At 42.5% G+C, this 72,089-nt stretch overlaps 3 protein-coding genes across 3 annotated transcripts in view; 1 reads left to right on the top strand and 2 right to left on the bottom strand.

The window, feature by feature from the left end:
• Positions 1–18,238: 18,238 nt before the first annotated feature.
• On the top strand, positions 18,239–29,379 carry T265_12432 (hypothetical protein; the record flags this gene model as incomplete). The annotated part of the gene is made up of 12 exons (XM_009163848.1): positions 18,239–18,350; positions 18,397–18,635; positions 18,805–19,071; positions 19,193–19,226; positions 19,318–19,436; positions 27,404–27,571; positions 27,696–27,765; positions 27,801–27,914; positions 27,962–28,203; positions 28,346–28,612; positions 28,704–28,853; positions 29,305–29,379. Coding segments are annotated over 12 exons (1,857 nt in total), but the record flags the coding sequence as incomplete, so codon positions are not given.
• A 9,209-nt stretch (positions 29,380–38,588) lies between these two features.
• Positions 38,589–58,524, bottom strand: T265_12431 (hypothetical protein; the record flags this gene model as incomplete). The annotated part of the gene is made up of 10 exons (XM_009163847.1): positions 38,589–38,914; positions 39,010–39,251; positions 39,301–39,427; positions 55,535–55,779; positions 55,971–56,084; positions 56,119–56,222; positions 57,461–57,522; positions 57,837–58,081; positions 58,273–58,386; positions 58,421–58,524. Coding segments are annotated over 10 exons (1,626 nt in total), but the record flags the coding sequence as incomplete, so codon positions are not given.
• A 13,368-nt stretch (positions 58,525–71,892) lies between these two features.
• The window catches only part of T265_12430 (hypothetical protein), a gene marked incomplete at both ends in the record, with an annotated part of 5,447 nt that continues 5,250 nt past the window's right edge, over positions 71,893–72,089 (bottom strand). The window contains one exon of the mRNA XM_009163846.1: positions 71,893–72,084. Coding sequence (XP_009162110.1) covers positions 71,893–72,084 — 192 coding nt within the window. The remainder of the gene's footprint in view (positions 72,085–72,089) is intronic.

Genomic DNA, 72,089 nt, shown 5'->3' with positions numbered 1-72,089 from the left:
CTGATTTTGATTTTACACAATGATAAACGAGCTGAGGACCGTCTTACTTTTGAGAGTGTAGGCTTAAATTCGTCTTACGAACAAAGATAAAAGGTTTGTCACTTGGCATCGCGCTGGTCGAACAAACGCATCCATACTGTAAAGAGGTTAGACAACTTCAGCAGCAGATATTTTGTCACTATCTCGATTGTTTGGCAGACGAACCCTGTTTTTTCCCAAAAGGCCGTCATTTGTTTTGTCGGGGTGCATGCAGTATTCTCCTTAGTACCGTCTTACAATTTGACTGATTTGAACTTTGTCAAGTTCCATGGACTGTGCTCTGAGGGAAGACAGAATTGCCCACATCGAGCTTCTAACTGGTTTCCCCCATTTGAGGATCTCGAAAAGCTTCAGATTCCAGGCCAGTTTAGCACTTTAAAGCAGCAAAAGGCAAATAAAAATGTGGGAAAATGAAATTTTGAGCGAACATCAAACGGATAAATGTGGTTTTCGTAGTAGTACTGTAAGAAAGTTGGGAATTGAGTTCACTAGCGCTGGTGTCGTTATGGACTGACCGAAATGGGGAAGGTGATTCTGCTGTGCGTGATGGGCTGTTTAGGGCGGTTATCAGTACATAAAATAATGACCTAAGGCAAAGATTTGAACTTGACGAAGCAACGGAAAATAAAATAGAACATCAAGAACATTAATCTGCCGTGAGTTATGGTTTGTCGGGCTATGTTCCAAAAACAGCAGGCTTCCTGCTTAGGTCAATTACAAAGTACACAAAATCGCGGAGTAATTATTTGGCATTTTTTATCGTTCGAACACAAATCCGTGTGATAGTAATGTAGCTGCACACGTGATTAGTCTCTCAAGTTGTTCTAACCTCTGGCAACAGAAGTGTTGAAAATAGACATGAAATCCAGAAAGACTGATGCACCGCTAAAACACCGTCCACAGTGGGCAAGCTGAGCGAATTTCTGGTCATGGTCGTGTATTGGCCAGTATTCAGAGACTGGTGGTTTTATGCTAACCTGGATGCCAATTGAAATCAAAATTGCTTAGTAACACGCGTAGTGTGTTTAGAAACATCTCATTGTTCTCCATAAGGCACACAGTCTTGTGATAGTGTAGGGAGATTAGGTAATATTCATTTATCATTTGGTCCTGTCGCTCTAGACTGAACAGCATACAGGAGCACTGCACAGGCGAGCGTTTATTATTTAGAATTAACAGTGCGCATATTGCAAAACTCCAGGGAGTTTCAGATCCGCCTAATCTTTGGAAGACCTAAGCTTTTGGCCTCGTGTGGCTGTCCAGCTTTGTGATAAACTCTCACCTACATTAAAAACTTAATCCGTTGCTACATTGTTTTGGGTACAAACAAGTTCAAACCAAGAATCTCACAACCAGTTCAGAGCTAGTAGGCTTTTTCTAAAGCATGCTAACGGGTCTTGAAGCTCTCCGTTAAGTGCTATGCACAATTGGTTGTCCTCAGTTGTACTTTCAGATTGCAGCTTAAATCAGTCGAGCTAGGGTGGAAAAAATTACCCTTCTTTTGTTGTTAGCTTGAGATTGTGCCATCTTTAAACTATCTGGGATTATTCAAGGATTTAATCAAAACATCTATGAAAAAATACTGGGCACGTTTTGTTTCTGAAGACGGCCAATACGGGATGAACAGGTTTTCGACACGGACTTCTCCATCTGACCAGCATCAGGCAAATAAGCGAGACCTTGTCCTTCAAAATTTACCTGCAGTTTGATGACATCAAACTGCATGCCATTTTATCATCCATGGCCCTATGGCCTTTAAAATTTCGCCTATATTTGCAATCCTTTATGGAAAAGATAGACTTAGATATTTTTGGAAATTCTGCATACGTTTCATAATAATACCGATAATGCGATTTAATTTTGGTTCAATGAGATGGTCGGTCAGCGGCGCCTAATTCTGTGGCCAACCTTTAATAGATACCCGGGCACTTTATTCCCAAATGATGGGCTGAACGGTAAACGTAGCTCTAAGAATTTCGAGATCAGAGCAGGCCGTCCTCAGCTCGAATCGGATACCAGATAAAACAGAGGTGTTGTAATTTTGGTTCAATGAGATGGTCGGTCAGCGGCGCCGAATTCTGTGGCCAACCTTTAATAGATACCCGGGCACTTTATTCCCAAATGATGGGCTGAACGGTAAACGTAGCTCTAAGAATTTCGAGATCAGAGCAGGCCGTCCTCAGCTCGAATCGGATACCAAATAAAACAGAGGTGTTGCCAGAACTCTAAATAAAACAATACAGATGTCCATTCGGTTTTTGCTTACTGGCCGTCAATCAAACAACTTTCCTCACTTGGCGGTCTATGCAGGAAATAAAAAGGAGACGTGGTTTCCACGTTTTTCGTGTCCACGATGCGAATTCTACTAAAAAAGTTCACGGAAAAACAAGGCGAAATTCTATTGATGCTGTCATAAAAACTACCCTTTCTACTAGGAGCTGGAAATTAAATAATTAAACAAATAAATAAATAAGTAAAAATATAGAAGCTTAATCACACAAGCAACTTCCTTTTTGCGTTGAGACCGCAATTCCAAAAGTGTTTTAAAAGTTATCCGATTTATAAAGCCGCGTACGATAGTGAAAATTAGCAAACAAACATCTCTACAGCGGTTCGAGGGGAAATTTGTTAAGCGTTTTCATACGAGCCATCCACGCACACGTAGTAAATACGATGTTGATGTAAAGAGGAAAGTCCTCCGCCGCAAAGTCGTTTATTAGCGGACACCAACTAAACATTTACAAACTATTGGACAGGGAAATAAACGTCTCATATGAAACTTATATTAAAAAATGAGCATCTTCACGCGTGTTTTTGGACTTTCACTGACTTTCAGGCAATTGCACCCATGGGGGTGCACCCTCCAGTAGACGCGAGGCGAAGTTACTCATCAGTGGTATCCGCCGTTATATTGGTAATTACTGGGTTGGAAGTTGGTTGGTGTGAATTAATGAAACGAATTAATTCTCATCTTCAAAGATATTTTCACAGCAAATGTTTCCATTTTTCGGGCTAATATTTGCTTACGTCTGGCCAACCTCCTTGTTTACGGAGCCAAAGAAATGTTTCAAGCAAAAAAAGTTATGGTTTCTCAAAGCGTTCGCAAGGCAGATAACGTTTCAGACACTCGACATCGGTTTACAGGCAGATGATAGTGACTGGCACAAGTACTTCCATTCTGTTCTGTTTTGCAGCCTGGAGAAGAGACGACATTCTGAATGGACATCACTTCGAAACTGAATGCAGATATTCATTCTGGAGCGAAAGGTGCGCATTGCCGCACCGTATCCGCGTTCGCTGCGTGAAAACGGTTCACTGACCACGGTGTAATTGAATGTCGAAATTCTGTATGCTCGAACGAATTTACGCAAATCTTTGAAAATAAATGTCTGCTTTGATCGGGTAGAATGTCATTCAAACCATTTGTTTGACAGCTGCGTTTGAAGACAATAGGCCTAGCTGCTTGAGTGTTTTTTTTACTTAAAATTGCCTTGGAAACTGATGACCTCCTCATGATATTATGCATTTTTCTATATAAACTGGATTAGGGTGGAAAAAGGAAGCGGAGTTTCAGAAGTGATTCTGTGCTGATCTTACCAATTCAAAGCAAAGCAAGCCACAAATTCCACTTTTTATGCAATTTGGATTTGTAGCATCAAATCGTCGCTACATCGGCAAATGGGCGGTTGTTTTTCTGATATTTTCCGATTTTTCATAACTACTCCAAATTAGCGGTCTGCGAGCGGTTTCGTTAGACGGGACTCCAGTGCTGTTAAGTGGTAAGTTCCTTGCTAGGAAACCATTATGCATAACCACCTTTTCGTTTTATGACGCACATAGGAGGATGTAAAGAAACCTTCGTTTCTGTGAACATTCATCGTGTTTTGCTGAGTACTACCAAGGGTTCCGCCTAATTCCCCTTATGTACATATTGTGTTGCCCTGCTTGGAGAATAGCAGTAAGGCGGTCGATTTTTTAATGTGCTAACCATTGGTACGATCTTGTCAGTGTTTCAATAAGCGTTTTCCCTGGGAAATGTTTTGAGACACCTCGGACATTCCCTGAGCCTTGTGTAGAGAGATGATTTTAAAATCTTTATCCGGTCGGATCAAGAGGTCATCACAGACTCACAGACTTTCAGAGCTTTCTTGTTTAGATAAGAAAAAAGTTTAGACTGCACTGAAAAAAAACATTGTTTGGGAGTTTTCATCTGAATTCATTCGTGAGCATTACTTGACATGAGAAAGGATTGAATAGTTTGACCGCTCGGTTAACGCAAACCCATGACTGAGAGGTCGAGTCTTCTATCTTCCATTGTTATTCGGTTCGAACTTTTGTAAGCGTCCTCATCCTTTGTGTGTTTTGCGACTCGGTATATAGCGAAGCCTTTATTTAAGGCAATTTAAGCCCATCAGAGCTCAAGTGAGTTGTTCAGCGCCTTACTAATGGTACAGGGCCATCGGTAGTCCTTCCTCGAATCACCACAAAAACAGAATAAGTGAGTGAGTTTAAGTCACTGAAACGCTAAAACAGACATAAGAAATGGTTGGAGTTATTTTGGCTAACAAATGATACCTCCGCAAGAGATTGTCCAAGATATAGATGGGTGTCTGTATTTATCTTTTTCAATCCCTTTCTAACCTCTAATCTTGTAGTCTATTGATAAATCTCCTACCTAATTAAATGTTCTCAAACAATGATCGTAAACTCGAAGTTGTGAATTCAGATGAGGTTAGTTTTCCGGCATCTGGTTTTAAGAGACTGACTGTGATAATTCGGCTTGAGTAAACTTAATTCACAGTGGGCAGTAACGTTCAACTGAGTTTTTTGTGCAAGCCTTCGATCTATATAACTTTGCCATGCGTCTAATTCAGCAAGGTGATATCATTTATTTTAAAGTTACAAGTGCGACGACAGTACCTCCAGTGTTCACAACAAAATACTTTTATATCAGTGTTCATTCAAAACTGTTCTACTACTTGCAGTCATCGAGTTATGGACTTTCATCTCGTTAACTCTAAATTCGCATCACGTTCTCTGTGGTTGACCTTTGGTTCATTTGAGCGATGCTGGCACAGTAACATCCTGTCTAAATAGGAATAACCGCTTATTGCGTACTCACTACCTAACCCTGCTGTACATCGTAAAAACATGATTTGGATTCACACCGCACTTGTTTGAACAATCATCTCCTCTTACTGGCGCAATTACTTCGGTGAGTATACACCAGAGTAGGGAGAGCACATTGGACTGGGGTTTTGCGCCCATTAGAGCAGTTTGGCCGTGCCCGGTTTGGGATTCGGACGTCTTACATGCGAGATAAACGTGCTAATACAACTACATTAAGTTCACACTGATGCACACAAATTATCACGTCCAAACAGGCGAACGTGTTGGCACCTGCATCTTTGGCAGATTTCAAGCATTTAATCCTGGTTATAGTTTATTCGTATCCGATTGTTCTATTCGAACAAGTATTGGAAACAGTGATTTCGAAGATGCAGGTTAGAGATATGTTTCCAGTAAGCCGAAAGTTCCCGCCTTAATGTCCGGAGATTTCACGTTGAAGTAGCTGAGGGATGCTAACATTCAGCCAACCGAAAATTGACCAAATAAGTTTGAAGACGCGGTTTGGTGGGGAAGCGTGCATGTGAAAGACTACCTGTTACTAAAGTTGCGAACAAGTGTTGATTGTTGCAGACGAATGAGCCGTCCCGAAGGAGGTAACGCTGTTGAGATTATTTGCAGATAAACGATGGTGTACAACATAAAATCTCGCAGATAAACGTAGCACAAATGCGGAACACATGGGCCAACTAGCAGAAATGGGACACAACGTAAGGAACACTAGTGATTACTAAATGAGTGGAAATTCTGTCCATATTTAAAATGGCCAGTTGTTTGCCTGCCTTACCAAACACAATAAACTGCTGACCTGGCAATTACTCTTCTTGTCATAACATATTAAACGTTTAAAATGCCCGCCGGACAACCTAGGTGTATGGAGCTGGAAACGGCGAATAAAACTTGAAAAATTCTCGATAATCTGACAAGTAATCGGCTCTGGAAAGTCTAAGACTCAGAATCTAAGACAGCAAGTACTTGAAGTGGTTATCAACGATGGAACATTTACACTAGCGGAGGTGTCTGTGAATATTCCCAGCCTTAACTGTCGAGAGCGTGGAGCGGTCAGGCCAGTGTTTACGCTTGGAAACACCAAAGGCCAGTGATTCCACAAAAACGGAAGTCCTCTGAATCTCAACGAACGGTTGATATTCTTCTATGTACCTACTACTTAGCGGCGTCATCAAAATTTCGGGAGATAGGCTTCCGAGTCTTTCCAGAACTCATTCGCACACAGTATGGTTTTAAACTGTGAGCTAAAAAGAGCTTGTTGTTGCTGTTGTTGACTTGTTTTGTTGTTTTCCGGCTTTTGGGCTTAGAAAGTCGTCGATGGCTAGGTTATGCAGCATGACTACCATGATGGATTCGATTCCCGAATTCATGGTTAAATTCAGTGGGCTGATTGATGCTTGGCTCATATATGAGAGATTGATGATAATTCATGCGGTTAAATTGGATTTTGGTCAATATGTTCAGCCACTACAGGAGCATAAACATAGGAATGATCTCATGTTCCGTATTCCGCTGACCTCTAGTTCAAGCACTGTACAAATATGCTCATACGTTTGCTGGAAACTCAATAACAAATCCGACAGGTTTTGTGCTCCCTTCGGATTATCAGTTAGGCTCACTATCCGGCTTTCTACTCGAACCCAAATTATACGCGATTAGTTTGCAAATGGCTGTATTTTGCGAATCGCGCACAGTCTGGTCCAAGTGGAATATAAGTTTGAGCGAAACTCGGAGACAGCGCCCACTTGTTGAGCCCTAATAAGGACAATACTGGTCGACGTATGTCAAGGAGTTTTCAGGAATCCCATTGAGTAGAGTATTCCTTCTGGACAACATAATAATAGGATGTCCTGGTTACGTTCCCAAAGGAAACATGATGCGGCCTTTGTGCAGCACATCCCGCTGAAAGCTATCCCAAATAGAAGGTTGAGCTAGGATTCAGTTGAGCTTCTCGCTAAAACCAAGTGAATTTGCAAGTAAACGTAGTTACCGAATATATTTCTATTTATAGTAAACCGTCTGTCATAAAACCAGCCAACCTGTACCTTGAAACCCAATGGGATGTAGGTCGGTCACCACAGGAGATCATCATTTTCGTATTTCAGTACACCTCACACCATCAAGGAAATCAAATGCTCCCTAAACGATTGATCAATCAAATGACTAAAGAAGGCACATTTAGCCATGGGACTGCATATATCTGCTTATTCTGGAGACCGGATACAGTCCTTAGGCAAGGATCGGCGGTGCCACATTAACCGCTCGAATTGTTGGAAGCGATGACCCAACAAGCCGCCGAGTGGGCGGAGCAATGGCTACCGAAAATAATAAAAGCTTCTCAAAAGTGGTTACTTGAACGGTTCAGTGTTTCGCACCGGCCTTAATACTCTGTGTCAGCGAGGTACTTACTTCAGGACCTTAATAGATACATGTGTTTTGAGAGCTGGCCAGCAATGCACGTTTACTTGCAGCCCCTTTTTCAGCAATCCTTATTGTAACCCCGGGATTCTTACATGATACATGGTGACTGTACTGCATCCAACCTGAGCAAAAATGATCCAACCCAAACTTCTGGGAACGATTTTATCGGAATAAATTTTCCCATTTGTAAATTGAGTCGGCGCACCTGAGGCGACCATCGGATTAAAATATACAAAACAAGTGAGGGCTTTACCGTGCGATCTAAATTGAGTCGGCGCACCTGAGGCGACCATCGGATTAAAATATACAAAACAAGTGAGGGCTTTATCCGTGCGATCCGTACTGAACTAGCTGGCTGCAATTGACTTGGCTCCAAAGTACCATCAAAAGTGCAGTTTACGATGCTGTTCTTCCCGGCCAAGAACGAGGTTACGCCTTTTTCTGGTGGCGTTTCAAAGAACACCAGTCATACAACTTGTGAGATCAACATGGCATTGGAGTATTCCAGTAAGGCTGACCGATCGGTTGGTTGGTCATGTGGGAAAGATAATTGATTGCGCCCGTGACACATGATTGATGCGGTAGATCGTCCTCGTTGGTGATAATCGCCATTGCGCGCGACCAGGACACCATAATGTGCATTTCCTAAAGACCAGGACGCCAAAAGACTACGCAACAGTAACTTCCCCAATGCACACATGGTTTCGAGCCTTGAGCAATTATCACAAGTCCGTAAAATAGTCCAGCTAACTGCATCAAGCCCATTGTCACAGCATCAGTGAGTGCAGCTGCAAGCCTGCTTGCAAAGCCCAAAATAGCCCGACGATCTGGTCCAATATCCTGATCAGGCGTATGAGGGGAAAATAGACATGATCGATGCCTCTGAGCACTTTGAGAAACATAGTTCATGCGGTCATATCTGTAGCTGAAATTGGTGACAATGATGACGAGTCTAACCGGTTGTAGACACTGATACTTTACGCTGAGCGTGGTCATGATGACAGAGGCTGTAAGATTTTTTCAATACGATTATAGGTGAGGGGCAGGTTAGCTGCTAACTGCTAGCCTTGAAATCCGTGGCAAACTATCAATGCACTGACCGGACAATGGACAGCAAAATCAACGAGTTCAAGGTCAAGTTTCTTGTATGAATTCTTGCAAAAGGCGAATAAAATGTTTGAATGAATATGCAGAAACCTACAAAGCAGTTTCATTCCAAAAAATATAGTCATGCAGAAGGCTGGCCGATCTGCAGCAATTACAGTGGGATAACATGGAACGCCGATGGATTGTCTGTGCTGGTTTTCGGATCACAGACGACGAATCTGGTTTACTTCTGAAAAACAGTGCTTAAACAACTGGGCTTCTGGCCTGATGCAAGGTGGGTCTTTGCGCGTCTTTTTACGCTAAACATAAGACCAAGTTGATTTCTTGACCGACTCCTTTTTCCGGATAGTATGACTGGTAGGTTCTGTATCTTACTAACATTCCCAGTGGACCTAAAATACCATCATCTGTTACAACGATAAGTAATTCCATTGTTTGTAGGAAGTAGTCTAACCAGTACTGGTTGGTTTCAAGATAAATCGACTATGCCACGCTAGGTATGAAAAGTACACATATCAAAAGAGCATAAACTTGCTCGACTGAGTCAAATCTCATGGGAATTTATTCAAAACAGTGTATTCATTGGAGGTCAAAAACAATTCACGAGTTAACTGCATGTCGTGTTTGGGTGTGAGAAGGTCATTTAAACGACTTTTGGGTGAAATGAAGTCCAACTGTATTTTCGAACGTTTAAAATAGTGGGGAACATTTGCAGTGAGAGCACCGTATGCCATATCGGTAAAGTATCTTTTCCCAATGAGAAAAATGAGTTAAAAGGATGTGTTCTACAAGAGGGGTAGTATAATGTTGTGTTTGATGTTGAGTGAATATAAGTACACAACTTTCAGTCACGTCGCTCTCTGAGTGAACCGAAAACTCAGACACCATAAGCTGAATTCCATCTAACTAGGAACTCTCTGGGCACACATTGTTTTCGGCTTTCTTTAGAATATAATATTCGAATCGCTAATGGGTTCCGCCTTATTTGAGTCTTCCTTCTTGCTTTCAACCTGGAACACTTAAAATTTTAGGACACTAATCAAGTTAACTCGGCCTACTGAAGTTATAATCAATGTCTACTTGGCGCACAGAGAAATTGTGGGAAGCCCATAAGACAATTCTATTGATTCAGTGGTACTTGTAATTGAGCTGCATTCGTTATGCGTAATACTTCATGTGTAATTCGGGTTCGCAGCCCTCCCGTTCTTGGGCGTTAAAGAGTGACGGGGTATGCTCCGTATATGAGGAAACCATTGCCTCATTTTTACCAACTTGCATTCCGGTAATCTTTAGTTGATAGACATATCAGTTATTCTCACGAACGTGTTGGACGATGCATCAGATGCATTTCACTAAGATTTAATCCGTGAGTTTCCTGGTCAATGGTTCACCTGGCCAATGGAACCCCTTAAGTACGTTTACTTTTTGCGAACCGACATGAGATTAATGGTTCAAAGCATATGTGGTTGCACTATCGTCGTTTTTACGCTCTCCTTGGAACCTTATTGATAACCAACCAGCCATTAATTGTCCAATACGTTTTACTCAAGCGGTCTGACTTCTATCCTTTTGGGGGTATAACCGTAAAGTAGGCAAAATTCGATCCTTTTCCGATTTTAGGTTACATCCATAACAGGCAGAAATCTCGAGTACGGTTGCTACTATTGGTAGCTCCAGCGTTCCAGTTGGTTGTGTGCTTGTTCACAAAGGTGGGTATTAGGACTGCAGTGCGCAATATTTTGTGTACGAATCACAGTGTAACAACTGCGACAAGCGTGATGTTGATGAGACTGGAAGTAAGCGTGAATATACGAATGCCGTGTTATCATCAACCAGATAGAAAAATCAATCAATGGGCAAACGGACATCAAGGTAACCATCCTCCATGACGAAAAACTACCCGACAGCCAGATTTCGAACCGAGTGAGACCGTGAAAATAAATTATGATCAATAAACTGATCAAATCCAAGGAAGAAAACTGCTAGAAAAGGGAAGTTTTCAATCGATTAATCTAACCGAAGGAAGACAGACCATAATGCCACAAGTAAGTTTACTAATTGCAAATCGACTGGATTAAGTGCAGCAGCCTGGTGAGAATTTGCTGACCAATTTCTACCCTGGTGGAAACCGTGAATTTAATGCAAACTCAAAATGTCACTCTTGGATCAATACGCCGGAACTCAAAACGACCGACCGAACCAATAGTGACCACGAAATTCGTGTCATGTAGACGCAAAATCTGGCTTGTGTCAGATGGCTCGTCGGCAACGAAAGGATTTTGGATACATTCACGAAGAGCTTTGTATCTTACACAACTCACATTATTTTCGGAAATTTTTAGCAGAAAATCGTGTTTACTTTTTGAAGCTGAGAAAACTGATTCTCCCAAGCATAGTTCCTAAGTACTGGAGGATGCTTAAAAGTTGTTTGTTTCAGGTTACCCTAATCCGCAAGGAACAAAGCCCTAACGTCACCGGGTCAGTTTTCGTGGTATCTCAACCAAATACTCGTTTTCTGGAACAAAAATTCAAGTGGCTTATTTTTTCGACCGTTTACTTTTGGGAACAATTATACTCGTACCCCGGAATAAAAATGAAATGTAAAGATTTCGTATTCGCATTAAAAGGGTTGAAGTAACGCATGTGACTCTGATCTTGGACAGTTTTTCGTGAAACTCTTCATACAATTGAAAAACAACATAAAATTTAATTGGGCATGATTATAAAAATTAAAATAATTATCAGCTAGTGGTTTTCACTACTTTTAAATGGAGCTGCTGGTCACTTCGTTACTCCCCAATTCGGCTAGGAGTAAATTTAATCTCCTTTTTATCAAAATACTAGTCCATTTTGAAACAAAACACGGCCGATTAGACTCACACAGTATCCAGATTTCTTCTTTCATGCTCACTCGGCTTGATGGCAGAAAAGCGAGCAGTCTATAGAGGATAATGTCGGTAGCTCAGGTAACGTAGATGGTCGTTGGCTTGTTCGCTGAGCTGGGCAATTTGGTTGCAAACGTTTCATCACCAATCGAGGTGACATCATCAGTGCGTAGATGTGCGTAGCGGTGTGTTCGTGGTTATGCGTTCAGTAGTGTTACGTGTGTGTTGATATGCGTGCTGGTAGCCGGGGATGACCTGTGACCACGATTAGTTATTCGGCCGGGTGGTTCCATTGGTTGTTCTTTTATCCTCTGTCCTCATTCGCCGATATCCACGTGACCTTTGAACTTGGCATCCCTCGCCATCGTGGTCTGGTCGATGTTGGAGTGACCTTTGTCCTTCCGAGTTCCGGCTTGTGGCCTTTATTGATTTGACTCCGTGGAGTTCATTGTTTCTTCGTTTACGAAAGTTTTGGCATACGGAGACACGCGAAAAGAAACAGAATTTCTGAGAGCATGGTACTCTACGACAGGTTTAATCAACCGGTGCATCGAACTGGATCCAATTCACGCACCTCTACGTGCAAAAGACCAAAATCGCAATCGGAACACTCAAGGAGGACCGAATAATGGATTCACAAACGAAGAAACAAGGAACTCCTCGGAGTCCAATCAATAAAGGAACTCGGAAGGACAAACGCCTCGTTTGTAAAAACCAACCGCCTTGGATGACCTTTGGGGATTTCGATGTGATGTATACAAACCGAACCTTCAACCCAAAATACCTTCAATCGATTCACTTTTTTGCCTGTGTACTACAGTTCAAACTAGCACTACTATGTAATAGTGAGTCGATCTCACTGTGGTCTGGAAGTTTGTTATGGTCCTAGTTTTGAGGTGATTGGTTCTGGTGTAATGAGTGATTCAGCTGTCGATCCTATGCTCAGGATACCATGACTTTTGCGGGAACAAACCCTATCGTTATAATCTTTCTCATATTCATTCTTTCCTAAACACGAAAACAAACAAATTTGACGGCCTAACTGTACCGTCCGGTGAAACAAGAATTTCTTTTCCCTCGCCGCTGTGGACCAAGTAATTTCCTGCTCTTGAGCCCGTTACTAGTTCACGCCCAAGGCTAACAGTCTGTGGGTTATTGTCTGTGAAATTGTGAGTCGATTTAAGGAGAGATTCATCGGTTTCTGTGTCCTTAGCTTTACTAACTTTGATTTTTGTCCCTTCAATTTGATCACCTGTTGCACTGTCAGCGTCGACGTTGCGGTGTGGTCCATGCGTTATACCTACCTGTCTTCGTTTATTACATATTGGAGAGAAGTTTTAGGCCAAACAATCACCACCCTTGGTTCGATCAGTCGGCTTATCCCATACTATCAGTTTGACTTTAATGCGGGCATTGCATGGATTAATTCGATGTGACATTAGGCAAGGTAAAATCGTATGCTATGGTTGTATTTTTCGGGGGATGATCTGAGACGCAGCCTGGAACGGGGAATAAAACACCAAACACAACATTCAGGGGATCACGAGACTCCGTAGCTGGGAAGCACACATACATTTGAGGAAATGGAAATTAAGATGGACAGAAAAAATCTTGCCTCTTGGTTCAAACTAACCAGAAACTCATGAAAGGTACAGCGACGCTTAGGATCACGCAGTTTACTTGATTTTGTCTTGTACGTGCATCTATCATCTTGTGACATTCTGCGCAAATGTTTTGGTGTGAACCACAGTTTGTTCACACCCGATTCTAAAAATGAGCCAAAATCACCGGAACATCACCCGAGGGTTAAATGGAACCAGGGTGTTTTTCTACGCACCCTATACTCTCTTCACTGATTCGAACACTGTATTATCGTCTGCAATCGGTTGTCACGAATTCAATACAAACCAAATGGCATGCATGTGTTGTTTTGAGACCAGTGTACACAATAAATACTTTGTACAGTACGAAGTATACCAGCTGAACGCCGCTGAATTTGGTTCATTCATACACCTACGCTTCCGATCAGTAATGCTCGTGCCACGTTTGCGCCTAAGCCAGATAACGATCAACTTAATGGTTTTGTTATCTGAATTTGCCGTGTGCACAGACGGTGCCTTGGCACACCTACCTACGCAGCTTCAAGTAACATTCAAAACCGTGCGGTAGAGTAATTTGGGTTATTTAAAGTAGTTTGAAATTGGAAAGCATTAGAATCGGAGAGGGCAATATCGTCCGCATACACAATGTCTATGAACAAACGTCCCGGGAGCATTTAGACTCCCGAGGTTTCAGAGGCAGACAAAGAAAGTTTAAGTAGCACATCAATAACAAATATAAAGAGGAGAGGGCAGCCATATCTCAAACCACTGGACATGTTCATCTCAGGTGACAGTTCACCGTATAATCGTACGCGCCCACAGGAGTTGGCATACAGTGCTCCCATAAGGGATTTAAATTTGGAGCGGACACCTTGGATCACCAGACACCTCCAAAGCTTCTCACGAGAAAGAGTTCAAAGAAGATTTCAGAGCAGGAAAAGAAATCAACATGGGACGTTTGAGGCGGTGGGGCAGTTCAAGAATTAGCCGATGCATCCCCAGCCAGGGTGAAACACAGCTTGATTCTCACGAGTCTGTCTCTCCCGATAATCCCTCAACCTACGCAAAATAATACCAGAGGGCACTTTAGATGCAACGGATATCTGATATCATGATGGTTTTCACAATAAGTTCTTCAAGCCATTTTAGAAACTGAGATGACGGTGGAGGAGCTCCATTCGGCTGGTATTCTGTTTATGTACCAAATATTCTGCAGTATGGGCGTTAGGCTGTCCACCAAGACCCTTCCACCTTCTTTGAGGGGCGCGGGATACAGACCATCCGCGCAAGGCGCCTTGTCTTGTTTGAGAATTGATATCTTACACTGGATTTCTTCTGTTGATAGTCAGCTGGTGTTGTTGTCCCTTCTGGGTTCTTCCAGCGGTTGTACCGAAGCGTTCAGCCCATTGCTCAAGACAGTGATTGAGGGAGTAAATTGCTGTTCCGTATTTCGTGCATGTTGTTTCACTGGCACCTGCCACCTGACTGGTTGATCAAATCAGCTGAAAGAGGGTGCGGCTGTTGCCTGCAGCAAAGGCCTTCTCCATGTTCTTGGCCTCCAAAATCCACCAACGTTCTTTGTCATTCTTCATGCTCCTGATTATCTGGTGTTTGAGGGATCTGCGTGTGCCATCATAGTAGCTTGTTGTTAGCATGGCCTTCGTGGCCTCACTAGGATCTGATCTCGACTATATCCAGTGTTCATTTGGTCGAGTTAGATGGCTCGGAAAGATAGTAGTGAAAGCAATCTTTGTCCTCTGCACCACTGTGCGCTTCTAGTAGTTTTCTAGTCAGTCAGCTCGATGTTCTCAAGAAACCGTAAATTGTCGGAGTCAATGAACGGAATCGCTCTGCTTCGCATGAGTAATGATGACCTAAAGCGAGGCGATGGTGATGCCGACACCATTGTATGATCAGAATCAGACTGCGTACACCAGAGGGAACGAGAATCTTTACTTGACGCTCTCTATCAGTATATGATGGCCACATGGTCCAGCTGAGTCCGTGACTCTCTTGGGATTAATGGAACTTCAAGTAACTCGATGTGAGCGTTTCTGTTGGAAGTTCGAACTGTCCAGAAACAGACAATGATCTGCACGCAACTAAAACAGTCGTTCCTCGATATTCCTACACTAAGCATCGACTCCAAATCTACCACCCAGTTGCACGGGTATTCATATCGCCCGCCAGGACTACGCTATTCGCCTTCTTGCGGACCAAAGCAGTCACGACAAATCCTAATAAAACCTGTGCCTCTAAGTCTCAGCACAGAAGTGTGGCGTAAGTTGATACGACAAGTGAATACCGTTTATCCCATGGACCTGCACTAGTCTTAAGCGATCCAGTCCAATATGGCGCTTTCATACCTGGGGCTCAGTGCATCTCCCATAACGTAGATATCATGAGCCATTGCGTCAGGATCACTGGATACTCAAAGAGTTAAATGTGGAAAGCTTGAGGTGCACGACCGAACCGGGGGGTCTTGTATGTTTGTTTCGGAGATACAATATGTATCAACAGATAGGGAAAGCAACGTTCCCGTAAGGGATGCCGGTCGCCAAGTTTGACATAGAAGCGGATATTAAAGGCTGCAATATAGAACAAATCTTTTCAGGTTAGTAGGTGATCACTTTAATTTATTTTCTGGGTGACGTTTGAGACACGGAGCAGTGGCTAGGCGGATGGAAGATGGAATGTTGGCACTGCATCGTTCTACGAATGGGGACGGGGAAGACTAGTGAGCAAAGACCTGCGAGGGCAAAATGGATTGCCCGGTTGCCCAAGAAGACGAAGGCGGTTTGTTTGAGGTACTTCACCTTGAGCCTTCCACTCAAACGTATGGCCCGAAAGGTAGTGGGAGGATGTAGGGTTTTGTTCAGATACCCTTCCCCTAGCCTCTGACTCGAAATTCTGAACCGCGAGACAGCGGTTAATTATCCAAAAGCGTCGTCCGGTGCACAGTTTATCAGTGAACACAAACTTTACAAACAGTCTTTGTACTATACATCATTCTGAACACTTGTCTCAACTTTATCATACAAACAGATGATTATTACACACGCAAAATTGAATTTACGTGCCCGAAAAATAGGCGTAGGGTCGTATCCTCTTCCGTACAAGCATCTGAAATAAGCGCTTTATTCGTTCCGTCACTTTTGACTTTTATGCATTCGTTTGTATGCTCCTTCTTCTGACGTTTACTCAGGACGTCTGCTGTGGTCCATAGGGCATCATCGCACCAAATTGTTTGCCTTTGTTGTTTTGATTCACTTTTATTTAGAGGCTTGGGTTTATCGGTCAACAGGTGTGTTATCAGGTGTCAAGTACAACAGAAACTGATTGTAATTGGATAGTAACACTATGATATGCTCGAATATACCATTCATGTGTGCACCGAAATTTTTAGTGGCTGCTTTGGTGTCAATCTTTTATAAAAGGAAAAATATGGTGAATCGCCAATAGACGCCGCACTGGATGAGAACAGAACCTAATTTACGATGTAAATGAGCTATGCACTACTGCAAAAGGGCATCAGACAGCTGCGCAGTGCTTCCACGCTTTTCATTATACAGTGGCTTCATATACAGATCGAAATCTCGACTGAAACGTCCTTACGGCTATCTACACGACAGACAATTTATCGGCAGTTCAGAAGGAGACTAATTTCACAAGAGGAGTAAGGCCTCTGACTGATAAATTTTCGTGGGTAGAGGAGCAAGTGGATTCCGTTGTTGAGGCATTCGTGACGCTTTATCACACTGCTGTTCAGGCGTTCGTGGAAAAGTGGTTAAGAGTGCCAAATACTAGGCAGGCGGTCGAGGATTAAAAACTCTCCGGAGGCTTGTAAGACGCATGTTGATGATGATTCCGAGTTGCAGAGTGCTTTCCGGATTTTCATTATAAATTGGCTTTATTTTTTAGAAGAAACTTCAATGTAACTTCCAAAATTTCACAACCTATGATTTAATTGTCTGATTGGCGTTTCGTTGTGTATTTTCTGCTTTTTATGGTGGAATGATAAATAAATCTGAAATATTTGAACACCAAGAGTAATTTTATTAAGCAAATGAATATAAATAGATGGCTAAAGATAATTAAAATATAACGGTAGATTCCAACCTACTGGCGGATTGACGAGGACTGTTCATGTTCCTTTTCCAATTTTGCTGGTAACTCTCAGACACTTCCAACTGCCACCCTGCACAGTCAGTATCATATTGCCGAAACACCATGGTAGTCATTAAGCGAAAGATTGCGGAAGTTGCGGGAATCAAATAAATTACCGTAGAACCATGGCTAAGTCGAAAGTCCATGAAAAAACTAGATGAAGGCTCCTTTCTTTCATAGGGTTAACGGCTAAAACCTACTGTACTATCAATACATTGGAATATTCTGTGAGAGAAGAACTACCTTCAGTTGTTTTTTTGTTTCTTGCTTGTCGAGTGTCCCATGTACATGCGCCTGGCTCAAAATATGAAGTACTATCTGCCTGTCTTTTGAACTTTGATGCTGATATATCCACTGTCACTAAGGCGCCTTCATCCAGTTCAAAGTTCCACTTCATACGGGAACTATCTGTTTTGCAGAACGCAAAACGTAGAAACTGTTTCAGTCTATAAAAGTTCTTTTTTTCAAGTATTAAACATTTTGCCACATTCCCTCTCTCATCCTGACATTGGGTTTTTTGACGAATTGTACTTTGCCTCGCCGAAAACGAATAAATGAAGTGACAGTACCAGAGTCGTATCTAATTAAGATGGGGCTGACCGTGTTCTACCTACTCATCATAACGACCTGGTGTGCCAATGCCAGAACCACTTTAACTGTACGTTATGCTCTAGTTAGGCACACAGTTAGTGCCCGATCCGCTGGTTCATCCGTTAAATGAAGCATCATATACATGGATACTAACAAGACGTCTTTTTTACAGCACGAACCTGAAGATGCGCGCCAAAAATACGAGGAATTTAAGCTAAGGTATCAAAAGTCATACGGGAGTTTTGGTATGAGTCCACAATTGTATAGGCTGTAAGCTGTTTCGTTTTAGATGACGAATACAGATTTGGGATTTTCAAAGACAATTTGGTGCGTGCCAAGCAACTTCAGGATGCGGAACAGGGTACGGCGGAATATGGTGTGACACAGTTCTCTGATTTAACAAGTAAGTGATGAGTAGATATAAATGAACGACACCATGTTTCACTCAGGCGAGGAGTTTGCAAACAAGTACCTGGGAGTGCAACTCGATGAACCGGCTACAGAAGAGGAAGTCGATTCAGAAGATGTGACAGTGGCTGATGACAGCTTCGACTGGCGACAGCACGGTGCTGTAGGACCGGTGAGGAATCAAGGACGATGTGGATCATGCTGGGCATTTTCCACAGTCGGCAACATCGAGGGTCAGTGGTTTCTAAAATCGGGAGAACTTCTCCAGCTCAGTGTACAGGTGAGGTTATTTTCTTGATCAGTTGGTTGTAAACATCATGTCCGTACCAAGACACTTTTGGTGGCGGACACTATTTCGACACCTGCTGACATTTCTCCTAAGACCGCGTAGTTTTGAGATTTCCGCCACTGAAATTGGTTGTTTGTTTTATTTTGACCTTTCAATCCAGCAAGTCCTAGATTGCGACCATGTCGACCACGGATGCAACGGTGGCTACCCTCCACAGGTTTATGATCAGGTGAACAAAATGGGTGGTTTGGAACTTGATGCGGATTATTCGTACAAAGCATTTGCTGGGGGTTGTCACATGGACCGTTCGAAATTTAGAGCCTATGTGAATAGTTCAGCCATTCTGCTACGAAATGAACAATTTCAAGCTTATCAACTCAAGAAGATTGGCCCACTTGCCTCTACTCTAAATGCACGCACCCTGCAGGTAGGTGGATAACATCGTTCCACTTCTGGCATTTTCTATACCTGGTTGTCTGTCGATGAGTACGCACTGTTCTTCCAACAAAGGGTCCTTTCCATCTACTCTTACTCTTCACTCGAACCAGTTCTACCAGAAAGGGATTATGCATCCAACACGCAGTGCATGCAATCCAGGACAGCTGAATCACGCTGTCCTTACTGTTGGCTACGGAACAGAACAGGAAATACCATACTGGATAGTGAAGAACAGTTAATGCATGCAATCCAGGAGAGCTGAATCACGCTGTCCTTACCGTTGGCTACGGAACAGAACAGGGAATACCATACTGGATAGTGAAGAACAGCTGGTCCAAAGGCTTTGGAGAGCAGGTTGGTTGCTCACGGTTTTTCTTGTAAACACGTGGAATATTGAGTTCTGTATCTTTGAATGCCTGCTTGTTTAGCTATCTGTGCAATCTAAAGAGCGGTAGCGGGTGACCGCATATTTTATAAATATTGGTCCACAGATGGTGAGGTCAAACAGTATGCAGCTGTTTGATTCTCTTCGTAAAATTGGTTCTCACGTAAATCTCTGGGTGATTCAAACTCGGCCACGAGTAGCTAGCTATCATTATGGATTGAACAACACACAGGCGGTACAAGTCAGGTGATCACGCACTTGCCCACCAACAATTCAAATATGAGACCCATGTTCTTGTGGGATTTCTTTCTGAGCAGATTGGTTGGAGCTTGCAGGATGTTCTATCGATTGACAATATAGGCATCTAAGATACATCTAAAACATGAGTTTTGTTAAAACAGCTTTCTGAAAATGTTGTCACCGAGGTAATTCGGTTTTGATTTTAGTTGAAAACCAGGTTGGTTTCTTTGCAGATATTCAAGGGAATCAATCAGATGTCGGGCACTCACTTCTGTTTTGAAAATTAACTGGTCATTGTCCCTTAACTTTCAGGGCTACTTTCGAATCTTCCGAGGTGATGGAACGTGCGGAATCAACCGACTAGTTTCCACTGCAATTCTAAAATAAATTGACTTTCCTTAGATTTTCGGGTGTATTTGAGCATAATGTGTGATTCAAATACATGGCATGTTTGTCCCTGTGAATTCCGTTCCTGTTGTTTGACTTTGGCAAGTTCGTTGGAAGGTAGTTTGCACATGTTTGTTGCATGGCACAGCTCGTGCGATTTTTGGGATTGCAGTGCAGATAAACCCGAAACGTAAAACACCATGCTTTGAATTCACCGGTGGCACGCCAGCATATGGCCCAATCGACATTCCTACGAGTGCTTTTCTAGGAGTAGAAGTGATAAAATATGAAATATCGTGGACAGTGAAATGCTTGTAAATCCGCCAGTAACACACAACAACGAACGGACTGTACATGCTGAAATTCACTGTCAAGAATAATTGTACTTGATTTCTGATGGATACGCCTACAGCTGTCCTGTACTGCACGCATGCAGATTAGAGTAAGCCTGTGTTTGTGCGTCTTCTTGGACAATGGAGTTGTTATGGTCATGACAAAGACCGAGCGAGTTTTGGTTTTCTGTGTGAATTCCACTTTGAACCAAAACTTTGATACTATACTGAGCAAGAAGGGATATGGGACAGCATAAGGCTCATCGTGGAGCAATTTTTAAAAACAATAAGTTTAAGAAATCTGCCACAGGGTTTAAATGAAGCACATCTTTTAGAATGATAACCTTTTTCCTTAGTGGTGCTCACCCGTGTGTTGTCGACCGATTTCATTATGCAGGTGTTTAGCAGCCACTCCAATTTATTTCAAGTGGAAAGAATAAGGCTCCTCTTATGTTGTTGAGCGCATGGTTACCTTCCTCACACGTTTGCTGGTCGTTCTCAGTTAGTGTGCGCCGTTTCGGCAGCATATAACGTAAACTGACTGTAGGTTCGACTTGCTTGGTTTTGTACATCTGCCTACCTTTGAGAGGAAAAGCTCGTTCATCTGCGGAGCTGCCTACTAAGACCACGAACAAAGCGGTTATGAGCCATCGAGCGCGAAAGAAGAAACTTCATTTACACAGAGATTTGAGTAGGTCAGCAGCACAATGCGTCCTCCTGAGCTTTCATGGACGTTGTTTGAATGTTCAGACTGAAAAACACTTATAACACATTTCAATAATTTCTAAACCATGTTCCCGTTGAATGAAGGGCGGCGCATGTTCCGTCGGCATTAAACACCATTAAACCACAAATTCGTTACTATGATTATTCAGATGTTTGAGTTTATTCTAATCGAATGTCACACCCGAGAACCCAAGGTAAATAGTTTCGAAGTATTCGCGAGGATATCAAAATTAGGCGCGCCACCGAATCTCACTCTTTGGTCGGTGAGAAGATTCCACCGGTTTGTTGAATGGATGCAAATAACTCTAGCACTGCCGAAGTTTGTCGTACAGGACACTAGTAATATCATCTGATGCAAGAGCACTGGTGGTACGACAATCAACATGCCATGGGAGTGAAGGACTTATGTAACATCCAACATAGTTGGTGGCTACCACTAATACGATTATGACACTGTTGCATGCAGTAGGTACTCCGTGAGGTTGTCGTGGAAACGTGAAGCTGATTTTATGGTGCCATCAGACAGACTGTCATCTGATTAAAAATCTGATTGGTGTCTTTCCTTACCGACGTGCGTGGTTAGCAGAGCTACCTATCGAAAGATACAGGCAAGGCCATAACAACTTAACGTTTTATTCAGGTATCACGGCTTTGAGATGGAGAAGAGAGTGGCTGGGCTGATATCGTTACTGATACCTGAACAGTGATTGAGAGAACGCGATTTTCAGGTATAAGCTAAATGACGAAACGATACTGTACTACATCACACAAAATTTCTACCACAATCCCAGTGAATTAAGCGTGTCACTTTTGATTTTCAGACAAACAATTGTCGGCCGATACAAAATGATTGCAAAGAGCACTACTTACAGAGTCACTGAATGTAAATTCAAGGGAGTTTCTGATCATTCAATTGAAAAGTGGCTTCAGCAGCTTGGCGAATTTGTTGAACTTATTTAAAAGGTGCATGGTATTGCACCAACAACGTGGTCGAATAATCACGCTTAAACCATCGAAATTCCCGCATTTAAGACTGTTAAAACGACAACTTTCCTGCTCGCATTTCTACAGACAACATAAGTTTAAATGCTCTTAATTTCATTGTATTTTTTGAAATTTGAACACACATTGGGCAAATCACAGGGAATCGAAAGGCAGACAGAGTGAAACCTTTCAAACCGCGTTTGGCACCTACGCTCAACCGAAGAATTCTATGCTAGTTGGCCAACTGTCCAAACTCACGATAGAGAACAATTTTACCTAAACAGCCAAGAGAACTTGTCCATATCTGGTCTTTTATACGCGAAATAACCGAATGTGGGGAACGGTGATCGTCTCGCTATTGGAATTGTCTCTGATGAGGTGTTTCTACAGGTCTTGTGCTGCTTAAAACAAGAGGATACACACGAGACCGCCGGTTACGGCTTTAATCTGCGAGAGCCTGTGTAGACAATACTTGCGCAGCCTTTTTATGATCATTTTTCTGCAATGGTTTAAACGTTAAATTCCTAACATTCAGAAAAAATCATTCATCACGAAATTTGTTGAAGTTGGACTCTTTTGTCACATACTTCAAACTATCTGGTGGATGACGAAGCTACCTTTCAAGAAGAAGTTCGTTCTCTCCGACATTTTCAAACAGGTGTTTTGAAAATCAATTCGAACGGGTACTCATATCGCTCCATAAACATGACCATCAAATGGATAACAGTCATGGAACTCTATGTTGTCCCTAAGCGATAATGAAGCACTTAGTTGAAATTCAATCTGTTACCAGCCTAAATGAGTAGCCGTATCTACGTCAGTGTAACAGGTGCGCCCTCTCTATAACTGTCGACTGATGACACTTACTGTACCAGACTAATCAACTCAAAGTTACACACGTGTCTAAAAATACCCATGTTATCCCAGCGAGTACGGCAGTGAAGCATCGATGTTGAACACTGATGTCATTCTGTCGATGGTGATGACGATGATATCCCAGCGAATAGTTACTTTCCAGGAGGCCCCATCCAGAACGTACAGTTTAAAATATGACCAATCAAGAAGATAATAAAACAGCAGATTTAGACAGCCTTCGCTGACTCGAAAGTGCGGTACCTTTTATGTAAACTCTTATACGTGTCGTCAGCTCACACATGGTTGTTATCAGGTTCAGGTTATCAGATTCAGAAGTGGTTGTTTAGTACCGAAAATTTGGGAGTACAAACGTCAGAGTATAAAATGCAACAATCTTGTTCCTATTCCGTTTCCATTCACTGCACTTCGTTGCACAAATCATTCCACATCTGAATTTTAGTAAAGGGTGACTGTTCCTTTGGTTTGGGGTTCTCAGAATATTTGAGATTATATGAATAAAGAAACTTTTTTGCGAATGATCACAGAAGTTCTAAGACCTCTAACGTGCCTTTTTTGAGATTTGTTACTTTACTACATCGACTTTCGTTTCGGAAGCCCTCATACGTCTATCGAGACGCGAACACGCACATCACAAGTTCTGACATCCAGATGAACTCATCATGGTTGGAAAGTGCCTTCAAGCATGAATCTCGTTTCCCGTACTTAACGGTTCATCTCCAGGTGTCAATGTGACTTATGCACTCACTGCGTTGCTGTCCTTATCGGTTTAATGTAACTCGGAAAGAACCCGGTTATTCGAAAAAAACTCTTTTATTCTTGGGTCACACTCAGTGCAGCAAAATTAAATGAATCAATAAGAAGCTCAGAGGAAGAATTTTTTTATTGGATGTGCGAAACTTCCTTCTGACAATTCGTCAGTCGAGGAACCACTGCTTTCCGTGATTGAGGAATGAGTGGTGCCTTGTCTAATCCAAGGGAAGGCTACTCACAATGCTGATAAGGAGCTTGTGGCCAAACCGTTAGGCGTTCAACCACTGACCAGAAGGTCGCGGGTTTGAAACTCTGGGATCTGTGGGACGCGCACTGCTGGTGATTTCCGGCAAGGATCTAACAGCTGTAAACTATTTATCGGTTTTTCAGCACAGACTGGCTTCACGCACGACGTTTAATTTGAATGAAAAGTGAAGTGTTTTAAGCTTGGAAAGAATTCCATGCATCTGCCGCAATAAAATATCAGTTCCTAATTGATTTTTAATCGTAGCGAGAACAGAAGTGGGCTGCTAAAGCCATGTGGCAGACTTCTGCCTAGCCAAGGAGAACGAATTACGATGATCTGCTCCTTGGGAATTCCTTTCTGTTCGAAAACAACAAAAGAAGACTTGTTACTGCTAAAGCTGTTCACGCTGACCCCCTATTCACTGTAATTATTCGGCTAATTAAAAACGAGATGATTATTCATAGGTTATATCTACTTAAGCCTCATCCTTCGGAAATTGGTTTAGTACTTCTAAGTTTCCGACTTTATCTTACATCGGTTATGAGAGCCATTCATTAGGACTGTTAGTAGAGAAAGAACTAACTGACTGACAACGACCAGTTTATCACGCACGCTCGTGAAATCGAGGCTATAATCTTTGAAAATGGTGACAACAGTTGTGTTTATTTAGATGGCAGGTACTTTAATATGTTTATAACAACTTGCATTAGATATTGAAGTTTTCTTTATCTCACTTAATACACCAATCAGTGATCTTTATTGCGGTCATATTTAATATCGCCCTTCTAAGCAGTTGCTTTTCAGCCTGTAAGCTACGATATCGGTAGAAAAAGCCTATGCCGATAAGCTACATGACATCCTATATTGCAGCAATGTGAGCAAACAACGGGGACACCAGAAGATGGACAAATGTACCTAAACAATGGGCATGCGGTCAGGATCCTAAATTTCTTCGTATTCATGTATATATCCGATAATTCACTTGAAATGTTTGCCCTGTTCTGTGCTGACCATTAGTCTAGACCATCGTGTAAATGTTCTGCCGCTTCATCGCAGTCTGAGGTTGACTAGTGAGCATTTGCAGAAGCTTTATTTTGTGCCTTCACAAAATGATGTCAATGACAGGCAAGTGATACGATAAGCTGATTTCGGTTTGCACAAAAAGACCTTCAGGTCTCGTAGAGACAATGGAAAGATGGTAATTTGTTGAAATATTGGTAGCTCGGGTGAGTTCATTGGTTGTTGATCAGGTGGCTGTTGATCTGTTCGCCGTGCTTGGCAATTGGCTTGCAAACGTTTCGTCCCTAGTCGAGGAGACATCGTCAGTGCACAGTTGAATGGGTGCTTCCTCCGTGCCTCTTGGAATTCCTTTTGGTGAGTTCAGATAACAACAAATTTCCATCACCAATATTATCAGGAAACAACGAATTGAACGTTCTTTTCCAAATCGCTCAGGAAGCATTGGAAAAATGAACTGTTTCATGGATTACAATAATAAAGGAAATTTAGTGGTACGTAAAATAACTGAGATAACTGTAGAAACGTCAAGCCACGAATCATCATCCTCTCAGCGGACGAGGTCAACATATGGAGGAAGCAGTGTGGGATGGAACCACAGCCAGAGCAGTTGCGTATTAACTAGGCATGTGATGCTGGGATGAACAAACTGGGTTGAAACAGGTAATCCTCACGAAAAAGAAGTGTAGGAAGGGAGGGAACACAAACTTGTGCAGTTGTTGCACGAACAGAATGAATCCTCAGGTAGGTTAGCTAACCAAACGCAGAAAATATATAGCAAAACAATTTTTTCAACACGAGGAATGCTTTCTGTAGGTTAAAGCTGCTGTGATAAGGCTTCGTACTTTCAAGATTCCTCCCGTTCAATTTTAGCTGGGAGTCTCTATTTGCCCTTTTCTTATCACTCTTGTTCGTTATCTCACTCAGCTGTTCCTTCCACCAGACGCAGTTTTATGTGGTGGAAGTCTAAGTTGCTGCACTTGGGATATTTCGATGTTTGAGGCACGAACGTACTGGCCATAGGTTCGCGCTTCGAATCCAACATCTGCATTTCGACTGCTCCTGTTCAGGCTTAGGCAGTATGGCAGTATCTCCACTCTCGTGTATCCATCGTATGCTGGAGGAACTTGGCATCGAAAGTGCTTCAACTGCATGGGGATCACTTTTGAGGTTTGCAACTTGATAGAAAAAAACTTTGATATTTGAAGCATCCATCCAACTGATTTTTGAGTCCTACTTGATGCTGCAAATCTGTTGAAACAAACCAAGGAACTAGGATTTCTTCCAAAGTTTACGCTAACACAAACAATATTAGCTTACATAAGTGATTTATTTGGCCTGAATTCTTCCCAGGCTGTGTGAACAAGGTGTTGTTTATCGGATATGAGTTCCCCTTCTGTTCTGTTTACTAGATGCCGGAGGAATGAGGGTGCGAAGTCTAAATTGACTGAAGTAAGGGCGAAACCGGTCGTGGGCTGTCGACGGATTTTCAGCAACCTTATGAGTAGTACATTGCAAATATACATGACTGAAGTAAACATTCAATGCATATTCTACAGTTTATGGGGATTTCAGCACATTTCATGTGGCCTATGTGACGAGCGTTTTACCATGACTCCACCAGTGCATGCTGGACAAGGTTAAATTTAGAACTGTGAACAAGACACAACGTACTGTTCACAAGGATGCTGAAAATCTTCAACAGTCCACGACTGATTTCGCCCTTCTTGGGTCTCGTCAGGTAAGCGGAGTCCCAAAGTTTGCATCGATCTTATGTTTCACTTGAACCCAAATTGCTCGAAATTCGACGAACACACTCATTTGCTCTTTAGTTTGGTCTTTGTTCTAAATGAAGCATCGGGCGGCCTACTACAGCACATTCAGTTGTTTATAGACATCACTAAAGAGAGATTCATTTGGATTCCAGCCGATTCTCTCGTCAAAACCAAATGAATGTAGTTCGCTAACTGTGGAGAAGCATATAGTTTGGTATCTAAGCGAGGTTTTTAGTAAGCCCAGTTTGTCAGATGCTTGAGAGCTAAAGTACTTCACAAGGACAAGATCGGATTTGTTCAGACGAAAATGATGTGTATACAGTTCCAAATCTCCGCAAGAAGTAGCCAGTAAACTAAGCACGCACTGATCAAAATATCAAGTGGCTTTGCAGTGACTATATATACATTTTCATAATTTAAACAATGAGCCGTTATCTGGCTTTGAGTCGTTCAAGCGGATTTAGTCAACTTTGAGTTTTGAAGTCATGGGGACCAGCTACAAACGGAAAAAAAGATATAGCGCCAGATGATTTCACTGAAAATTCAAAGGTCCAGTGGGGTGTGAACCATGAACTGATAAAAAACAACTAAATTCCAGCTAGTTCACTTTCGAATTCGGTGGAACATCTAACATTTTGATGACCTTTGTTGCTTGCTTACAAAATAAATGGATTGAAGTGTTCGGGTCGCGTTACCTGATAATGCGCATCTCCACCTGTTATCTGTTCGCTCTAGAACTCTGGTGCCTCTGCGCCAGAACCATTATTCCCGTAAGTTTTATCATGGTTAAACCACATAAATTAAAATATACATCAAACTTTTCTAATGTCACACAGGAAAGCAAACATTTTCCAACGGTCTAACTGACGTCTAAATTTATTGCATATGTTCCAGGAGACAGAAAATGCTCGACAACTGTACGAAGAGTTCAAGCAGAAGTACAAAAAGACTTACGTGAATGACGGTATGCTTGCACAAACTGTTAACGCATTTATTTAGATGACGAATATCGATTTGGCGTTTTCAAAGATAATTTACTGCGTGCCCATCAACTTCAGATCATGGAAAAGGGCACAGCAGAATATGGTGTGACTCAGTTCTCTGATCTCACAAGTAAGATGCAAGGAATATGGAAAGGATAGATTTCAACCGTCATTTAGGTCAGGAGTTCGAGACTCACTATTTGGGATTGAAATATGAGGGCATGCCAGACACTGAAGAATCGTCTCCACGTAAGCATGTTGTGATGGATGAAGACAGCTTTGATTGGCGAGATCATGGGGCTGTAGGCCCTGTGCTGAACCAAGGAAGCTGTGGATCGTGTTGGGCGTTTTCAACAATCGGTAATATCGAGGGTCAGTGGTTCCTCAAAACAGGGGACCTCCTGCGACTCAGTGAACAGGTATGTCCCCATTCTAATACGAAGTTAAAAGTAGGACGTTTCAGGATTTTTTATTGTTTTCACAAATAACGTGTGACATAATAAGACTGTGAAGTGTTCGCAATAGAAGCCTTCATTCTTTTGTTTTACATCTTTCACCTAGCAACTTATTGACTGCGACAGCGTGGACGAAGGATGCTACGGTGGTTATCCCACCAAAGCATATGGCGCAATCATTGAAATGGGTGGCTTGGAGTTGAATTCTGATTATCCCTATAAAGCGTTCGCTGAAAAATGTCAGATGGACAGACAAAAGCTTAGAGTCTATATCAACGACTCCGTTGTCTTTCCACGAAGTGAGAGCTTACAGGCAGAAGTACTCAAACTGATGGGACCCCTATCCTCCGCTTTAAATGCTAATTCTTTGCAGGTTAGTAAGGTGAACATTTTTGATCCTCACTGTTTTTGGGAATCCAAAGGCCAATGGTGACTCAGTGTTTCCTGTTTTTCTTTTCCCTCAGTTTTACAAGTCCGGAATTGTACATCTTCCAGTAACGTCATGCGTCCCACAGGCCCTTAATCATGCAGTACTTACTGTGGGCTACGGAACAGAGAATGGACTACCGTACTGGACGGTGAAGAATAGTTGGGGTACTGCGTTTGGTGAAGACGTAGGTTTTGCACAAGAGTTTTGCAAATGCAGTCAAGCATCTACCCATATTTTGGTGATGACGTCTCATGCTTAAAGTGCTTAGGCTTGCAACGTGTGTCCGAAGCGCCCAATTTGAGTCGAGTTTAAAGCGAAGGAATGAGTTAAAAATTTGGAAGAACGAAGGATCATTAGACTAACTGACTGGTACTTTTGTGACTCCGAAACAACAGTGTCATGGTTAGCATACTATTTCCGCTGACTAATTATGTCAACCTATGCTCACTACGTGACTATCTTAGTCACCTCTTCACTAGCATGACTAGCTGGCTGATTGATGCCGATCGAAAATAGAGTCCATTATATTCGCCATGAGTTTTGATGTTTTACATCTCCTTCAGTTACCTAGCGTCGCATTCGTGTTTGTTATACTGTTCGCTCAACTCCGTGCCCCATTTACCTTTCTTTTCCAGGGCTACTTCCGTATTCATCGAGGTAGTGGAACTTGTGGAATCGACCGCTTGGTCTCTACTGCCGCGATCAGATAGACTGAATTCCGCCCTCATTTTACTGTGATAGTTTGGAACGCCAAACTTCTACCTAGAGAATTTTGTTTTATTTTGCGGAAAATTGGGCGATCCGACTTACGGGTAGCGTGAAATGAACGAACTCCTGTGAAAAGTGATTGTGGGCAGACAACGAGCAGACAACCGGTAGAACTAGAAAAGTTGGAAACGTTTCACAAACCCGAGCAAATCTGAACTTGGCTAATTAAAAAACAGTCATCTATATCTTGAAGGGCCCCTCCTGGTGCGGTTATTTTAGTGAGTCCGCAACATCAAGAGGGGTTTCGCTGTCACGAGTTTTCATCAGCAGTGCACATCCTGGTTTATGTTTAGACTTGAACTCAGGACATATGCGATATGGAGCGAGGTTGTAACCAGCAAACACTGAAAGCTCCTGAATTCTCTTCTCCGAAAAGACAAACGTTCTCGTGGGCCCATTTTATTGGTCTCTCCTGGTACTAGTAGGTGATTCGTTGCATTAAAAGTGGGTCACGAGTCTGAATTCACGGTCTGGGTGAGAGGGTTCGTGAGATATCCTCGCGATAGTCGCAACCACTTGTCATATGGTATTTCAACGTAGCCATGGTGATCTCGTTGAACTGTTTCGGCGTTTGGTTTACTACCTTCAACGAATTGATTTAGTGACTTCTATTGGTAATTTCATGTAAGCCAACTGAAGACAATACCATGGTAGGAAGATAACCACTCGATGAAATTATAGGGGATCTGAAGATCCTAAGCTGGACGGTGTACCTATGGCACAAATACAGTCACCATATCTCCGTTCTGACTACAAGACTGAGGAGCGGCTAAGTTTCTGGCAAAAATTATCAGCAAGAGTTTGTGCACATGACAGTCGTTTCACACTTTCGTGCATGTAGTGGTCAAAACTCGTTAAGCTGTCGTCTCGCGAACAGCGTACGCATCAGAGAACCAGCTAATACCAGAGCAATTCTGGAAGATATTATTTAGGGCGAATTTTCCAAGACGCACTTCAGTTTGATGTGATTAAAGACATTCAACGAAAAGGGTCATATGTTTATTCACCTGCTGAAGCTCTCATCGACTTTTGGCAAACTAGAAGGAGCATCTGGTTTCCAGGACCACAAACCAGTTTTGGCTGTACACTCGTTTGCAGCTTAACTTGGTGAAAACGATGGACTCGACCGACTATCAACAAAACCTGCTTTTAACAGTATTCAGCTAAATGTGTTGAACTGAGACCACCTCGTGTATCGATCGAAGCTATATCAAATTTCTCGAAGTATTTTTTCAGAGGGGTTTGGTAAACAATCGGTGGATTTATTGCCGGGCAACGTTTCGCTTTTGACACAAAAGCTTCGTCAGGCCAAGTGAGTAAGTAAGTAGGTTGATTGGGTTTTAAGGCAGTCAGGGAACCAATCCGTGAGATTCATTATGACTAGTGACGTGATCAGTGCTGAGTGTTCAGTCTGATGTCCCTGTTTGTTGATTAGTGGGGATGACTAAGCTTTACGATAGATTGGTTTGGGGGGTTCGTCTTTATGATGAACCCGGATTTTTTCGTCCCTGCTTCTTCAGTCTAGGACACCTTAATGGAAAATTCCTCTTGGGGTCGTTCACAGATTTTGTTCACCTGTGTTCGTCCAAGGGTGCTGGGACAATTAGTTTGGCGATGGGGTGGGGTGGTTAATTGGATCTAATGCTACTTGGATTTTTGTACTTTTAGACCCAGGCGATGCCGCTGATAACTGCACCCCGCCTCGTGTCATCTCAGCTGATCTAAGACCGCTTTCCACACGTATGCAAGTTCTACCCCCTCTACTCTATTCACACTGAGATTCTTGGTGATTTCCACCGCCTCGGCCACCAGTCGCTGTGGTGTGAATCTTAAACCTCGTCTCAGGATGCCCACATTTTCTAAATCTATCCTATGCCCAGTGTCTAGAGCATACTCTGCCATTGCTGAATCTTTGACTAACGCCTGGTATTCATCTGCGTTTCTCGGTGGTTTGTTAATGGAACGCTTATGCTCACCGATTCTGGTGTGCAATTCCCTGGCTGTCTGACCTATATAAACCTCCGTACAGTCGTTACATTTTATTTTGTATACACAGTTCCTAGTCCTATCAACCGGAAGGCGATCCTTCAAATGCACCAAAATCGAGCGTAAAGTTTTCCCCTTCTGGAAAGCTACTCTAATGTTAGCCGTATTCAGTACCTTTCTAATGACTTCAGATGTCCCTGTTTTTTGTATGGAATGACCAAACCCCTCTGAAAAGATGACTTCCCAATCGGTCCCAAACACTTTCCAATTCTCGAAGTATTCTCTTTATCCAAAGCTGTTTATGTACATTTACCGGTGGTATCTGGTGGTATCGTATGCCAAGTTCCCGAGTTTCCATCAGTATTATTTGTAGGCAATGTGAAGACAAGAAAAACTGATCATTTTGGTACATCTTCGTCTTGACTACGACCGGACGCTTGTGAATTGACGAAGTTTGCCCATCACCTGTTCGAAGGTTGCCGGATTTCTTGGTGCACTAGCCATTATCTGAATGCGTATTCAGAATAATGACATTCGAGACACGGCTAAGAGTCCCCAAACAAGGATATGTAAGACAGTGACAAAGGATGCTGGATATGTTGGACGACATGATAGTAAATCCGTTTATTTTTGCCACAAACTATACTTCAGTAATACAATCTCTCTTGGCGCTGAAAACTAGCCCTTCAGGTGAATCAACTAAACACGACAGGTTCATCTTTAATTGGTTTGCTATGTGAGAATGTGGTCGTTTAAGACGTAAGAGACAGTACAAACTTCACAACTATAATTAACTCTTCTCTGGGAAAACTCGGACTAAACAATCATTGGTGGCTGAACAGTCAAAAGGTTTTGGGATCCTAGGGGAATGCTCTTTAGGCCATCTAAAGACTTAATCAGAATGGTCTGAACTCCGCCGATTATTTGTCTGAGGACCAAAATATCTGCGCACAAACTGAATAGCTGCGAAGCACAGTTTACCAGATTGTCACCAGCAAAAATACAAACAGATATACAAGAAACACGGATGTTGAATATAAAGCATTTAATCACGTGGCACATGGAAACGCTGGAGCGCTGATACAAGGTATACTTCTGTATTGCTGCCTATGTGGAAAACTTTTATTTCGTTACAATTATAAATACTACTGAACTTCCGCTTGAAGAGTAGAGTGGTCAGGTAATTTAATAGTTCCATCCTGAAGCCAATCTACGCTGAAAAGCCTACATATATTGTATAGCTGTTTTACTCTTGTGGGGAATCACCAGCATTACGTATGTCACGAAGCAATAAGAGAGGTTGAACACCTAAGCGTTTGGCCACGAGGGCCTGATCAGTAGTGCGATTAGCTCGAACTTAGATAGAACAGCACCATTCATTCTTGAACCACTGATTCCTCGACTGACGAATTATCAGAAGGAAGCTTCACATCCAGTAAAATTATTCTTCCTCTGAGCTGTTTATTGATTTATGTAGTCTAATTGCGCTAAGAATGACTTATACGTAAAAGCGTCCATTTTGGAATCACTAGGTTCTCTTAGAGTTACGTGAAACCGATGAGGATAGCAATGAACTGAGTGCGCAAATCTCAGTGATATGAGTAGATGGAGCTCCTCTGCACCATTGGTTAACAAAGGGTGAATGGTCATAAATGCTATCCTAAAAAGGCTAGCGCAAATATTCGGTGCGCTTGATTACCCAGAACGTATGAATTCATTAGAAGCTTCTCTTAACCATCTATAGGTGTTCTAGTATTTCTCCCAGTAATTCCAGTCAGCTCTCGATTCAGATTAGGTTTGTGACCACAATAAGACATGCCTAACTTTGAAGTGAATGTACTTTGCGTCCTTAGTTCCTTGAGGTGAGTAACATCGTAGGAATGCCACGATGGGATTTTACTCATCAAACAGAACTGCCCAATTCTTAGCTTTCAGGGGAATATCTGTTATAACACTACTCATAGGTTTGATGACAATTGTGGACAATTCACTACACATCCTTATGAGAAGCATCGCGGAATATGTGGAATTTTTTCTATTAAAAATATGTCCAGGACATTAAGGTGAGGAAAACTATTATCGAGAGAGGGACTTGGTTAATTTTCAGCTAAGCCTGCCGTCAAAACCAACTTAATTTTGAAATGACTGTTTATAGCAATTTGTTTCTGGTTAACTTGTGAGACACTTAAGATAGCTAAAAGTTTAGGCAGTTGCAATTTCATGAGCTATCTGACTTCTGGTCCTGAATTTCTGCCCGTCGTAGCCGAGAAGCCTGCTTGGTCCATCTACCGTTTCCTCAAAATAAACAAACAGAAGCTCATCCATATAACTGTTGGCCCTGTGGATCTCTACATATCCATACTCCTTTTCTGTTTAGACACAACTTACTCGCAGGTTCTCTTTGGTCAGACATTTATCAACGGATTTTGGCCCGGTTTGAAATAGTTTACCATGTGCAGCTGTTGACCCGTTTCATTTCAGTCCCATTTCGAACGACCGGCAGACTAAATGTCGTTTGTTTTGTTCAGTTTTATGCCTTTCCGTTACCAGTTCTTGGTAATACATCGAAATGTTAGTGGTGCAGCTGCATTAACGGGTTGTCGATCAGGTGGCTCCCGATCTGCTCGTCAGGCTTGGCAATTTCTTTGTACACGTTTCATAACCAATCATGGCGACATCAGAAGTACACATTCAGGTGAGCAGTTCCTACCTAACTGCCTAACCTTATGTAGTTTACACGATAGTAGTCGACAACTCTCGATGCGACCGGCTGGTTAAGGAAGAGCTTCATGATGATTTGTTTGTCCCGTACACGATTGGCCTCCTCCGAGCACGAAGATCGACTATAACGATACTCGTATACAAGCTCAGGCACGAACAAAGAACCTTCAGTTATAGAACGCCATCAAAAAACGCACTAAAACTGACTCAGCTAGACAGCTAATGAAGAAGAAAGAACTTCTGGCCTACAAAACTCGAAACCGAACTAGATACCAGAGGAAAGCGTGTAGAGAAAACAACAGAACCTAAAGGTAGCAATGCAAGTGGTTCGGAATTTGTCTCCAGTCAATAAATAAAAGGACCGAAATGAACACAGAACGGCATCGGATTAACAAACCAAGTGCAGAGCTCAGTCAGAAGGCGGGGGGGCGCAACCAACAATCGAATTCAACTAAACCGCCAAAATTAACGGCAAATTTGGAAGGAACCAATCAAAATGCAGTAACGAAACCGATAAATATAGAATGGATTCAAATAACCATTCAAACAGAAGAGAGGCACAACACAGTAGCAAGGCATGTTATCGAACTAATCAGAGCCTACCAGAAGCAAGCTGTCCAATGAACCAAAAAGTGTATCCGGTACACAACACAACACAAACAGTGGACTGATATCAGGGCAAAACTACTGCTCAACCAATCAATCACATCATGAGGTATCAACGCGTGTGGGTAAGGAGGAATTAACCATTAGGCCGCGCACTAATGATGTCGCCAAGATTGGGACGAAATATCTACAAGCTAACTGCCAAGCTCAGGGAGCAGACAAACATTCACCTGATCTGTAATTAGTTAGTTTTAGTTGTCTTCTATACTCTACCGAGTGATTGTAAGAAATTATTTAGTCAGCTACACCATGAGCGTTTTACATGGAGGCTTGATTGAGATGGTGTATTTCTATATAATAGCCCATTGCTTTTGATATTTGGTGAATATTTGCGAGGACGGAATTCGCTCCCAAAACGTCATCTGGTTTTCAGTATAGTGGGACTGCATTCAACATCCCCAGAATGAAACCCGCTGGTGCAGTTTGTTGTGATGCTACACCACTGAAGATCTCTCCAACTAAGTTGCGGTGCATAAACCGGTGAGTGTAGGAAGACGTGAATAAAATATTACCTTGGCTATTATTGTCCTTCCCCTATCCCCTTTCGAATATTGTGGCAGTCCGATACTAGTTCACAGAGGTTCATTAGCATGCTAGAATTTGTTCAGCTGTACGACTCACCTTTTTGTTAAAACAAAGAATGCTAATGTGTGATTTGAGTTTGTAGGCGCACGTTTGACGGAATACGGGACGGCGCCTACGAAAGAGAATAAAACCTGTCGTGGGCTACGTAACGAGTAGTCTCCCTCAAGACTTATAAACTACACATTTGTTCTAAAAGGTATGTATTTCACGATCAAAGTGGGAACGATACGCAACTCCACTCAATGACGGGATAGAACATACTCCCATGAATTGCCGCATTGCCCAAATAGTTCCACCATTACCTGTTACTGCCATATAACTAGGATACTTGAAGTGCGCGCGAAAGTTGTGCGTGGATTTTCTATCTATTTCATCGATAGTATTCCAAGATTGTCAGTTCTTTCAACCTGAACCCGAATACGGAAACGTAATGGCAGGCGAAATCGTGACAAATCGAACGCACCTCTACAAATATGTAAGCTTAGATTGCGGATCATATTCATAAGTGATTGGTGTGACCCGGTCACGGAGTTCAATAAAACAAAGTTTATTGTATGAGATTAGACTTTAGCCAAATTGTTAGAAAATCAAACGAGGTTTGGTAGATTTTGGAATAAGTAGGCCATGTACACACAGCATGCAGGGAACGACGAGCTTGGAGATGACTTGAACTGTCGGCCTCATTTGGAGGTAGACTTCCCACACATTTCGACCAAGACTCTGGTTATGCAAACAATTTCATCATCGGACTCTGTGGAAATGACACAAGGGGTTCTATAGTGTCGCTGACAGATATTAACTGCTGCACAATCGGTCAGATCTGTGGCGCATCAACTGTGATGCGCCATGTGCATAAGCGTGATTAAGTATGAGCAACTTTAGAAGTTCAACCGGCCCATACCCAGTACGCAGGATGTCAGCTTCTAGTACACTGATGCTCCCTGTACTCGGAATTCTCAGTTCCCTGCTTTTTGTTTATGCGAAAACCCAAACTGTTTTCACTTAGGGGCGTGTAACTTGGTATTAACTCCTCAGGAATGTCAAGCGTTTTTCATGAGTCGAATCCGGCATTTTTGTCACAGTTTCTTTTATGCTTGAGTAATTACAAAGCCACGTAGAGTAGGTTAAAGTGCTAGTTTTTCAGTCTCTGGTAGAGTTGTCCTTGTTCCTACTGTTGCTCTAGGCGGTGGTATACTCGTATTTCAGGTGTTGTTGGTTGTGGAATTTTGCGGAATACAAAATAACATGAGTCTGTTTTGAACATTCGTCCTCCTGTCCTGGCACAATCGTCCTGGTGAGTCCACACTGAAGGGGGAAGCACTGGACTAGAGCTCATTAGAGCAGTGCATTCCCAACGGCCGGGAATGGTACGCCGCACATCAGACAGGCGTGCTAGGCGAGCGTGTCACTACTACTCTCGCGGCAAGCATCCGAATATTTTGCGTCTGAACAGTTGAATATATTCTTATACGATCCGGATATCCATCAAACTAAAGTGCCTCATTGTGAGATAAATCCTCGGAATAGTTGATGTTTCTTTGTTACTGTGAAAAGGATGCGGTGTTGTTATAAAGCTTTACCACTAGATAATACCAAATCCAGAAAGCAGACTACCCATTGGATATTGGGTGGTATTGGATATCACCCACCCAAATAGTTTCAGTCTAAACATTCTACTGTTATAATTGTACACAGGTATCGTGTGGTCCAACAAAGTTAGAATACCAATCCGCATCGGATGCTAGCGAATTAAATTTTGGATTAAGGGTATTGTGTGTGTGTGTGTTGATTTTTCTCCGCTAGTTTTGATTTTTCCCGAAAGTCCAAATCCGACATAAAATTCAGTTACCTTTTATGGGATGACAGATTATGAGACATTTATGAGCTGACTCACTCCCTTCCATCCACCATTCGGCACAAAATGGACTACACCAAAGCCATAGTAAAATACCACTCATAATTTGCATCAGACTGGGTGGTTTTAAGTTCTATATAAGTTTAATATATAAGTTCTATATAAGTTTAATATTTAAGTTCTATGTAAGTCCCCATATTCGATGCAATTTTAATTTCATTTTACCTTTTTCACTACATTTTACCCAGTTATCAACTGCCATAGATTGTACCAAAAGACTATCCGGTCACCAAAATCTTTTTAAATAAACTGTGCTGTTTCAGCCAAAGACGTGAATCCAAGGGTTCTATTTCAAACAAAGGTTTTATTCTCAAAAGCTTTGTTTCATCCTGTGAGGTGAAGATTTTTTTCCGGTTCAGAGGACGACAGCGGAAGAACAGACTGTATTGATCCCACACGTACCGTCACCACGATAAATCCGAAAGTAGCCCTGAGAAGGTCAGAAGAGGGGAGTGTTACTTGAATCGTCCAATATTGCAGGAATAAGAAGTCTAGCAGGCTTCATGATGGTAAACAGACGAAAAATGATGTGACGTTACCACCGAGGATAATCAATTTAACCGTGCGGTGGTTTGCCGGTTGAAAAATACATCATTGTAGTTTAACTGGCATGCTTTGCCCCCAGCACACTTTCACCTAGAAGTTACTCATATCTACGAGCTCGGGCATTGGGTCACCCAGCATCATTAGTTTTTGTTTGTCTTACTTTCTCTCCCCAGTTCTTTCCCCAACTATTTCGGACGATCCAGTAGGGCACATTGTGTTCACTTCCGAATCCAACGGACAACACGGCATGATTCAAACCAGATGGGGGGCATTCAGAGTGAGTTGGATGCATCACACCGGAGATATAGAACTGGAATCAACAGGCAAATAATACAAGATACAAGGATGAACTTCACTCCCGCTCACAATGAACAGAGAAAAGTAGCTGATATTCCACCAGTTCGGTCTTGATCACTGTTAAAAACAGTTCCCTTAAATCCCGTTACTTGAGGACAACCTGGGACGTTCTACTAATGTTTGCTTCATTTGACAAGGTTTAGGGGACGTTTTACAAAAAAGGTGAGCAACCCATCACCAACCAAATATGGTAGAAGGTAGAGTGTACGACGCCTTTGGTAGGCAGCTATGGTAAGTAAAGCCGATAGATTTGTGTCCATTTTGTGCTGGCTTAAAATTCAGCAATGCATACTGCGGTATGACGCAAAGAAACGATGAAAGGGGCAACTACACGCAACACTCTTACCTAATTAGATGTTTGGGTTTACTATAACTCAGAATTTGCTTAGTGTAGTGGGGTCACTAACAAAACGTTCATAAAACAAGGTTACTACCTGGAGGTAGTCCGCATTGATGCCTGCACTCAGTGGACCGTTCTTCGCAAGCCACACAGCCTGCTGATTTTCTTTGGTTGGCAGGACCAGGGATTTATTGACGTAAGCCTTGAACTTTGACCGGTCCATCTTGCACACACCGTCGGCTGCGGTGTACGGATAGTCGGCGTTGAGTTCAAGGCCACCCATTTTGACAATGTCACCATAGGTGTCCGGAGGATACCCGCCACCACAGCCATCGTCTACGGAATCACAGTCTATCAGTTGCTGAAAATGAAGGACCAGTCAAGTTTTAATCAGGTTTCATTCGTACAAGCAGACATCTTTCATTGCACAATTCTTAATTTCGGCGTATAATTTACCTGTTCACTCAATGTGAGAAGCTGCCCGGTCTTTTTAAACCACTGCCCTTCAATATTTCCTATGGTAGAAAATGCCCAGCAAGAACCACGTTCACCCTGATCCTGAATGGGACCGACTGCTCCAAGTTCCCGCCAGTCGAATTTTTCGGGGACGTCACCCAGGCCATCAAAACCATAGAGTTCCGCACGGCTGGTTTCAAGATGGAATCGAGCTCCCAGATACCTGAGACGAAACTCCTCAGCTAAAAATTAGTGTGCATTATGCACTCTCATTCTGAAACGCATTCATACCTGTTAAATCGGAAAATTTTGTGATCCCGTAGACTGCGGTCCCTTGATCATGTTTCCGAAGGTGTTGAAGTCGTTTCAAGTTGTCCCGGAAAATCGAGAATCTTAGTTTGTCATCTAAATGGAGGTTCTAAATACAAAAATTAGAACATGCCTTCGTTCTCGTAGACTTTCCTAAAATTCAGTTTGAACTCTTCGTACAGTTGACGTTCTATGAGCTCCTGTGAACAGTGAGAAATATTTTAGGGGAGTTAACCCGGTGTTTTACAATGAAAAATTTGTTACTTGAAAAGTATCAGTTATGAGGAAGCCTAGAAAACAGACACGGCCTAAAGTTTTGCAAATAAACATTCCGAAGGTTGATAGGAAACATGTTTACCTGGAAGTTGGGATTCGCAGCCACAATGGCGATACAAATAGCACACAGCAACAGAACATTTTTGTTATTCATTTTGATACTTTTGTTTGACTTCTCTCTACATTGACTATTTATGCCAGTGTTAGAGATCAAAGGTAAAGTGCGACAAGATAAACTCAAGTAGAAAACTTGCTCAAATACAAATTCAAACATCCCGACCACCTAGACGCCAACTGTTTATCAGAAGATTAAAGTCCGATTCAGGATCTCTCTTGAATTTGCTAGCGAATAAACATGTTAACATCAGATACAAATTGCTTAGAAAACAAACCTTATCTGTAGTCGCCATATGATATTTGGAATTTGAACGATGAAACTTGAAAAATTCTCTGTATCACTGGTCGAATTAGGTCATATTAATCGAGTAGGCATTTGGTGAACTGTGAAATATGCGAGGTTGTTAACTCGTCCACATCTTGAAGCACTGACTTGTGGCTACTACTGAGAACTCAAAATGAAGCAAAAGATTTGTTGATTAACAGACGAAATTTTTAAAATAAAACGGCAGTTCTGTTGTTCTGAGTGCTAGAGCCGCTTTGACGATCAAGTCAGCTTCTTGTGGTCAAAATGAGCCAGAAGACCAGAAACGGAAATATCTGGAATGGTCAAAAACAAGTGACAAGCTTTATTTCAGTAGAATTGGTCAAAAACTTCTTTTAGCTGCGGTTTGTTCATGTACAACGCTCACACATATTGAGGTCTGGTCATGCAGCAAGGTGGCTGACGCAGGGTGTGGTTTTAATATTCATCAGCATTTATTTCAAGGCGGGGGATACGCCCACTTCGAGTTTTTTTTTCAAATTACCCATGAGGTTTGGACACTTGAAAAATTCATGCGTGCTGCTATCGATGGGACCGAATAAAATAGGTTTGGACGAAACGAAATATAAATCAAGCGCCCGGGAACGCATTTATCTCGCAATTACTCTACGAAAACTGATTAAAATCAAAGGGTTAAAGTGATTTTCAAGCGTGACCTGTATTAATCAATAAGTTTGGAACATAACATACTGGGAAAATTTGCTTCGGCTGCTTGTCCGCAGCTAATAGGCCAACTTCATTCTGACTCCATCCTACTACTCGTTTGCCATTCTATATAAGTCTCTGTTCCCCGACATCCTTTGGTACCTGGGTCGATTCTTGGCTATCTTCAGCTCCGCAATCGATCTGTCCACCGTCTTCTTGTGACGTGGATTATCGATCTACCATCATCTGGAAAGTTGCACGTTATGACATGGCACAACACAGTACGGGTTTTATAATGACAGACTGGCTGATAAAGATCAGTCATTTTTTCGAAGCTTTGGACATAATATGTCGAATTGGCGGTACCTAGTGTAGGAAGACCACCCGCTTACTCTGAGACCAAGAGACCTCCCGCTCCCACTGAATCTCATTTCACAAATTTCATGCCGCTCACACCCTTCCTGTCTGTCTATAGTGTTTTCTGTCTTTTGGTCTTGTTTTCTGTGGATGCCATGAGTATCCTGGTTCGTTTTGAGGTTTCCAAATATTTTGATACGTCTGACACGTCATGAGGAAGTGTTTGATCCGATGTTACTCACCCATGCACCCACGACCCTTTCGAAGCCAGTCCAACATCATTCATATACTCATGATTTAATCTACCTTCCCACACTGGAAGTAACTTCGCCAATTCTACCCACTTGTAACAATCGTGAACCTGTCCTAAATCACCATGGAAAATTAATCACTCGTTAACGATCTCAGGAGTGAAACAATTTCCCCTGGTTACAAACGTGAGCCATAGACAAAAAGTAGGCCGTTGCACGATACACCAGATGTATTTTATAGTGTCTCTTCGGGTGTGTGCTGCAGCATTTGATATTTTACTTGAATTCGTTGTGTTTAGTTACCAAAAACTCAAACTCTAGGTGTATGGTTTTTTGAATTCACTCGCTTTACTGGGCTTGTTATACATGTCCATATATATATATATAATATATATATGAACCATCTATCAATCCACCATGCAATATTTTAATGCCCACTTGTCTATTCATCTATCTCCCTATCTATCTATTTACCTATTTACGTATCAACCCATTTATTTGTCCACTATCTACCTATCCTTGTATGTATGTATGTATGTATGTATGTTTGTATGTATGTATGTATGTATGTATGTTTGTATGTATGTATGTATGTATGTATGTTTGTATGTATGTATGTATGTATGTATGTTTGTATGTATGTATGTATGTATGTATGTATACATGGATGTATGTATGTATGTATGTACGCATGTATGTATCTCTGTGTGTATATATCTCTATGTATCTGTCCATTCAACCAGTTGTATCCACACATAAATCCACAGTGCATATTCATTTCAACACGAACGCATAGTAGAAATGACTTTCGTTATTGAACGGATTCATCTGTGGTACCAAATTCCCCTCATTTATACTCTGTTAAAAAACACAATCAAATGATCGCGCTTAACTATCCGCAGACTTACTGGGAGAAAATCCCCTCGAGATTATCTAATCATCATCATCATCATCATCATCATCATCATCACCATCATCATGGAAAGCATGAAATCAGTGTTCACCACAGATGCTTCGATTCCGCGTGCCCATAAGTTGTTTGAACGACTCACTATGAAGAAAACAATAAAAGTGGATGGTGAAGGGACTTAGCGCTAGCTTACCACCATCATTCCGACGTGCATACACCTTCAGACAATCACTCAGGCAACCTAGATGGAAACTGACGACAATAACGCCATTCGCATCGATTAGCAGCCATACCTTTTGGCGTCTTCATGCGGTCTCCATCCTGGAAAGCGAGTAGCACCGAAGATGCCCAGACGTTTCGTGATATTCTTCATACCTCTTTGCTAGGTCGAGGGTTGACCATGTCTCTGCTTCCGCTACTCTGAGATGGGCACTAAAAACAGCACTGATTTTGGGAAACAGTGGTCCAGTATACACCATAGATGGCCTAACCGACATAGCTTCTGGAGCTCAACATACTTCCTTTGGGAAGCACCCATTGCACAAAAGAAAACTCGCTTTATAATTGCCTCATCGCAGACTCGCTGACACCAACCCACACGTGCTATGGTCGTGAGACAACGACTATCAAAGACCTGAAGAACTCTCAGTTCCTCTGCTCGAACAGGCCGTCTCGCAGCCATACAACAAACAGCCCGCACTGTAGCCTGATACACACGTCCCTTGAGACTAAGGTGTCTCAAATTAGCGAACACAACCCCAGCGTTGCATATTCGTGTGACTTCACCTGTCAAAGTACACTCAGAACTGATAAAACTCCCAAGATACGTAAAACGCTTTACAACTTCGAATGTCTATCCTTGGCGTGTAAGTAACGTGTCCAGTGACCGAATGTCCGGGAGCATGACTAAATTTTGTGGGTACAAAATCGAACACCAAAGGACGGATGACTCTGGTTTGTTCATCAAAAAACACCTGCATCTGGTCCTCCCATTCGAAGACGAAAACGGAGAGTTCTCCGTATATTCTCACGTCCGGAAGTCTGAGAATACATAAAACTAATTATGTTCACAAACTTCCAGGACATTTCTTGTTGAGAAAGCTTGTCAAGGAGAACAGACTGGTCAACCAAATCGAATGCGCCTTTGGAATCTAGGAATGGTAAAAATGTGGGTTGTTTACACGTACGACATTATTCTAGCGCCTGATGGAATGTGAAGATTTGGTAGACGCAGCCCCTACCAGGCCGGGATCCCGCCTGCTGCTCTTGGGTCAGTGTGTCATCAGACGATAAAACAAAGTGACGCCAACATTCTCCTTATGACCGTGGTCAAGATGATACCCTGGCGGTAAACACACTATAAAAAAGTCCTTCGTTGAAAATGGACGCCTCTCTCCAGTTGTCTGAAACGGTCTCCTTTTTTCGAATGCAGGAAAACAGATCAAACATGCGCTGACTGGGAACTTCATCCCATCTTTGAATAATGCGGGTGTGAGGTCATCCGGACCGGAAGCTCGGTGGCGCTTCAGAGAACATATGCTTCAGAACATATCTTTACTCAAGATGTTCATTCCATTCAGATCCCTGATGGTTTCGCTCGCCGGCGGATTCCAGGGGCTGGTCACACGGATCAGCTGAAATAATCTTCAGGCTTTCTGAGCCTCTCCAAATTCCTTAGCTTTCCGCGTCCATCAGAATTTGTGGTCTCTTACTTGATATCTGATAATTCGTAGCGTCAAGATATATTCGGGACTGGTTGGGATATTTCTCCGAGATCTAAGCCGTATCGCTGTTCGCTCTGATATCCAGTGTTTGAGTGAGTCTCGTAGCGGCAAAACACCTAGCATTGTGCAGAGGGGTGGAAATCACATCTCTGTATGAATTCACAGTTGGTAGTGACTCCAGATGATTCTAGTAAATTCGTCTAACATCCGAATCTTCCAGTCTCTCAGTTGCTAAGCGATTTCCCAGCACCTTACGCGGTCGTATAAACCGAAGGGAGAAGCGACTCCGAACGAGTGCTAAATCAGAATCCACAAACGTGTTCCAAAATGACCAGCAGTTACTTATTGATCCGCAGTATGGTCTACTCGAATTCGTGACCAGCATGCCGTTGGAGGACACCATGCGACCAGACAATTGCGGCTGTTTCGGAAGTTAGTAGTACGTAAAAACAGTCTGCGACCAGCACACAGCTGAAGCAATCGTTCCCCATTGTCTGTACCTACCGAGACCAATCGACCCCTAATTGAGTCTCGGATAGGCTAAGCCTGCCCACTTGTGCATTCAGATCTCCGACAAACACCACCATATTAAAGCTCTTAGCTCGCCGCTACTAGGCATTCAGGGCGTCGTAAAACCTGCCTTTGACGAGGTCGGAGCTACAGTCAGCTGGATTTTGAACGGATGTGACAAACAAATATCGATCAAAATTTCCCTTGTGAGACTCCTACACGGACGTTACCAAACGAACAACACAGAGGTGACTATCAGCGGATATCCAATCATGCAAGAATCTTTCCTCCCGATGATCTAGGTGGATACCAACCTCCGCACATTCTGCCGCAGCAGACTATAGATCGGCAGGAGTGCATAGTAGGGAGCGAGTGGACAGGGATTAAGCGGATAGCTCATTCGTTGCGTCTGCATCTTGATTTTTTGTTTCTGATACACAGCATTCATCAATGTCAAATGAATCCAGTGTGAGAGCAACGTCAGCTTGTTGTTCTGCTTACTTCGGAGTGCAGAGGTTGAAGTCAGCCAGATAGACTAGGCATCGAATCTTATAGACTTATTTCGAGATGCCAGGCGCCCAATAACGCGCCGGTGTTGCTTGCGAAGCCAACGCAGGATGAACGGGATCATCGTACCTAAGAGCTTGCCCTACAAGGAGAAGGTTTTTGATGGGATAAAAAGGACGATGGGAATATGTGAAAGAGAAAGAATAGGGACGTCAGAGTAGCCTTTTTTCGCATACCCACTCTGCTGCGTTCAGCAGGTGAGGCGACCAAGCTGATGGCATCACACAGTGGATGATGTGATATCAGTTTAAATGCATTGTGCGATTCATGGTTGTTCGTGGGCTGGGATATTGCTAGGGCACCCAAACCTAGACAAGGGGATGATTAGGGTCTCTCAACAAAGCCTTTGTTTCAAAAGTCTGACAGAAAGGCAACGGTGTTTGGAGGAAAATTTAAGTGCATTACAATTTCTACTGGACAAGTAGTCATACTTGATCCAATCCCAACCAAGAGAACTGGGAGACTATTTTCGTCAAAGCTCTAACCATTGACCAGCCTGGAATGAGAGACCCTGTGGTGTCGGTCGAACACCCCAATCCACCAAAGCAAGATTTTGACAACTTCACTAACCGATGAGAGCCATTAATTGACACTCAACACGGATCTAGTGTGAAAATCCGAAGAGGATTGACTTACTGATTGGTTCCCCGTCTGCCTTATAACCTGGTCAATTTGGTGACCTGCTCACTTGGCCTGATGAAGCTTTTGTGTCAAAAGCGAAACGTTGCCCAAATAAAAACTACCGATTGTTCATCAAGCTCTTCTGAAACCACCAAACATAGCTCAACAAGTCGCGGAAGTACACAAATGGTCATAACACGGCAACTTCCGGTCTCTTCATGATGGCGTGTTTATCTGGAGTCAAACTGCATGATTCTTCGTAGTAAGCATTCAGCAGCCATTATGAGAAGTAAACCTTTTCTGACATCTTCACACCTTTGTCATGTATCCCACCGTTTCAAAGAGTCTCATTCACACTAAACTATCCATGAGTTTGGAGATCCAACTGGCTTCGCCCTCTGCAGCCATTTTGACGCATAAGAGCGGCTTGTTCAAATGGCTCCTTTTGAGCTTACCCGACGAAGTTCTACCTGTCGGAAGCTTTTCCATTCCATTTCACTCACCTTAAGTACAAAAATTTACCTAAAGCACATCAACGTTTAAAAGCCACTACTGCTGCTTTCATGCAGTAGTGGAGTGTGGGCTTTTCCTCTCCTGCATTCAAATTATGCTGTGGTTTCGGTTGATCATCACTCCTGTCCTTGATGTTTGCTGCACACCTGTGTGTGAATTCCTTTTAAAATCTTGTTCAGTCACCGTCTACGTTAACCTCCGATCTAGAAAGTGGACGCAAACTAGTGGGGTTTCTCCCACGTGGTTTCTCCTTCTGGTCAAAAAGCAAGCCGTTTGGTTGGGGAATCTCAGCTCCTTCTCCAGTCGCATTGAAACAATCGACAGACCCAGTCTGACGACTCAGTCAAATACCTCGAAAAATTAACCAATAAAAAGCCGGAAATTCGCCAATCCAACCATGCCACTGTACCTTTTGAGTGATAGCACTTTTTAGAATTTACAAGAGACCTGAACCAAAAATTTGCCAACCTTGGCTAAACGCCTGTAGATATTTTCATTCTTCGGGTTGAAAATGTGCACCATCCTGTTCTTTCTAAACTGTTACAGATAAAAGGGATCGAAAGCAAAGATCACAATATCACTGAAGTCATGCGAAGATATGGTTAGGGTTTTATTAGCCTGGTGCTGTAGCAATAGCTCTTGAAACCACAAAAATCGCCGAAAGACATCGCATTATTTTCTGTGGCATCGTATTTTAGAGGATATCGCAATGACATACAAATATCCTGCAGTCTTAGTTTAGCATACAACCAAACACTAACAACGGAAAACAGTTGCCGCGCTTTGACCGAAGCTTCCACATTTACTTGTCACAAACTATGAGGACTTGTTGTCACATACACTGACAGGTGGCTCGCGGCTCGATCACTTTTCACTATGACTACGTAATCCTAGAAACTCGTTTCCAGAATTCCTGGAGCAATTACAGACTTGTGAGGATTGTCAAAATTTACTGCGGAATTCGTCCATGAAAAGACCATCATCCTATTTAAAAAGTAACAGAAAACACATAGGACGTGCTTTTGTATTGACAAGCTTGTATGTAGACGATGCGTGAAACGGCCTAAAGAGGACAGCAACAATGTAACAGGACTTTAGCTGTGGAACAACCAACGTTAGCAAAGTTATATTTTCAAGTAATCACACTTTAAATTGCGTCATAACTTCTCAGTAGATAATTGCCGATGTTGCCATAAGATTGATGCCGCACGTACCATCACCTCGATAGATTCGGAAGTAACCCTGATCCGGAGAAAAAAAGCAATGTTTTTGTGAAAAAATAGTCGAATGATATCATAATGGTACACGGATTAGTATCAGAAACTGTGCCTCTCGCCACGTCCTTTATCGAGCGTATCCCATACCCGAACTGCGTTCCCGTTATGAAATAAAACTTCAGTAAATCGGATGAAAAATGATGTTGGAAATTGTGGTTTATCAACTGAGATTGCCTGCACGGACAGAACAAAGCTGTAGACATTTTAAAATTTCTGCTGTCCACCAACTTTTCGGTTTCCATTCCACTTGTAGTTCCAAGTGTATGCCAATCACAAATAAACTTCAATTTGAGATAGAAAATCGTTCCTTGAAAGAGTATAATAGCTGGCCGAGATCGAACCTCAGCGTACCTGACCCATCGCTTTCGAAATTCGATCAATGTGTTTGCAAAAGTAGTAGTATTACAGCAGTTAGCAAAAAAGCGTTTTTCACATGGACCGAACAATTATGGACCATCAGTGTTCACAACACTTCTGCTGTAGTTGTATTTTATGAACATAGTTTGTAGAATTCTTTACTGAGTGCCATTATGCCTTATTTATTATTTTTCTTTTTTTCATTGGAGTCTNCAATCTAACTTTCCATTATTTCTTGGTTATTATTATTATTATTACTATTAGTATTGTTCCGTAGTGGAGAACTTCCGTCTTGAGTTTGAATAAATCAGAATGGTAGGTTCGATCTCTCTGGTCACACTGGAGATAAAGTGTAACAAACAAGTTTTGAGCAGTGCAGATACCGATGCCATCTTCAGCTGTGCCGGTTGACGAGAGACATGATAGTCTGCTTTTATAGGTCACTTCGAACCAGTTGAATGGACGGAATTCTCGATTACGTTTTATTTGTTATTACATGGTTGCCCATATTTTGATTACCGGTCATGTTTTGCCGTTAAATCTGGGATATAATATGGATGCCTATGATCCAAACGGAACTTGCAGTTCAATAATGGTTGAAGCACTGGACACCTGCGCACATTAAGAAACTACGGAGTTGAGTGTGGTGCTGAACAGAAACCCTTGGAGTCGGTGTTAACTCGGGGGAACAAAAGCGGTTGGAGGGCTTGTGGACGCCTGTTGAAAGGACTGAGCATGATGGTGTTGCGATGACCACCAGCACCAGCTAACAGTCCTATGATCCATATACCGGCGTTATCCATCAATTACTTAAGGTTTTAGCTTACTCTCGCACCCCTCTTATCACAGTATGATGGAAGTATTCCATTGAGCCACAAATTACTATATCCTTATGGTGATAGCTGATACCTTGGCGGTGTAACATTAACCCTGCAATTGATGGTGTTGTAATTCTTAGGATTACAGTGTTCAGCACTTATTGCATCATGAATCGGGATATTAGGCAAGCTATTAAATGCCGTCTGATCGGACTTTAGACTTAGTGACCTCCTGCAAAACTGTTTAATGAGTTTTTCTGTAAACTAAGTTGGTTCAACAGATGGCGAAGACCAAGGCACAAGCGATGTGGCGATGAGTATATCAGGAAATCAATTTCATACAGTCTCACGGATACGGGATCTAACTAGATAGCCCAGAGGCCCGAATGACCTTTTCTGGTAGGCAGTGGCGGTCGGTCAGAAATACCGAGGACATTACAAATCAACGACATGAGGAAAAAATAAAATTATTGGAGATAGCGGAGAAACCCACAGTCAAATTACTGGGGAGATGTACATCTTGAATAGTAGCTTGCGTAACTTTGTAAGTGCATAACATGCACCGTGAAGCAATACGTCTTCAGGCAAGAGGATACAGCCACTGGACTCTTTCTGGATCAGTTTCAATCCAGACAAGTCACAAAGTCTCTTAGTCGACAGCGTCACTGGGGCGGTTGACGAACATCAACCTCATAGCTGTCACATGTGTTAACTCCTTAAGGTTCTTGCAGAAATTAGTGACAGAGCTATTTGCAACCGATAAATGAAGACCAAATGTTGAACGTGAGACAGGGCGACCAGGAAAATTGGTGTGATTACAAACATTTGGTTCATGCTTGATGGCATGTCTATACAGAAGAATATTGTGGTGGAAACACCGAGTAGTTTATATCATGCTCCGTGGCAAAGTGGCATGGCACACTATGACATATTCGGGTCATAAGCCAAGCAGCTTATGAATTTGTTTCCTCATTTGTCTTTGAAAACCGTCGGTGGCCTTGGAGCTTTGTTATTCATAGATAAATTAAGTCAAATTAGTGGAACTTGGGAACAACCACGAGCCTCCCACACATGCTCTACATCGCTTGAATCGTACAAATTTTCACGTCCACTTCAACACTTTATTAGCTGATTTCGCGTGAAATTTACATAAACTTACGGTGAAATAATTGGGGTGAAGTATAAGAAAACAGTTTTTGAATTTAGAAAACTGTGGACTGCTAAAAAGATTAGCACAATATGAACAGCAAATGGTTCTCACACTGCTTACAAGTTAGCATTTTTACATCTTGTCACATTCGAAAATGGTTACCATTGAGATAGGCAAACTTGTGCACACTTACAGCATCACATTCATCCGAAGTTGACTTTGGAAATACCCACAACTCTCTATAACTTAACCACATAGTCCATTAATTAAATTTGACAAGCAGATTTATTGGCACAGTGAATGTCTAGGTTCTTTTTACAAAATCTATTATAATTAGGCATTCTATGGAATATTGGGAGTCGTCTCAAAGCTCTTTGGTGCAATCTGTGGTGTTGAGTTGAAGTTACCAAGCTTTGTTGCCTATCTATTTTGTTGCAAACAGTTCGTTGGTGATTCCTACTATTCCGTTGATATCCAGTGTTGTGCGGGCCAAAATTGTTCAGAAATACACGCCTCGAGGGAAATATACGCTCAAAGCTTAGCACGCCTGCCAAAGTATTACTTCTTTCGTGACATGAACACATTTTCTGGGTCTGAGAAGCCAAAAACATTAAATTTGGCTATTTTGGCTATTTTCACTGTAGTCGTTTGTAAATCTTTTTGCAGGTGACGACTCAAGTACGAGAGACTATCAGGTGCCTGCTGTTCAAGTTTGAGTGGGATGCTGCGACACTCAGCAATTTTGAGTACGGATGTGTCAATTGCCCAGTCATGTAAATAAGGTTTTAACTGCCCCGCCACTGGCCGAATAACCTTCCTAAATAACCGAATGCGGGCACAGTGATGTGATGAAACGATTAGCGTATGAATAGTACAATGTTCCCAAGTTCCTGGATCAAAAACATTCCTGATATCTCCTATTGTGTTCCGCGATTTACAACTTCCTCGAGTGCGGGGAATTTCGATTCTTTGTTGGCATTCGTTTGCATAGTGCCGGCAGAGAAAAACTGCCAACGAATGTGGTAACACTTGATTGTTGCGGGGTTTATTTTTAGGACGGCATAACCAAGGCTGATATGCGGGGCCTATGCATACAATATTATAATATCGTTGTTATCAAAACAAACATGGGAGTCACATTGTGGAATATCCCATCTGTTTGGGAGATAGTTTCTCTCAAAGGTTGTTTTCAGCAAAAGGTGACCACTAGGTTGCCCGTGTTTCCGGAAGAATTACCGTTTGATCACGATTTGCAGATTATTTGTGAAAATTCATCCTCTACAGTGAATAATCATGGGAGGATGGTGAAGCATACCTAACATGAGGGCTTCCGGGTAAGTGGACAATAGTTATATGTGTTGTGTCCACGGTGTTCAAGGGTTCCAAAATCAATCCATGTCAGACACGAAAGTAGCGATAAGTGTGGACAGAACTTTGTCGGTTTTGCGTTGATCAAAGATTTCTGCCTATAGTCTTGTTCATTTTCAACCTCATGGACACCGAAGGTCAGTTCTTTCGGCAATAGTTTGCCATTTCGAAAGAAAAAAATGCAACCCTATCTAGCTAGAATCACTACGTCAACTTTTGTTGCAGGAAATAACACACGAGGGTTGCATGGCTGTTGATTCGTATCGCATGCATGCACAAATTTCTTCGAAAGTGGATTTGAGGCAAAATCACACCATCTACTCGTGTTCAATAATTTCTCAGAAAAGAATGTTAGGATTCATGTCTAGGTTTAAAAAAATCGATTTCTCAACCTACCTCTTCACCCCAAACTGTCCCCCAACTGTTCTTTATTATCCAGAATGGCATATTGTCTTTAGTTCCGAAGCCAACAGCTAACACGGCGTGACTGATATCTTTAACTGGACAATAGGCGGATGGTGGATGTATAATTCCCGAAACGTAAAACTGCAGACAGGAAAAAAAACAAATTCGCACATCGTAACAGACAATGTTGGATTTATAAAAAAGTACATAGTGAGCTCAGGAGACAGCAGAGCGTGTCATGTACTGCCTCACCTTAATAGCTCATTATTAGACAGCAGAGCGTGTCATGTACTGCCTCACCTTAATCAGCTCATTATAAAGAAAAGAGTTCAACGTTACACGATGCAGCCACCTCAGACGCCACAAGCTCAAAAATTATAAAAACTTATTTTGCAGACGAAATAACAATGGAAATTTCAAACAATGTAAATGACCCCAGGTAACAAGGTGTGGTGAATCAGGGCATGGTCGCCTTGCCAACACTTCGATTGTACATAAGATCAATGTTTTTTGTTGATGAGGATCGTCCCTGTGTAATCCAGCACCGGACCGATGACCTCTTACTACTTTGTGACCCGCGACCTGTAAGTTTTGAATGCACGCGGCATGCTGGCAGGTGTGTGCTATCTGTTGGGTGAGAAGTAGTAAACACTGAGTGTGTTTGTCTACAGTTCCTGAAAGCTGTTTGTCAGTTTTGCTGACGAAGGCGCCAAAGCAGAGGCAGCTCCATCATTAGACGACATGCAATGCAAAATAATCGAGCAAGCTGTTTTAGAGAGAGGGAAGAAATGTTCCCCAAGCGAATGATAGCTGAGCCACCATCTAAGGCTGCCTAAACTTAACGACTCGTTCTGAAAAAGTTGCTGACCACAGGTGTCTGTCCGAAGCCCGAGCGACTTTTGGATCTTATACTACCATCACATCTAGGAAGGATCATATTTTCCTTGTCCTTATATACACTCGTACGTGGATATTTACGAGTTTTGTACTGTGGACTGACGAGGAAGTTATCAAGACAAATACGAAATAGCAATGGCTGTCAGTTAAATAACTTTTCGGGATTTTGGAAGTAAAGTAGTTCGACACGCGTTACCCTAGCATTGATGTAGGCCCAGTATATATTGTCAGTAATTGTAATTGTAATTTCTATGTAAAGCCATTATTACATAAAGTAGGTCTTGTACAGAACATTCTGAGATTTAACTTTCATGGTTTGTGGGCTTTTCAGGTATAACCAACAGTCAAGAGCAAGTGTACCTGCAACAGTCTTGCATTAAGTGCCATGCTTATCGGTCCATGGTAAGACAGCCACTCCGCAATCGTATTCTCGTCGTTTGTCAAAGCCACCGAACTGTTCACATAAGCTACAAATTTCCCCGGATTCTGGTGGCACACTCCATCATGACCGGTGTATCGATAGTCCGCTTCAATTTCAAGGCCGCCGATTCGCCTGATGCTCTCATAGGTTGCTGGAGGATAACCTCCATTACAGCCACGGCTGGATCGGTCACAATCGACGAGTTGCTGAATTCGGAGAAGAAGAAGAAGAGTAATCAATGGGCCATGCAGGATGAGTGAAGAATTCACAGCATGCTACTAGACAAGACAGCAATTGTCGAACTGGAAAGTAGTGGTGTTGAATATAGACGCTGCGGAGCAGATAATGTTGACAGAACTGATAGTGCTACTTCCGCTAGCGATGATTATGATGATGATGATATCGATGATGATGATGATGATGGTGATGATGATTATGGTGATGATGATAATGATAATGATGCAGGGGCTCCAAGCATATCAAAGTAATAAAAAATAACTCGCTTGTGCATAACATTTCTGCAAGACTTCAGAGCAAATCACGAGAGAACAGAAAAATGATTGCAGCTGAGAACTTAGGAGGAAAAAGATCAATCTGTCAGATTCACAGTTATGTTCAGTAGAGTTCATCATCAAAACACAAAAGATCGATACATGATAAAAGGGAATGAACAAGAATGAACTCAGCATTCGATTCAGCAAGATGGGAAGGCTGTTAAGTTCATTAACCAGGAAGCGATTTTCACTAGTTTTTATATTTATATTCAGAAAGTAGTTGCGAAGCTCACGCGTATCCTTAGCTGACCGTTTGACGCTCATAAACAGGACCGCAAGCATCGCTATGCTTTGCGCATACCTTCGTGCAGAGTCAGTGTTTCCACTAAAAAAGATGATTCACCAAATAGTTTCAATTACACACTAGTGGAGTTTTAATGGGAGGCTCAACTGAATTAGGAGGGAAATTAATGGTAATGATGGTGTGCAATGATGTATGTCTGGAAGCATTTGTCGAAATGTGTCCATTTAGGGTTTAATTCCATAAGGTCAACGTAAACTTGAGGACTGTGACTGGCTCATATGCCCCAAAAATGATGAAACCAGTCGTGGACTGTTGAGGAGTTTTCAGCAACGCTATCAATAGTGTGTTACATTTAAACAATCTGCATTTTCACGGAGTACCATCAAAGACAGAATCATACTATTTTTCGCATCTTCTCCGCCTGATACCAACTGAATATTCAAGAAATTGCAAGAAGCTACCAAAGTATGGCTGTAAAAATAAGCATCTCTAAGTGCTTCCACTTTATGGAAGAGGCTGATTCAGATCTGCGAAGCGTTAGGTCTGGGTATCAAAAACTTTCGAGGAGATTTTTAATCTCACCAGTATACTCTGAGCAGACCTCGAGAAAATGAATCACATCGGCAATTAGGGACCACGGATTGTAACCTTGTGGGTTCTACAACATTTTACAGGCAGTATAGCAAAAAAAAATTTTTAGTGCTCTGGAGAGGCTCTGACTGTGGATCTTCCATCGGATAAAAAGGAAGACTTACCTTTTGGAGCAAATACATCACAAACGGCAAAAGTTCTCCCATCTTTTGTAAGCTCTGAAACTCACAAGTTGCTCTTTTTCTTTCTTTTAATTGCTAGGATCGCGTTAAAGGACTCTGATACTTCTAAGCCCATGGATTTTCCCCATATTCCTCATTGCGCTTAAGAGGTGAAGGAACATCACGCACTGGCTGTACACAAATAAAAAACAATTACAGGACGTAGAGTTTTTATTGGGTTCTGGGTAATAGTTCTCAGGCTATACAACTCTGTTTTGCTTTTTGGAACAGGTTTTACATTAAGTCGTTGGTATTTCTCAAACCACGCCCGATGAATGTGTTTCTATCGGGCTAATTTGACTGCATGGCATTTCTAGTTTATTCAACCCTTTATATTCACTCACCATCCGAAATCTCCATCCAAGTCCCATCCTCCACTCGACTACAGGTAGCTTCTGTTTTCGCGTATGGTCAAAAGACAAATGTAAACTAGGGGCTTATTAAAACTGGTGGGCTTAGACTGCAACCCAGGATCAACAAAGGATTAGACCAACGAAGAGGTCATCCTCTTGGCAGCCAAGGCATGTAATAAATTCCTGCCTCAGAAGATGCAAATTTCTAACGTTGAACAGACATGACTCAAACTGGTGGTTTCAACGGTTGCAATCAAATTTCCCGGGTAGACTTCCTGGAGAACGGATTCTTGAAAATGAGGACCCCTTATACTATATCAGACACTAGATTTTACACCAACTCTCTGACATCCATGAGAGTTTTCTCCCAGACACTGCTCCACATTTCAGGTAACAAATGGCGTGATAGACCCATTTTCAGTGTCGCACTATTCAGTGACTGACGTTATCGCACAGCAGATTTACAATTCTGAGCACGTCGCACACGAAGAAAACGAAATAGACTGCTTTTATTTGACAAACCATTTGATACAGTCTGTATATTTGTGGCGTTTTCGCACATGAATAAAATTATGCCGCGTAAGGTGTTTTAGTCCAAAGAACAAAATTTCTAATCTAGAAGACTTGAAACCTTCAAGAGAGTACAACTCCTGACTGGATTTGCACCAATTAAGAAAAAGACTTATTTTTTACAGGAGATGCTTGAACATGGAACCCATCAATATAAAGTATGTCAAGAGTTACCTGTTTGCTCAGACTAACGAGCTGACCAGTTTTACGAAACCATTGACCCTCAATGTTGCCGATGACGGAAAATGCCCAGCAAGAACCACAGTGACCCTGATCCAGCACTGGCCCAACAGCACCGTATACTCGCCAGTCGTAGTCCTGGGGGATGGAAACGGAGTCCTTTTTCACATAACTGTGCGACGTCGTCGAGTATTGCTGATCACGGCGAAGGCCCAAAAAGGCTTCCCGAAATTCGTCGCCTGCAGTTCAAGTATGGAAATGCAAAGGCCACGTAAGTGGGACTTCTTCCAAGGCAATCTATACAGATTGCTGAAGTTACTTTACTGAAGCCCTTAGGTCAAGGAATGGAAATTATACTTCCAATGATTAATGGGTAACTGAAACTGGCTTAATATATCGCTTGAATCAACACCATACTACGCCATCTTACCAGTGAGATCCGAAAACCGCGTTACACCGTAAAGAGCTGTTCCACGTTCAAGAGTTTGATAAAACTCTGCTTGTTTTAGATTGTCCTCGAAAATATTGAAACGCTTGATATCGTCTAAGTTACAAATAACTGTCTTGACTCGACAAACTGACCATCAACCTCATAGGATTTGCTGTAGTTCCTTTTGAATTCCTCATATAGCTGACGTAGTCTTGTTGGATCCTGGACGCAGAATACGCATTATTCAATTTGCTACAGCCGCTACGTACCAATCGGTAGGCGTCGGTGTAGGACAGTATATGAGTGAGCAGGTAAAACAGACAAACACGTTGCATTTTACTCGGATGCAAATAACACCCTTGTTGGCGCACTTATATCGTCAACACGCAGCAAAGGTCACCGTGATGTTTGTAGTAACGTTTCACCGATGTTTGAACAAGAACGGTGATTCAAAGTGAACTCGTCTAGAGTGCACACGAGAATCCGTCGGGGATTACACACCCTACTTCTTCAGGTTTACATCGGAGAATTCACATGGAATTTCGCATGAACTTTTCGGCAGACAGCTAGTGATCACATTTACTTCATCCGCGGCATGTTCTAGAAAGACGGGATCACCAAACAATGAGCGAGCTTCCTGGCAGACATAATTGTGCCCTGAAGAATGTCATCGAGTTCTACTTAACAAGCATGACCACATTTCGTATGCAGCGTTCTTCACACTTGGCAGTGCTGCTATCCGTCCAGTTTCCAAACTTCAATGAGTGCCTCAGCATGGGGAAAAATTTTCACCTTATTCTTTACAGTAGTCAAATTTGTGAGTCTTTATGGGGGACAACTATGCTCTACAGTCGTTTGTCTTATATTTGTTTCATCTACAGCTTTTTGAGACAAATACAGTTAATTTTATTTTTTTTATAAAGTCATTTAGTGCCAAAAAGCCAAAAAGGAATAAAAGTCCGTTTTAACCCGAGTTGTAAAAAAACTGTAGCATGCCTCTCACAAAGCTCTAGGATCATTGGAACCTGCGGCCTCCTTGTTGCAAGCAGCTGATCAGTAGTGCGATCAACTCGCACTTGTACAAAGAGGCTTCAACGTCTTCGAAAGAAACATTCGTTACGTTGGTTGAGTTACTCTCAACTTTATTAACAAGGTGCTTACACATGCTATTCATATAGAACGAGCGCTGGATCAAAAGGAGCATATCCAACAGGGTTAATATTTTCACGTAGAGATCCTGATTGCAATTTATGCGGACTAAATACCCAACCACCCAGTACGTCTAATGCGTAAAACGACACTGTGTTTTTACAATTTTAGGGATGATGCAGAGTGCCCATAGTTCTAATTCACCATATGAAACTTTCAGTGCGGCCATCCAATTGAAGAAAAGGATTAACTCCGAAAGTTGAACGTTAACAGAATTACCGATGCAATCAATTTCACAAGATGTAAGCCCTAGATTACAACCGCTGTCACCCTCCACGCACTTCAGATTAAGCAAGCGTACAATTAGGGACAATATCGGTGGTTCAGGTGACATGGAAGCTCGCTGTTACGAGTCACCTAAAGTTCGGAGAACCAAAGCCTCCTTAGAAAACTCGAATCCTACGCTACAGAAACGTGATATCTGTGGAGGTTCAGAAGCAGGCCCCTTAAACTGTCGTACCAGTAATCAAATGGAAGAGAAGCATGTAGCCGTTATCGGCGATTTCGTAGACATTCATTGGCTGTCCCACATTTGTAAACGAACGTCGCAAATAAGTTCCACAGGTTCCGTAATAAACGGCACCTTCCATCAGACGCGAGGTGAGTTACGTGGAAACCACCATGGAACCCATCAATATAAAGTATGTCAAGAGTTACCTGTTTGCTCAGACTAACGAGCTGACCAGTTTTACGAAACCATTGACCCTCAATGTTGCCGATGACGGAAAATGCCCAGCAAGAACCACAGTGACCCTGATCCAGCACTGGCCCAACAGCACCGTATACTCGCCAGTCGTAGTCCTGGGGGATGGAAACGGAGTCCTTTTTCACATAACTGTGCGACGTCGTCGAGTATTGCTGATCACGGCGAAGGCCCAAAAAGGCTTCCCGAAATTCGTCGCCTGCAGTTCAAGTATGGAAATGCAAAGGCCACGTAAGTGGGACTTCTTCCAAGGCAATCTATACAGATTGCTGAAGTTACTTTACTGAAGCCCTTAGGTCAAGGAATGGAAATTATACTTCCAATGATTAATGGGTAACTGAAACTGGCTTAATATATCGCTTGAATCAACACCATACTACGCCATCTTACCAGTGAGATCCGAAAACCGCGTTACACCGTAAAGAGCTGTTCCACGTTCAAGAGTTTGATAAAACTCTGCTTGTTTTAGATTGTCCTCGAAAATATTGAAACGCTTGATATCGTCTAAGTTACAAATAACTGTCTTGACTCGACAAACTGACCATCAACCTCATAGGATTTGCTGTAGTTCCTTTTGAATTCCTCATATAGCTGACGTAGTCTTGTTGGATCCTGGACGCAGAATACGCATTATTCAATTTGCTACAGCCGCTACGTACCAATCGGTAGGCGTCGGTGTAGGACAGTATATGAGTGAGCAGGTAAAACAGACAAACACGTTGCATTTTACTCGGATGCAAATAACACCCTTGTTGGCGCACTTATATCGTCAACACGCAGCAAAGGTCACCGTGATGTTTGTAGTAACGTTTCACCGATGTTTGAACAAGAACGGTGATTCAAAGTGAACTCGTCTAGAGTGCACACGAGAATCCGTCGGGGATTACACACCCTACTTCTTCAGGTTTACATCGGAGAATTCACATGGAATTTCGCATGAACTTTTCGGCAGACAGCTAGTGAACAAATTAGCTCCATCCGCGGCATGTTCTAGAAAGACGGCATCACCGAACAATGATCGAGCTTCCTGGCAGACATAATTGTGCCCTGAAGAATGTCATCGAGTTCTACTTAACAAGCATGACCACATTTCGTATGCAGCGTTCTTCACACTTGGCAGTGCTGCTATCCGTCCAGTTTCCAAACTTCAATGAGTGCCTCAGCATGGGGAAAAATTTTCACCTTATTCTTTACAGTAGTCAAATTTGTGAGTCTTTATGGGGGACAACTATGCTCTACAGTCGTTTGTCTTATATTTGTTTCATCTACAGCTTTGTGAGACAAATACAGTTAATTTTTAGTGAGGATTTTATTTTATTATAAAGTCACTTAGTGCCAAAAAGCCAAAAAGGAATAAAAGTCCGTTTTAACCCGAGTTGTAAAAAAACTGTAGCATGCCTCTCACAAAGCTCTAGGATCATTGGAACCTGCGGCCTCCTTGTTGCAAGCAGCTGATCAGTAGTGCGATCAACTCGCACTTGTACAAAGAGGCTTCAACGTCTTCGAAAGAGACATTCGTTACGTTGGTTGAGTTACTCTCAACTTTATTAACAAGGTGCTTACACATGCTATTCATATAGAACGAGCGCTGGATCAAAAGGAGCATATCCAACAGGGTTAATATTTTCACGTAGAGATCCTGATTGCAATTTATGCGGACTAAATACCCAACCACCCAGTACGTCTAATGCGTAAAACGACACTGTGTTTTTACAATTTTAGGGATGATGCAGAGTGCCCATAGTTCTAATTCACCATATGAAACTTTCAGTGCGGCCATCCAATTGAAGAAAAGGATTAACTCCGAAAGTTGAACGTTAACAGAATTACCGATGCAATCAATTTCACAAGATGTAAGCCCTAGATTACAACCGCTGTCACCCTCCACGCACTTCAGATTAAGCAAGCGTACAATTAGGGACAATATCGGTGGTTCAGGTGACATGGAAGCTCGCTGTTACGAGTCACCTAAAGTTCGAAGAACCAAAGCCTCCTTAAAAAACTCGAATCCTACGCTAAAAAAACGCGATATCTGTGAAGGTTCAGAAGCAAGCCCCTTAAACTGTTGTACCAGTAATCAAATGGAAGAGAAGCATGCAACCTTTATCGGCGAAAGGGGGAAGGACCTTCGCCGTGGAGCTGTTCATTAGCAAACACTAAATAAGCGGTTAAAAACTATTAAACAGGAAAGTAACCATCTCATATGTACCTTGTTTTCAGATGCTGAAAATCCTCAGGCGTCTTCTTGAACTTTCGTAGACATTCATTGGCTGTCACACATTTGTAAACGAACGTCGCAAATAAGTTCCACAGGTTCCGTAATAAACGGCACCTTCCATCAGACGCGAGGTGAGTTACGTGGAAACCACATAATACTCGTGCGTATCCGCCGGCACACCGCTAGATAAAAACAATTCATAGTCATACTGAGATAATCGCACTGCAATGAGAAAACAATCGCTAAATGATCCTGGTCAAGCATTCATGACACTTGTTTTAACCTGATATCAGTCGAATTAAAAGGAAATTGAAAGCTAAATGTAGTCAGTGAGGTGGTTGGTCATGAAGGCGAATGATTCCAAAATTGCAGAATTCTGCTTGCTACAGGAGATGAGATAGAAGGGACTTCGTTTGTCTCATGCGGAAATTCATTTCTGCCAATCGGCGAGGCATCTACGGAAAGTTTGAAGGACCACAATATACAACAGCGGTCGATCTTTGAAAGATCCACAGAACATCAAAGTAGAATGGGATGAAATTACGCCGTCGTTTGACGCTACAAAACGTTTACCACATTTTAACTTAGGTTTTCTCAGACTTCCATGGGAGACAGTAATAGAACTACTTCACATCAACTCAAACACAATACAGAAAAGTATGTCGAAATATTGACAGCTATTTGGCGCATTAATATCTCCTAGAAAGCTCAAAAGACACTTGCGAGCCGACTGATAAGTCCGACGAGAAGAGAACCTATACCTGATCAAAATAACGCGACAGGGAATCTCCGCATCTACTTGGACTTTTGTATGAAGGCACAATCCAGCTTTGATGGTCAGATAATTCGGCTGTTGAAATGAAGTCTACTGGGATGAACAATATCGCCGAGGGGGTGGTGCATTCGCACTTTCAGCCATCGACTCACATCTGTGAACATGGACGACACTTTCGTCGTTGCCAAACGCGATTCAGTAGAAAGTACACAAAAATGGTTCGAATCTGTATTTGGTGAGATTAGCCTACCAGACGGAGTGGGAAAACAACACACTGTCATTCTAGGACACATTGGTAAACAGAAATGTAGATGGGACCACCAAACTTACGTATGTCGGAAACGTCTGCCTCGAACAACTGCTTAACTACTTCAGCAACCATCCAATAATTCATCTGATTGTTGCGTTCCAACCCCTACGCAGTCATTCTGTCGTCCTGGCGTATTTAGTATGGTGAGCTCCCACCAAATGGTAAACTGTATCACAGTTGGAGCGTGAACACTGCTTATTCAGACTTGAAAGTCTAGATACTTCCACTGTGCGCTGGTGGAGAAGTTGTCAGATATTCGCCTGTCAGATATCCGGAGTTCGAGCTCCGGTATCGTCAAGGATGTGCACTGCTAACGGGCTCTAATGCGAGTGAAACTCGGGTCGAGTGTTTCCATGTATATTGTGTACTCAACTAGTATAACTGCGCCAGTGCAGGTGACGGCCGTCCAAATGCAAGTGATACGCATGTGTATTCTACAAATCACGCAACCGCCTCTAACACACACGCACACGAACACAAGGGGTTCAAGGTCAGGGCTCACCCAAGTCACGATAACCGGTGAAATGTGCGAGGTGAAATCCATTCAACCTAAGAACCCATAAGTTGTTATGAAAGACTGCGAAGATATGGTGTGCTTCGCTGGCTTTCTAATAATGGAGGTCTTCTGTTGGCTATCTGAAATCAGCCTTCAATAACTTAACTATACGGCCAAAAGTATAGTCATAGTTGTAGCTGAAATATAATTAGGGTCATTTTTCCCACTTCGTAGAATATATATTCCCTAGGGTGACTAAACTGGTCGATGATTGGTGTGTGTTGTAAGACAGTCGTGCCTGTTGAGATGAAAGCTATTCAGACGAGGCTGATAGGGCGACAAATTATGCAATCTTTGTAACTGATCTAAAATAACTTGACACGTTTACCGTAAGAGTGTACAATATTTGAACGGGTTTGGAAATATTTGCCATATTTTCGAAAGTCTGGCAGACTGAATGGGGTTTCTGTCTACTGTGAGGAGTTAACAATTTCCGTTTCATTCTGGTCACATCCACTTATATACATGCAGTGTTTCCTCCGAAGAGAACGCACATCGTTAGTTGCACTTCTCTTGGAAGTGGTTTCTGAGGTGGCACACTTTTTGATCCATACATCTGGAACGTTGTTCCATACATCCGAAGTATGCATCAACTGATATGAAGAGGCCGGATAAAACGAATAACGTAATAGGAAGAAGGAGCCTGTATCAGCAATCGCTTTAACGGTACTTGAGTTTAACCCTCCTGGAAAAAAAACAAGACATTTAAGGGAGAATCGAAAAAGGAACATAGGTTTTTAGTCCATTAGTTGTAACTTCTAAGGCCGGCCTTAGTTTGCTCCTTCCCCCTGCGGAATGGCCCAATCGGCCATAGGGAGCTATGAGGTCCCCAAGATATCTCCATACTTCGAAGATCATATTTTCGGTAACTGAGCAAGTACGCACCTTATAGATAGATATCTTTTGATAGGGCTGTGTTTACAGTGTACAAACTCGAAGTGCACAGTTTTTCCTACTTGCTATTGATTGGAGCTGGGTTTAGAGGTCGCTGTGGCAAAAGCATGCGTCTGTTTACCATAGAATTTCAACAGTAAAATGCCTGTATAAAGTGAAGTGCCTCACGGAACAAAGTTTTGGTCATTCTTTGGAGCGCTTCTTTGAATGTGTCACCCCCTACAACACCAGTTACTTGGGTTGGATTATTGTGTCCTACAGTAATTTGGACTGTGAAATCTTCACCATAAAGCATGCCTTCTTATTGATTCAACGGTAACGATGAGAGTAGCGCTCACCTAGAAAACCACTGTTCATCCAGCTGAGTAGCAAAAGTTGCAGTTTTGAGTGTGAAAAACCAATATTCTTCAGCCTGTTTAATCTGACTGCTCCCTTAGAACCGCCCATCTTTAGAGGTAGTGTTTTTATCTCATTCCCAAAACATTTTGGATTGAGGCATTTCGCACACTAATTCACACGTTCACCTCGGTGGTGCGGCCCGTCATATCCTTGTCAACCCGATTCCGGAGCCTCATGAATTTTAAGTACTATTTTGGAATATACATGTGGCCCTGTTTATACGAGGGTATTCTTGCAGAGAGGTTGCTTCCGAACATAAAAAGTTATTTCCAGGATCCGGAATGGCAGGTATTATGGAAGGTAGGCTGCCCAAAAAGGAAGTACTTTCAATAAAATAGTGTCACGCTCGCTGTGATGGCCACCATTAAAATGAACTATCGTTTGACTTCTCGAAGATTTTAACTGTAGGCGTGCAACTGGACTTTCAACTGCTTACAAGGCAAACAGAGCTGTTGTATCTCTGCATGGTCGCAAGTTAGACTTGTCGCGAGTACTGCCCTCTGTGTGTTGTCAGCCGTTAGTCAGGACTAATCGTCTTTGTCCTTTCACCCTGCCTACAAAGTACGGCATCGTCAGACAGAATTAAGACACCGGTACATATATTTCTAACCCCTGGTCAACATGGTCGGGTGCGCATTCACACTCACTTTGGATAACTGCTCAGAGAGTGCTGGAGGTCAAATGAACCATGAACGGTTTGTTCGTATAAAGGAAGACAAAAGTCTGATTGAAGAAAACTAATCCCTTTATTTCTGGAAATCGTTCTACAGCCCAAAACCGGTTCCCTTCCGCTTCGGACTCCCCAGATTTTCGTCAACCTTAGTTTTTAGTTGAAACCGTTTGGAGAAACTTCACCAGGTACACTCTTTGGCACGTCAATTTTGGATTTAATGGAAGAATGACCTCAGTCCCGGCTAAATCTCTCGTTTATGGTTCCTACAGCTGAATGGCCACGAAAATCCCTCTCATGTTACATCTGGAATGATATTCGAAGTATAAGCGTATATTTTCAGAAAGAAACTAATCACAAGTGTGTTCTCAAAACTGAATTGGTGTGCAAATGAGCGTGTTTGTGAAAACTGCTTGTGTAAAAATACGAACAAAAAGCGACTGTGATCATACCCCAGAAACATAATCATCAGTAAAGCAGTTGGATGACCTCGTAGAGAACATGTAGAATGCATCTGAACTATGGAATCTGGAGGCTCCTTGCCTCAGGAAGATTACACGTAGTTTATAATTGGTTTAAGGACATTCGAACGGAAATCTTTGTGGTTAGTGGAAATGGGCTTCACAATGTCAGTCAGCAGATCCCTATTACATGTCAAAGCAGTGAAAGCCGTTGTGCAAAATAAACAAACTGATTTTATAGCAACTGGACGTTTTTTAAACCGTCTTGCTATCTTTCAAATCTCCAAAACCCACAAAAGATCATCCTTATTTTGAGCAAGCCATTAAAACCAATTTTTTTGTCGAGGAAGTACCCTTACTACAACTTCAAAAGTTTCTGTGCACCCTTAAGGGATAGAGAACAGATATGCAAACACGCGTATTCAGTCCGGATACAGACAACCGCCTCATTGTATAGGCCCTATTTTTATACCCCTTAATGAAGTGGAACATATGAGAATATCATGATTACTGCTACGGCCATCGCGTGCTTTAACTTTTGCCCACGCAACTAGTCGGGTTGCCAAACAACATTTTCGCCCATTTACGTCCAAAATAGTTGTGTCCTGAGACAAAGAACGAAGTCCAAGCTCATCTCCGCTCGGTCGTTGATTAAGTAGTTGTTCATCTGTTTGTCGACGTTGGCAGTTAACTTTTAAAAATTTTGTCACTAGACAAGAAGATCTCATCAGTGCTCCTTTGGGCCTCTCCCAGCGACGTCACCTCGTTTAGAGACGAGACATTTGCAACTGTTATACTAGGCAAACAGACTAAAGGCCAGCCGACCAACAAGCAATAGAGAGAGCACCAGAGATGACATACTTCTGTGTTTACTCACACTGCAATCTTTCATATCTCCAACCAACATCTTAAAACGATAGCTCTGAGCAACATAAACCCCTCGCATCTCTTTTCCTTCTTCCGCGTTCTAATTCGCCTCCCTAATCTTACAAAGAGCTTACAAGCTGAATCACCTTTGGTTGCGCAAAGCTCTTTTTGATTTAATCGGCTAAGTACTTCAGGTCGAACAAGTGGTGGACAGCCTCGTCAAATGATCGGCTCAGTTGGTCAGCAATGAGGCAAGAGATAACAGTGCCTTTGACAAAAGTCACGAAACCGGTTATTTTCAGGTAAAAAACACTGCGGAACGCCGTGGATGAAGAATCGTAAAATGTCGAGAAACAATTCACAAGCTAGCAAGATTGTTAAGGACGCTTCGCATGCTATTGCGCGAAGTGGAAACGGACCTATTTATTTTACAGACTTACTATCAGAGTGCATCTCATGAACAAGGAGAAGATCCAACTCTAAATTCTAAGTATAAATTAAGACATCTCATTCTGAACTACAGAAAGCGAAACTGTAGCAACCCACCTAATTTACGGTTAAACAACCCGAAATTAGACATCGATTTTATTCCTGAGGCGATTGTAAACCTTAGCTCAGTTGTTGAATCCTGAACTGACTGACGGAGGCCTGTGTTACCAACCCAACCTATGCATCTCGATTGGCTTGATCAACCTGGTAGAATCTCATCTCTTGTGCCTCCATCGAGTGCTGTGCAGTTAGGCAGCGGTGGGGTGTAGGGGTTAAAAATCTTTCGTAACTTTGGTTAAACTCTTTTCTCTTACGAGTGTACCGCAAAAAGCAGTATCATTTGGCTTGCTCAGTATCTGTCATGGGCATACCGAATAGTAATCAGACATCGGAGGCTAACCATTTTATTGATCTGAAGGCCAGAGAAAAATATTCAACTGAAAATATTTGTCTGATACTGCCACTAGAAGTGGTGATATACGCTTCCGGCCGGGGTCTCAAAGAAAAAAGTGGTCCTCTGCCCAGCACCCCTTGTCTTACCGCAAATTTCACCGCGTCAAACTTCCAGCATTTCATGTATAAATATATATGGCTCGATACCAAACGTGCGTATACTATTGAGAAGCAGTTCTGTTCGCGGACCGTTATCAACGAACCAACTCAATTGCCACACCAAAACAAACGAGCACCCCATCATTTATCGGATTCTCATTGGTTTGGCTTTTCGTGAGTTTGAAACAGCTCACTAGCCGCTTATATGAAGCCAACTTACGTTCGCATCGAAATGAATTCCACTTGCTGAAATCTCCTTTGGTAAACAGAGTAGCTTTCAGTCTACTAACAACAGGCTCCAGATAAAACGTTTCATAGCCAACGAGGAGTTTGATGTCAGTTTTGTGAAAGGGAGGGAGTGCTCGTTTGCGCAGTAAGACGCGAACCTGGTGAATCTCGACGCTGTGCATGTCTGAGCAGGTTTGGGCCTGTCACTTATGACAACGGTGATGTGCTAGATAATTTAGCGAACCATTTACAAACACTAGAGGTTAATCTCTCTATTGTAATGTGTCGAAATATCGGCAACATCAGTGCGCGATTGGCTGAGCTCACTGGTGATATCCCCTCGTACAGTGAAAAAAAAGTTTACAAATAAATTGACTAGCTCGGTATTTAGCGAACCATTTACAAACACTAGAGGTAAATCTCTCTATTGTAATGTGTCGAAAGTAAAGTTGTTACTAATTCCAGGCTAGTATATGGTCCATGTCAGAAATTTGGTACTGGTTTGGCTGTTTCCTCACCTTTCCTTACAGTGAATTTTACGTGGGTTGTTTCATTGTAAATCGCTGCATATGAATGTGCTTCCTTCGCAGGATGAACTGAAGTAGAAAGGGACTAATTGGAACACATTGACCTAATCTAGGTCCCTGTATCGTGTTGTGGGTTGTGTTAGGATTGCCTTCCTCTACTTGGTTCACTACCCATCTGGATTATTATGACAAAGTTGTCAGTAATGCCAGTGAGCTTTAATACAATAAGAAAACAAAGCTCACAGAACGTTAACAGTTTGCTTGTTAATACGTCATCCGGGTACAAGAAATAGCCAAATTAGAGTGGAACCAGTCATCAAGTAAACCAATCAGAAGGCAAGCTAATAGCGCACTTCAGACTTCTATTAGCATGGACCAGTAAGCTCTAGCAGTTTTGGATTGACGCTTCTCAGTAGTGAGTCACCCCGATGAGTGGTGTCTGGGATTAGCTCTGCGAGGCGGTTTCAGAGCATGAGATCACTTTGCTTTCATCTACCGATGTGTACCGAATCCCAAGTTCCCAGCTGTTCCGTCGGTGCGCGCCGAAATCACGGGTGGGGCAAACACCGTTGCTGGTAGCAGAATCAAATGTGCGGCTACATAGGTACGACCAACGACAGCCTCTAGTTGAGTAGTCACCTTCGCTCCGTAAACTTAAAACTAGTTATTATCAAGATAGGTCTCTACACATTTTTATAAATTGCAATGTGTTCCACAGAGCTCTATTTTCTGATGCCGAAGAGAAACAACACAGAAGACAGAGAGCCGCCTCCCGCTTCGCCGTTTCACACAATGCGCCTGATGGAAATTCTGTGAAAATACTTGGTGGATTTTGTTTGGCATGTGAACAGCCCAGATATAATAAGTACACTAGCTGCACCAAAGAGAGCCTAGTCAGTACAAATGGACTTTAACGACATTGTTGTTTGTTTGTTTGTTTGTTTGTTTGTTTGTTCATTCGTGTAAAGCTGGCGGCTGCCTATTTTTCAGCCGGCTGGGGATATGTATTGTGAATAAACATGTACGGATGTTACAGTTATCAGAATGACAATCGGCGTTCGGTCGGTATGGATTAGAAGAAATATCCGTGAGTTGAAAAATTACTGACCCCCAGAAGCAGTAGGATTTCCTGCTGTATGCTTGTGTTAAGCAACAGTAGCAGAACAAACAGCTTCATTGACCCCACACGTTCCGTTTCCGCGGTACAGCCGGAAGTAGCCCTGGTTCAGAAAAAAACAGTGTTGGGTAATTAATGACTGTGCTCATGAGGAATAAAGAGAATTTACTACCGAATATAGGAACGCTCGGTTCGAACATTTTCGTGAGTTAGCAAAAATCTTGAGAGAAAAAATACCATTCGCAGACAAAAGCGTTGTTCTAATGTTTGCCTTAGCCGTTGTTCAGCGTCGTATAATGCACTGCAGTGATCCATGGGAATCGTTGAACCTAACGCCGAATAGTCGACAAACCCGACGACCATGGGTCCCTGTGTATGAAGCGTGTTCCGCACAGAATCAGACAAAAAACATCATACCTGGCCGTTGGACCATTAGTAATAAAGATAGTGGGCTTGTACGCTACGACTACGTGTTCGGCGTCGTCCCTTCGTATCAATAGCTAAAATGTTTTGTGGAACAACCTAAATTAGAAACAAACCGAAAGTTTTGTTCACTTGACCGTCGAGCCTAGGGGAGGACCTGATAATCCTCAAAAAGCTCAGACTCGTCAACATTTTCATCATTGTTAGTGGGTGGACAATTTCAGGCAGCCATCTATGAACCACGAGTCTACCGAGCAATTCGTGCATTTGGCGAATTCGATCTTAGATGCAATCCGTGCTCTGAACGACCGTTGAATAATTCAAACAATTATCTGACTATTGGTAAATATGAATTGAAACACTTGTTTCTGGACAGTCCTTCTCCTTTGCTAGCCTAACTATTCTGAAGGGTTCGGACTGAAGAGAACGAAGCACTGGACTCTGATTAGAGTGAACTCCGGTCATCTAAGGTATGTACTGAGCGTGGCACTGCTGATCCACCAGCTCTCGCTGGACGCACCTGATTTATCACTGCCGACCAGGCGGACGCATTCACTCTTGGTCATTGTGACTGGTTTGTCCAGCGCCTCGAACGATGACCCTGTAACCGTCCTGGTTGTGTCGATCAACTCACCAGCCTGTCAGACGTTGGGCAAATCAATCAGGCTCGGACACCTCCGGCTGCTCAGACATGATGATTCAGGTGCGCCCAGCGTGTGCTGGCTGATTAATGGCAACAACGTTCGGAATTCAAACCACGGCATGGCCAAGAATATAAACTGCTGATGAGCTCTGATAAGAGCATCAGTGGAGTTATGTGTCCTTCTTTCGTATGCATTCTCCAGAATAATTGCACTAAGAACTGAGTAGGATGGTTCAAGGGTGATATGAGTATGAATTCTATGAATCATAAAATTTACGGATTCTCCGGGTTACCTCCTTGCACCAGACTGGGGCTGTAACTGGTTACTGGAGAAATTCCATGCCTATGTACAACCAATCGAAATGACCTAGAAATCCACGCTCTCTAAAGCAGCTTCGAAAGTATCTAAGGTATTGCCTCTCTTTGATCAGTATATCAAGCGGGATCATTTTGCTCAGCAATATTGGCAAACTCAGCGCAGAAGTCGAATCAGCCTCAGAGACCTTTGTACTCAACAGTCACGTAGAAAATGAACACAACAATACTCAAGAGATCATTTGTGAAATGGAAAATGAAGGAGCCTAATGTAACAGCGTTAAAAATCCTGTCCATATCCGAACGTCAAGACTTGGATGTGTCCTTTACACTCCTAGGTGCTAAAAGGTGACGCCAGAGAGGAGAAAATTTTCAGCCAGCTAAGATTTCTGACATTGTACACCAGATATTCTGCCAAGCCGTTAGCTAAGCCACATGAAGGAGTTGGAATGGTCATAGATGAGCTGGGCAGCGAACAAGCCAGCGACTATCTATGTTATCTGAGCTACCAATGTTCCCTTTCATAGTAAATATTTCAGCATATCAACGATACTAAGGAGTCAAAGGTTGACAATCGCTACGTATTCTTCCGTGGTATTTTGTCCGTATTTACTGATACACTACTGACCCAGGCAGCGGACCAACCATACTTGTGACCCGAAAGAGTAAAGTAGCACAAATATTGTGAGTACCTAAATCCTTCAGTCCAGTTTCAATGAGTAAATCTATAACATGAGATATCTCAGTGGAACCCATCTCAGCAGCGAGCCCCTTTAACCGGAAAGTGCTTGGTGCGAATCTAATCTCTGTATTTCGATTCCTGCTATATATGTTTGGGAAACCTGACAGTATCCATGCCTTTGGGTGAAATGACAGCTAGGCACCGAATAGTACGATACAGCTGGATGATTAACCCTCAATTCTATCATCAGAGAGATGAGGTTGGAGTGGAATCTCCTTTGGGTCTATTTGGGCAAATCTTTTTATGAGTGTACTTGGAACTCACCAGCTGAATGTCCTCATCGGGTAACCTTCATCAAATGGTTGCCACTTAAACGATACAATTATCATATAACAGGATAATATCAGTCCAGAGGACATCCTGAGCAAATACACTCTAATATAAAACGGACTGTTGAACCTAAGTTTAACAGTCTACTCAACTTTTCTGATGTTGCTATTCTGAGGAAGTTGCATACAAGAACACAGTACACAGAACACACAGTACAGTACAGTACAGAAACAAAACTTGAATGTTAGGCATGTACGCTTGGGCAGTTTCATTCCACTAAAACGGAATCCAAGTTTAATAAGATGCTAGGCCGAGAAAGCAGCCAAGTTATGCTGTCCTGGCCACATTCCAGATGTCTCAGTTTTTGGGTCACATTGTAGCGACCCAATCAACCACATACTTAACTGTTCAGCTCACAGTCTCTCAATGGATCGCGAGGCTTGTCTTTTTTCTCATACTCACAAACACGTCATATTAAGCTGACTCATCGGACATCGATTGTCTGCCCCGCCTAGTCAGCGTAGCTACTACTCATGTGCCGACGCGCCCACGTACACGCACTGGGACCTACATAAAGGGAAAACTCGCGCGCGGGCGCAGGGAGCAAGGAGTCAGCCAAAAACTCCTAGTCCACGGACAATTAGGGAGTACGTGTAGCAGCCAAGCTGCGGAGAAAACACGTTCCCTCCGTCCGGACTTTCACCAAGGGACTCCCGCATACGATAAGTTCCCTGTTGACTTGCTCCACATTTTATATTGCCCTTTATTTTATACATGCTACAAATCGCTCCTGTAAACAACTGTCAATCACCGTTAAAAACTTTTATTAGTGTATACACCTTCTGATTTGTATTTTGGCCGTCATCACCTGTGCACTAATAACACATTTTACTACGTCGGATAGCTTCAGCGATTCATACAGAGAACCTTGCAGCTCATATAGCAGAGCTCAGCAGCACATTAACGGGATAAAGTGTGTCTCTTTAAACGCTCCTTTCAAGGACGATTCGACTGTGGAATTAGTTACTAGAAGGCACGCGAGGTGTATTGAAACGACATATATGGCCACAAATCCATGGTTGGGCTTCCGTTCCAGCCCTGTGATCAGTACTCAGTTGAAAGACAAAATGCCAAACTGTATTTGCAATTTCTATGTGCACTCATTGGTATGCTTGTGTCGGGCAAGATATATCATTCATACTACGTGGTGTCGGTCCAACAGGCTAGGAGAACGTAATCTATTTTACTTGAGTGGCCGTTGTATGGTGCCATCCCGTCACCTTTTCCCCGACCCACTCGTGTTACAAACAGTGAACTTCAAGTTTTATGCCGGACGCTGCTAGACCAGTCACCGCTGCCGTCACGTAGGCTATCGGAACCTGACAGTATAACTCAGAGCACTTTTTTCAAGTGAAGCATTTTCGAACTAGCTATTTTGTTATCAGGAATTTTTCTAAATGTGCTGTTATCGATGCCATATCGTGGTCCATTGACCTGTGCACCTTTTATCATTTTTACATTTTTACGTATGGATGCATATAAATTGATTTATGTTTAGAAAAAATTCGCACGCATGTTCAGGTTGCGTTGACTCACCTGCTCTCCCCATAGCGTACTCCAACTGTTCTTGATGGTCCAATATGGAACATCTTGCTCAATTCCAAACCCGACAGCCAGGCCCGCATGATTCATTTCAGCCGGATCGCAATTATCCCGAAACGGTTGCATAATTCCAGATGAATAGTACTGTG

Source organism: Opisthorchis viverrini, assembly GCF_000715545.1.
Source record: "Opisthorchis viverrini unplaced genomic scaffold opera_v5_1, whole genome shotgun sequence".
NCBI classification, from domain to species: domain Eukaryota; kingdom Metazoa; phylum Platyhelminthes; class Trematoda; order Opisthorchiida; family Opisthorchiidae; genus Opisthorchis; species Opisthorchis viverrini.
Note: the sequence above shows the minus strand (reverse complement) of the source record. Positions and strands in the feature narration are given on the sequence as shown.